Source organism: Chenopodium album, chromosome 4 (assembly GCF_948465745.1).
Source record: "Chenopodium album chromosome 4, dcCheAlbu1.1, whole genome shotgun sequence".
Classification (NCBI taxonomy): Eukaryota; Viridiplantae; Streptophyta; class Magnoliopsida; order Caryophyllales; family Amaranthaceae; genus Chenopodium; species Chenopodium album.
Genome location: NC_137837.1, coordinates 10296907 through 10347405, shown reverse-complemented (window position 1 = coordinate 10347405; position 50499 = coordinate 10296907). Strand labels below are relative to the sequence as shown.

Genomic DNA, 50499 nt, shown 5'->3' with positions numbered 1-50499 from the left:
TTGGTTGAATATTAATGCACAAATAAACTATTATTGGCGATCACTTGAATTATAATCACAATTAACCTAACAAGATTATTAATTATCTTATTAAGCGTGGTTACAAGTACCAATTCCCTTTAAACATGCAATAAAAGGTGTGATCAAGCAATAAATATAAAATAATATGCATATCAAGCAACATAATAAATAATCAATATCATTAATAATAATATTATTAATCATAAATAAAATAATAATCATAATAACAATAATAACATTTATAATCATGTTAAAGCATAATAAAAATAGCAAGATCCTAGGCATGATACTAACAAGATTAATAACAAACCCTAGCATGTCACTAAGCAATAAAAATCAAATCTTTAACCCTAACATGATACTAACATGAATAAATATTAGGAAGAGAATAAAAGACATCATAGCAATCATATTTAATATTAAAGTTACCCTAGACATGATACTAGGAATATCATAACAACAATGTAAACATGATTTCTACATCATAAATCAGTAAATCAATAAAGTACTTACTTGGATGTCTCGTACCTCTTTCTAATAACAAAATACACACGTTAGTAACTTCAAGGAAAATAATAATCAAAGCAATTAAATTAAATAATTGAAAGAGAGATTTGGGACCAAACCCTTAGAAATTAAAACCTTTCACGTCTAGGGCGAAGGCAACTTCGAATATGGCTAAGTGTTTCTAGACCTAATGAATGCGGAATTTTGTATCAAAAAGCAAGAAAGAATATTTATTCTAAAGAATGACTGTTAATGAAAATTGATGAATGAGATGAATGAATTGAATTGATGAATGAAGAAGAGAATTGATGATTCTTGGTGAATGAAAACGGAGTTTTAGATACGATATTTATAGAGAAAATCATCCAAAAAAGATAATTTAACAAAACAAAGTCTGAAGATCGCAAAAACACCTTGGCGCCAGCCCTGGCTAATTGGCGCCAGGACCAGTGGCTAGCGCCTGGCGCCAATCCTGGTTCCAGGCGCCAAGGCCTGGGGTTGGACGCCAAACTGACTTTTAACGCGTTTTCGAAAATCTGATAAATTTCCCGTACTGGAAGATAAAATAATATAATTTCAATCGAAAATGCTATTTGATCTTGATTAAAACTCTGAAGAGTCCTAATTGAATTAGGAATGATAAGACCTTCTAGAATGTTCTAGAAGACTAAAACCATTCCTAATGTATATTAGGCCCTCCCCTGGATCATTAGGCCGTACTTAAAGCTCAAACCGAGCCCAGTTTAGTAAATTGGCCATAATTTCCTCAATATTCATCGGAATTGGGCTTATAACATATCGTTGGAAAGGTCTTTGCAAGCCCCATCCAACTACACCACTATTGGACCCATATCATGGACAAACCAAACTGGATTGACTGTTTTCTTAAAATAAAGTTTTCAAAAACAGGAAGAAGAGAAAAGAAATAAAACTTTCCGCAACACTAGACCTTTCCACACTTTCGTTTCATTCGATTATGATTCGACGTGAAAGGCACTCATCACTGGGTTTGGTTTTGGGGAGACACAAATGGGTGTCTACAAAAACACACAACACAATCAGTTATCTCTCTTCTCTCAAATTATCTAAACACGAGTTTCTTCTGTTCTGTTTTCTGGGCAAGTATTCTGAGTTCCAGTCGGGTTTGTGAGTGCACATAAACTCCGGCGCCGTGCTTATCCAGGATGGCGACCGCTTCTAGTCTACTGCACCGGGAGGTAGCGCGGAATCGTCTTTTAGGTCAGTGGTTCTCCACGACGCGGCTATTGTCACTTTGGTTCACGCATCAAGAGATAAGTAATTTCTGTTTTATTGCTTAGTAGTATAACAATCTAAAAGACGATTATGGCTTCCAAGTTTCTGATTCCTGATATGTCTAAGTTAGAACCTCTTGATGGAAAGAATTATAAACGTTGGGCTGTTAGGATGCGTTTTTATTTGGAGCAAATTGATGTTGCATATATTCTTTATGATATTGTTGAACCTGGTGATAAGGATAATTTGTCTGAAACTGATGTTAAGTTTTCTAAGGATGATAGAACCTATAAGGGCATGTTGTTGCATTATATGTCAAATAGTCTGTTGGATATTTATATGGGTTTTTATCATGCTAAGGATATTTGGGATGCTTTAGAGAAAAAATATGGGACTAATGATGCTGGTACTAAACGTTATTGTGTTAGTAAGTGGTTAAGTTTTCAAGTTGTTGATGATAAGCCTATTATTGATCAGATTCATGCTTATGAGAGTGTTTGTATTAATATGGCTGCTGAAGGTTTGTCTATTTGTGATACTACCCTTGCTATTGTTCTGATTGAGAAACTCCCTCCCTCTTGGAAGGATTTTCGTAACCAACTCATGCACAAAAAGAAAGACCTAACCTTAGAGGAGCTTGCTGCTCACCTCAAAATTGAGGAGGAAAACCGTATCAAAGACAAAACCCCTTTTGTTTTTCCTTCCTCTTCCTCAGCCAAAGCCAATCTTGTTGAACCCAAACACAGCAACCAGTCCAAAGCCAATAACAGTTCTCTTAAGCCTAAAGGGAAGGTTCAGGAGTACAAGTTTAAGGGTACTTGTTTTGAGTGTGGTTTGACTGGTCACAAGGCTAAGGATTGCAGGGTCAAGAAGAAGAACAATGGGCAAAGTCAAGCAAATCTTATTGAGGATTCTGACGTTATTGTTGATGTTGTTTTAGAAGCTAACTTTACAGGTAATGCTGCTGAGTGGATTGTTGACACTGGAGCTACCAGACACATCTACGCCAACAAGGACATGTTCACTACCTATGACAAGGTTGAAGGTGAAAATGTTTTCATGGGCAACTCAGCTTCTGCTTCTATCCAAGGCAAAGGGAAGATCGTTCTCACTCTCACTTCTAGAAAATTGCTTACTCTGACTAATGTTTTGCATGTTCCAGAAATGCGCAGGAATTTAATTTCTGGCAGTTTACTCATGAAAGCTGGACTGAAGCTCTCTTTTGATTCTGATAGATTAGTTCTTACTCGTAATGGGGAATTTGTGGGAAAGGGCTTTTGTAATGGGGGGCTTTTTACTCTTGATGTTAAAATTGACACTATGAATAAGAATGCTAGTACTTCTTCTGCTTATATTGCTGAGTCTATTGATTTATGGCATGCTAGATTAGGTCACGTTAATATTGGTTATATTAAAAGGCTTAAAAACTTAAATTTGATTCCAAGTTTTTCCAACACTGATTTTTCGAAATGTCAAATTTGTGTTGAAGCCAAATTTACAAAGAAGTCATTTAAATCAGTAAATAGACAGACTGAAGTACTAGAGGTTGTTCATAGTGACTTGGGTGATTTTAACAATCACGAAAGTAGAGGGGGTAAAAAGTATTACATTACTTATGTTGATGATTGCTCACGTTTTTGTATGGTTTATCTTCTCAGGTCTAAGGACGAAGCTGAGGAGTTCCTCAAATATAAAGCTGAGGTAGAAAACCAATTGGACAAAAAGATTAAGAGGGTTAGGAGTGACAGGGGTGGTGAGTAAAGCCCTGACACTCATAAGGCATTTTGTGAGCAACTTGACATTGTTCATGAGACAACAGCTCCCTATTCACCCGAACAAAACGGTATAGCTGAAAGGAAAAATAGAACTTTAAAGAATATGATGAATTCTATGCTTATTAGTTATGGGCTTCCTAATAACATGTTGGGGGAGGCTATTCTTTCTACTTGTCATGTTTTGAACAGGGTTCCTCACAAGAAGCTTGACAAGATTCCATACGAAATATGGAAGGATCGAGCGCCAAATCTGAAATACTTGAAAGTGTGAGGGTGCCTAGCAAAAGTAGGCATACCTAGTTTCAAGAGGGATAAAATTGGTCCCAAAACTGTTGATGCTATGTTTATTGGCTATGCTTATCAAAGTGCAGCTTATCGTTTCTTTGTTAAAGGTGCTAACGACTCTTATGCAGGTGGCCATATTGAAAGTGCAGCTGGTACTCAAGAAGGGGGGGGGGGTTGAATTGAGTACAGGGCAGTGTTAGGAATTATTGGATTTTCTTCTATTTATGTAGGGGGACCAGGTGATGAACTGGTCCTGCAGCGAAAACAGAAAATACAATAAATAATCAACACAAAGATTTAACGAGGTTCAGCTCAACTCTGAGCCTACGTCCTCCACTACCCTAATTACTTTTATTAATCAACTCTGAAAAACAAAAGCAATTACAAATGATCACACTCGTGATCCCCACACCTAACTCTAGGTGTCACTTCGCACTTGAACTCACAAGCACTTGCACTCACACTCGTAAATGCTACCCAATCACTAACCTCTTAGTGATTCAATACAAACCCTTTGTTTCCCTCTAAATGCTTCCACTCAAAGCTTACAAGAGATAATTACAAAACAATTCTTACTGTGTGCATAAATAGTTTGTAAGAGATGAACTAACTATTTCCCTTAGAGTGTATTTCGAGCTTTCAAAGATAGAGAATTTTTTTTCAGAAAAGCTCACTCGAAATTCTGATCGAGTTTATGCTTTTATAAGGTTGGGAGATGAAATCTTTCGTGATCTTTTCAGATCATAACTTAGGTAAATAGAATATCTTTTATTTTGTAAATAAGAGATATTCTAAGATATTATTCTACTTTCCATAAATGGGTAGAATAATATATTCTAAGTTATATGCGAAATAATTCATCTCTAACTTTGCATAAACTGAATCAATTAGTTTAGTAAATATTCTCTAAGGATAGGAAATATATATTCCAGAAAATATTTACTGAACTAATGTCCAGGTTCATGAAACAAGCTACGAAGCAGCTGTTTCCTGACCTGTTAATGTCCTAGGGATCAGGTCAACTTTTCCTGATCTCTACAACACTAAATACTCTAAGTAAGGGATACAAATAGCTCACGTACAAACATCCATGCACACTTAACATTATAAAGACTACAAAGATCAACTATCCTAATCTAAGAGACTTCATAATCTTCAAGTCTTGACGGCCTTCCTTGATAGAACATTCTGATACAGATTTCTTGAATGCTTTGATTCAAAAGGACTTCATATTGCCTCAAGTACTTGGGATAGCTGTTCCTGTTCAAAATGTCAGTTGATATAATATAAAACCAACAAGAACCAGCTAGTCAGCTGTTTGTCATCACTCAAAACCTTAAGTGACTCAACAAATTCCCCCTTTTTGATGATGACAAACACTTTGAAGTTTCCTGCACCTGTACGTTAGTGAGAAACAGCAAAGTAAAGAAAGTTCTAATCTACACTTAAGAAGACAAGACTTTCTACTAGACTTTCTACACAAGGGATATCTTGTGTAAAAGACTTATGACACTGATGACTGACCAGGATAGCCATATTTATTTAAAAGAAACAACTTGTTTTTGGATTTTTGTAAAAAGACACTGAAACAGTTAGTTAATCTAACTGTTCCCTCTATTTTAACTTGTTTTTGTGATTATCTGACTCAAGGAAATAAAAGACTCAATCTAATTGTCTAACAAGGCCTTTTCAGAAACTTCAACCTGCTTTTCCCCCTTTTGGCATCATTAAAAAGCATTCAAAAAATAGAATTGCACACCAAAATATCGCAAGTAAGCCAAAAATCAGTAGTTTCAACCACTGATCAATCTCAATGCTGCAGGTTAGCACAAACAGGTTATTCAATCACATAAAACTGAAAAAACTTAAAACTGTTCAGGATTACACACCAGAAGGTTAGAAACATAATAGAAACCACACTGCATTAAAAACAGTCTAGCAGTGTGGGGGAACAGCAATTATTATGGCAGTTAATGGAAGGGGAGGGGGAGACTGAAGTGATCATTCATCATCATCTTCATCCTCTTCTTCACCCTCTGGGTTGATCTCCTCCTCGAAGTCAGACCCTTCCTCAGCTGTCTTTTCTTCTTCCTTCTTCTCCTTTTCTTCTGTTTCCTCTTTCTCTTCTTCTTCTTCCTCATCAGATTCATTTTCTTCTTCCTCAGAGCCTTCTCCTTCTTCAGAATCAGGACCCTTCTCACTGGAGGATTCCTCATCATCCGTCTCAATGATCCTATAGTGTGCAGAGTCAAACTTCATCCCAGACTCTGGGGGCAACAGGTGATCAATCACCCTGCAAATAGTGAGGAATTTCCTGTTTTTCATGAGCTTATCAAGCTTCCTTTCTTCTTCAGCCTGCACTAGACTGGCAGCCAACTTTGTTATCCTCTCATCCTGCCTTTCCAACTTGGCAAGAAGCATTGCCACATCCTCAGGAGTGATTTCCTCCTGGTTCCCTTCATCCCTTGGGCTACTTTCTTGACCTACAAAAGTCAGCCTCTTTCCAGAGTAGTCAATCTTCTTCTGAGTGAGTATTTTCTTGGAGAACAACTGAAGACTCACCACCTCACCAGAAAAAGAAAACTTGGGATTCTGCTCCTTGATGATTTTGCAGATAAAGGAACCGTAGGGCAGGGAGTTGTGGGATGAAGCATGGCAGTACAGCATGTGCTCCATCATTAGAGCTGGCAGATTAACCTTAATCTTAACCTTTTTCATGATCAGATAGATCAGGACCATGTCCATGATCCTAACAGTACCTCTGCCTTGACCCTTGGGCAAAAAGACCTTCAAACACATGGAGTGCAGAACCAACATAATTGCCTCCCTAAAGTCACTAGGGGAACCAGCTTCTTCCTTCTTTCCAAACAAAAACTGAGTAACCACCTCAGGTGTTACTCCTCCCATTAGGGGCCACCCATCACTGCTATATCTACCAAAACCATCTCTAGGACTCTAGGTATACCCAGCAACTCAGATAAAACAGACTCAGAAACATGTACAACACTACCAGAAACAGTTGATACCACAGACATATCAATGTTTTGCTTCAGATTAACAAAGAACTTACGAACAGGACCAACAAAAGCATCATTTAAATCATTAAACAGAGACATCCATCCTTGGAACTCAAGAAGTTCCTTAACTTGACTCAAAGCAGGAATATCAAAATATTCATTCTCAACACCACAACCAGATAACACAGTCCTAGAACTTAAAGAAGTTGCACCAGTACTGGGGTTAACAGGTTGTTTACCTTTAGCAGCCTTGGAGATACGGGAAACAGATGATGTTGCTTTCCTTTTCTCTCCTCTCTTAGGCTCAGATGTTGTAGTCTCCTTCTCTTCTGAGCCCTTAATGACCTTTGAAGCAGCCCTAGTCTGCCTTTTCCTTACAGAACCAGTAGTGGTACCAGCAACCACCTTGGTCACCACTACATCTAGATCCTCCTCCATCTTCTTGTCCTCCTTCTCCTCATCCAATCCTTCATCAGCCACTTCCTCTAACTATTTTTCAAGTTTCTTGGCTATCTTTTTAACAGGTTCCCCCTCAGATGGTGATTTGGGGTTTGAAGAAACGGTTTCAGTTATTTGAGTGAGGGTTTCGATGGATTTTTCTTTTGGGGCCTTTTTGGATTTGGATTTTTGTGGAGATGGGGTTAAAGTTTTAGTCTTTGATGGTGAAACAGGTTTTTCCTTCAAGACATTCTCTTTTGAAGGAGTTTGTCTCAAGGGAACGGCCTTGATGGGTTCAGTTTCAGAGGGGTTGATTTCTGGTGTTGCTTGTGAAGGAGTCTGCTCAGAGACGTTCATAAGAACATCCTTGATTGTTTCTTGAGATTTTGAAGAGGGGGAACTAGCCAAACTTCCTTTGGAACCTCCTTTCCTTCCTCCTTTCCTTCCAGTTCCAGCCTTTCTCACCATTGTTGCTAGTCTAAGCTTCGAAGAATTGATCTTGTGTAGAGAGAGAAGTTGAGAATTTTTTATGAATGATGAATAATCACGGAGCAAGGAAAGGGAAGCAAATATATAGCAAGAGAAATTATAGAGACAATCAGAAATAAAATCAGAGGATCAGAAGATATTTGGAAGTTATTTTAATTTGGAAATAACTTCCATAAATGAACAACTGCCCATAATTGCAACTGTCAGATCAAATTGCCGTCAGAGGAAAATAACTGCCATATTTGAAAGATTTTAAAATCAAATAAGAATATAAAAAATATTTTCTCACGGTTTAATTTGAAATTAATTTCAAAATTAATCCGTTCGTATTTGCTGCTGTTTCCTCTACTGGTAGGGTTACTGAAACAGTTGCTTATCTGTTCAATATGACCTTCAATCCTGAAAGTGATTAGCTACAATATTGCTCACATAGAGATAAGCAATTAACATTGAGATAATAGAAAGATTGCAAAGGTATGATGCACGCACACATTTAAAGAATACTTAATTAGCCAATCATTGGGGAAAACAGCTGAGAGAGGTCTCTTAGTTTGACCTAGTCAGACCTAACATGACTCTAAACTTGCAGAAAGACTCTTTACCCAATGGCTTAGTGAAGATATCTGCAATTTGTTCTTCACTGTTGCAAAAACTCAGCTCTACAAGACCTTTCTCAACATTATCTCTTAGGAAATGATGTCTTATCTCAATATGCTTTGTCCTGGAATGCTGCACAGGATTCTTAGAAATGTTAATAGCACTTGTATTATCACATAAAATAGGTACATTTTCATAGAAAATACCAAAATCTTTCAACTGGTTCCTTATCCACAACAGCTGGGAGCAGCAAGCTGCAGCAGCTATGTATTCAGATTCTGCTGTGGATAAAGCAACAGAATTTTGTTTCTTTGATCCCCATGAAATCAAGCAGGGACCTAAGAAATGTGCCATACCAGATGTGCTCTTTCTGTCTACTAGGAATCCAGCATAATCTGCATCTGTGTATCCTAATAGTTCAATTGAACCACCTTTGGGGTACCACAAGTACAGATCATTTGTTCCTACTAAGTATCTAAGTATTCTCTTGACAGCCTTTAGGTGAGATTCTTTGGGATTGCTTTGAAAACGTGCACACAATCCCACAGAAAACACTATATCTGGCCTACTAGCTGTCAAGTAGAGAAGAGAACCAATCATACCTCTAAACAGTGTAGCTTCCACACTCTCTCCTTTATCATCACTGTCTAGCTTTGCATTTGTAGGTATTGGAGTTGCATATGATTTACTGTCTTGCAATCCATACTTCTTGATTAGTTCCTTTAGATACTTCTGTTGATGTATCATGATCCCATCAACTGTTTGCTTGATCTGCAATCCTAGGAAGAATCCTAGTTCTCCCATCATGCTCATCTCAAATTCACTTTGCATCAGATCTGCAAACTCACTACACAAAATTTGATTAGTAGCACCAAATATTATATCATCTACATATATCTGTACTACAATCAAATCAAAATTCCTGGTTTTGATAAAGAGGGTCTTATCAACCGTTCCCCTTCTATAGTCATGTTCCATCAGAAAGTTGGACAGCCTTTCATACCAAGCTCTAGGAGCTTGTTTAAGACCATAGAGTGCCTTGTCCAGCTTATATACATGATTTGGGAATTGACTATCAGCAAAGCCAGGGGGCTGCTCAACATATACTTCTTCTTTCAAATAACCATTAAGAAATGCTGTCTTAACATCCATTTGAAAGAGCTTAATGTTCTTATGAGCAGCAAAGGCAATCAAGATCCTTATTGCCTCAAGTCTAGCTACTGGGGCAAAGGTTTCATCATAATCAATGCCTTCTTGCTGATTATAACCTTGCACAACCAGTCTAGCTTTGTTTCTGACTATAGTACCCAGATCATCCAATTTGTTTCTGAAGACCCACCTGGTACCTATGACTGACCTGTTCTCAGGTCTTGGCTCAAGATGCCACACTTTATTTCTTTCAAATTGATTTAATTAATCTTGCATAGCCAAAACCCAATCAGGATCTTTTAAAGCCATCTTGTAGTAAGTTGGTTCTATATTAGATAAAAATGAGAAAAATGCACAAAAGTTTTCATAAACAGCTCTCCTAGTCTGAATGCCTCTACTGATATCACTCAGAATTTGTTCAGTAGGATGAGAAGATTTATATTTAAAAATGCTAGATCTAGGTGCATTCTCATTTAATCCATCAGAACCATCATGCATCCCTGGTTTATTTGTGCCATCGAATTGGTTTTGCACAGATGGACCAGTATGCTGAGATGTTCCCCCTACCTCCCTTACCTGGGTGGAAAACTTGTCCTGAAAGTTTTCTGTTCCCCCTGAGGTGTTGCTTTCTCCATTTACTTGGGGGCCTTCATCTCCATCCTCATGAGTATCTACTTGTTGAGGATCTCCTTCATTGTGACCAAGTCCTTCACCAGCAGCATCTGGTGAACCAGTAGGTGAACCTGGTTCTTCTAAGGAAACAGCAGTTGATTCTCCTGTAAAATACAAAAGTCCTATCTCATCTAAGTCATCAACCTGCACATTCTCACAACACATGTTAAATTCATCAAAGACTACATGAACACTTTCTTCAGCACACAAAGTTTTCTTATTGAATACTTTATATGCCTTACTGTGAGAAGAATAACCAAGGAAAACAGCTTCATCACTTCTTGGATCAAATTTATCCAAGCTGTTCTTACCATTATTATGCACATAACACTTACAACCAAAGGTTCTGAAGTATGCTATGTTTGGTTTCCTTCCTCTAAGTAGTTCATATGGAGTCTTCTTCATTTGAGGCCTTAACATCAACCTATTTAACATGTGACAAGCTGTATTTACAGCTTCTGCCCAAAAAGACTTGGGGAGACAACTCTCAATGAGCATTGTTCTTGCCATTTCTTCCAAAGTCCTGTTCTTCCTCTCAACTACCCCATTTTGTTGAGGAGTTCTTGGGGCAGAGAAATTGTGAGAAACTCCATGTTCCCTGCAGAACTCTATGAAGCTAGAGTTATCAAACTCTGATCCATGATCAGATCTTATGGCAGCCAGTTGATGATTGATCTTGTTCTGAACCTGCTTTACTAACACAATAAACTCATCAAAAGTTTCATCTTTAGAAGACAGAAATAGAGTCCATGTGTATCTGGAATAATCATCAACAATGACACACACATATCTAGAACCATTTCTACTTTGGACTCTCATGGGTCCACATAAATCAATATGAATAAGTTCTAGAGGTCTGCTGGTACTGATAGTTTTCTTTGGCTTAAAAAAGGATTTTACCTGTTTCCCTTTAGCACATTCTTCACAAACTCTATCTGCTTCAAACTTGATGTTAGGCAGTCCTATCACCAATTCTTGAGACCTGAGTTTGTTAAGAAGTCTAAAGCTGACATGCCCCATCCTTTTATGCCAAAGCCACTGGTCCCTATCAGAAACAGCACTCAAACAGATGGACTTGTTCTCAGGGATTTGGTTTAAATAAGTAATGTAAACGTTTTCATGTCTGAATCCCTGGCAGACAAGTTCATTTGTTTGCAAATTCACTATGTGACAAAGGTTGTCTTTGAACTCAACTTTATTACCTTTATCACATAATTGTGAAATACTCAAGAGATTATGTTGTAAACCATCAACATAATATACATCACTAATAGCATGGGAAAGTGACTTACCAACCTTACCAATTCCAAGAATGGTACCTTTGCTGTTATCACCAAAAGTCACCTTTCCCCCTTCATGAGCTGTAAGTGAGAGAAACTGTTTCCTATCCCCTGACATGTGTCTTGAGCAGCCACTGTCCAAATACCAGTAGGTATTGTCTCTCACTTCAGCCTGCACAGGAAATTCAAACATTAGCTTTAGGAACCCAAATCTTTTTGGGTCCCTTTCCAACAACAGATTCAAGCAAGTCTTTTCTAACCCAAATCTGCTTAACATTTTTCTTATTTTTATCCAATCTACTTTTCCTGTCTTTACACTCATATTTCTTATGGCCATTCTTGCCACAATGATAGCATACATGCATGTCTTTTGCTAAGACATACTTACCTTTCTTATATTCCTGTAACCATGTAGTATCTCTGGGAGACCAGTTCCTCCTGTTCCCCTTCCCGGTATAACCAAGTCCCCTTCTACCACTGTTTCTAGCAGTTAAAGTTAACTGGTTCAATGAGTTCTGGGATTGGAGGACTTTATCCATTCTCTTCTTAAATTCTATGAACTCTCTGTCCTTTAAGTTCATTTTCTCATGCAGGGATAAATTCTGGTCAACAACTATCTCAAAGTCAAGCTTAGCTCTTTCAAGCTCAGCTTGCAATTTTGAAATATTTGAATCATGCAAAACTACAGAATCACATGAATTAGTCTTTCTAAGCTGGGCTAACTCAACCTGCAAGCTACAAATTTTAGCTTCACATTCATCATGCATATTACTAGAAACAGTTTCAGAACCAGTACTTTTGCTGTTCTTAACTAGGACATATGCTTTATATAGTTCCTCTACATCATCAACTAACAAGTTGAATCCTTCTAACAGTTTAGACCTATTTAGAGCACTTGCCCTAGATTTTATACTATCAAAGTCATACAAGTCATCACCACTATAATCAAGCACATTAATGACACAACTTGTAAACTGTTTCTCACATTCATCATCACTGTCATCACACAAACCCATATCAGATTTTATTCTCTGAATTTCAAGTTTGCTTTGATCTAAAGCAATCTCTAGTTCAGCTACTTCCTGCTTCAAGTTAGCACAGACACTTTCCAACAGATCACAACTTGAATTAGCAATATCATATTCTTTAGACTTTTCTTTAAACTTTCTCTTAAAATCATGATAAGCAATTCCAAGTTCTAAACATTGATCTAAAGCACTACTAGCACATTCCATCAAGTTTTCTCTATCATAAAAGAGCATATCCTTTTTGATCTGATCAATGTTTACCTGATGTTGATCCAAGGGGTGCTTCTTTGCCATGAGGCAGTGGACATCTGAGCTGGTTCCTCTGCTGTTCCTGGTACCTTCTTCTGAACTTTGATTCAGTATTGCTGTCATACATACATCTGACTGACTTGAATCATCTCCCTCTTCATCACTGTCTGTATCTCCCCAGACAGCAGCAACCATGGCCTTTTTGTAGGCCATCTTGTCTGCTTCCTTGGACTGGTTGTCCTTCCATTGAGGACAATTATTCACAAGGTGTCCCTTCTCACCACACTTAAAGCATCCTGTTGCAGAGAAGTTGTTAGATTTTTTATTTGATGCATTATTAAACTTACCCTTGATGAATTTTCCCTTCTGGTTTCTGAAACTTCTTTCAAACCTTCTAGCCATCATTCCTATCTCATCATCCTCATCTTCGACTGTTCCCTTTAGTGCAATTCCTTTTGCTGGTACCTTCTCTGACTTAGATCCAACCAGCATTTCATGGGTCATGAGGGAACCTATCAGCTGTTCAACTGATAGAATTGAAAGATCCTTTGCTTCATAAATGGCTGTAACCTTGGGAGTCCATTCACCTGTCAAACTTCTCAAAATCTTTCTAACAAGATCTTCATCAGTAAAGCTTTTACCAAGAGATTTTAAATCATTTACAATAGTCATGAATCTACCAAAACAAGTATTAATATCTTCATCCTTAAACATATTAAAAGATTCATATTTTGACATAAGTAAATCAATTTTAGACCTCTTTACCTCACTGGTACCCTCAAAGGCAAGTTCAAGGGTATCCCAGATCTCCTTGGCAGTGGTGCATGCTGAGATCTTGTTTGTCTCATTCTCAGCAATGGCCTGTTGCAGTATTGACATAGCCTTAGCATTTTTCTCCAGCTTTTTGTAATCAGTGGAGATGTATTCATCTTCAGTCTTTGGGACTAGTTTCCCTTCTGGATCAGACTTCTCAATGGTCAAGGGACCATTCTTAACAACCAACCAGCATTCATAATCAATGCCAATGATGATGTTCTTGATTCTGTTCTTCCACCATGCATAGTTCTTCCCATTGAACTTCGGTGTCTTGTTGTCATATCCCATAGCATTCATTTCCTGAGTACTCATGATCTACTTCTCTAGGTGTTACCCTTACAAGAAGCCGAGGCTCTGATACCAATTGAAAGTGCAGCTGGTACTCAAGAAGGGGGGGGTTGAATTGAGTACAGGGCAGTGTTAGGAATTATTGGATTTTCTTCTATTTATGTAGGGGGACCAGGTGATGAACTGGTCCTGCAGCGAAAACAGAAAATACAATAAATAATCAACACAAAGATTTAACGAGGTTCAGCTCAACTCTGAGCCTACGTCCTCCACTACCCTAATTACTTTTATTAATCAACTCTGAAAAACAAAAGCAATTACAAATGATCACACTCGTGATCCCCACACCTAACTCTAGGTGTCACTTCGCACTTGAACTCACAAGCACTTGCACTCACACTCGTAAATGCTACCCAATCACTAACCTCTTAGTGATTCAATACAAACCCTTTGTTTCCCTCTAAATGCTTCCACTCAAAGCTTACAAGAGATAATTACAAAACAATTCTTACTGTGTGCATAAATAGTTTGTAAGAGATGAACTAACTATTTCCCTTAGAGTGTATTTCGAGCTTTCAAAGATAGATAATTTTTTTTCAGAAAAGCTCACTCGAAATTCTGATCGAGTTTATGCTTTTATAAGGTTGGGAGATGAAATCTTTCGTGATCTTTTCAGATCATAACTTAGGTAAATAGAATATCTTTTATTTTGTAAATAAGAGATATTCTAAGATATTATTCTACTTTCCATAAATGGGTAGAATAATATATTCTAAGTTATATGCGAAATAATTCATCTCCAACTTTGCATAAACTGAATCAATTAGTTTAGTAAATATTCTCTAAGGATAGGAAATATATATTCCAGAAAATATTTACTGAACTAATGTCCAGGTTCATGAAACAAGCTACGAAGCAGCTGTTTCCTGACCTGTTAATGTCCTAGGGATCAGGTCAACTTTTCCTGATCTCTACAACACTAAATACTCTAAGTAAGGGATACAAATAGCTCACGTACAAACATCCATGCACACTTAACATTATAAAGACTACAAAGATCAACTATCCTAATCTAAGAGACTTCATAATCTTCAAGTCTTGACGGCCTTCCTTGATAGAACATTCTGATACAGATTTCTTGAATGCTTTGATTCAAAAGGACTTCATATTGCCTCAAGTACTTGGGATAGCTGTTCCTGTTCAAAATGTCAGTTGATATAATATAAAACCAACAAGAACCAGCTAGTCAGCTGTTTGTCATCACTCAAAACCTTAAGTGACTCAACACATATCATTGAAGCGAGAGATGCTGAGTTCTTTGAGAACATTTTTCCTTTGAAAATGACTCCTTCTAATGATAGTGGATTACATGCTAGTAGTTTTGTTAGTTTACCTATTGCTAATGCTCCTATTACTAACGATGATTCTGTTTTGGAGCCAAGGAGAAGCAAAAGGGCAAGAAAGGAAAACAGTTTTGGTCCTAATTTTATTACTTCCTATTTATCTGAATCTTCCTTAATTGATGATGATTTTGTGCATATATTTGTTTTGGAAGATGATCCAAGAACCTATGATGAGGCAATGAGGTCAGTTGATACTGTTTTTTGGAAAGAAGCAATTGATAGTGAATTACAATCAATTCTCAATAATAACATTTGGGAATTGGTTGAACTTCCTAGAGGTTGTAAGCCCATTACTTGTAAATGGATCTTTCGGAAAAAATTAAAGGCCGATGGATCCATAGACAAGTATAAGGCAAGGATAGTAGTGAGGGGTTTTACTCAAAAGTTTGGCATTGAATATTTTGATACTTACTCCCCTGTTACTAAAATTGCAACCATTAGGACTTTAATTGCTCTTGCTTGCATTTTTTATCTTGTTGTTCATCAAATGGATGTCAAAACTGCGTTTTTGAATGGTGACTTGGATGAGGAGATTTATATGGTCCAACCTGAAGGGTTTGTTGTTCCAGGCCAAGAGAACAAGGTTTGTAAGTTAGTCAAGTCATTGTATGGGCTCAAGCAAGCTCCAAAGCAATGGCATGACAAATTTGATAAGACTATGACTGGTAATGGTTTTCATGTTAATGAAGGTGACTCTTGTGTTTATTTTAAGCATGATAGTCATAGTCGTGTAATTATTTGTCTTTATGTGGATGATATGTTGATTTTTGGGACTGACTTGGATCGAGTAAATGAGACAAAACAGTTTTTGAGTTTGAATTTTGAAATGAAAGACATGGGTGAGGCAGATGTGATTTTGGGAGTAAAAATCAAAAGGACTCCAAAAGGCATCTGTTTTAATCAGTCACACTATGTTGAAAAGCTTCTTAAAAAGTTTGACTCATTTAATGTCGATCCAGTTAAGACTCCATATGACCCAAGTTTCCACCTAAAGAAAAATAATGGTGATCCAGTTAATCAGTCTGAGTATGCTCGAATTATTGGTAGTGTTATGTTTCTAATGAACTACACTAGAACTGACATTGCTCATTCTGTTAGTGGGTTGAGCAGGTACACTCATAACCCAAGCAATGATCATTGGATTGCTCTTAGGAGGTTGCTTAGGTACCTTAAGGGTACTGCGGATTGGGGTTTGCACTACTCCAAATTTCCTGGAGTTTTGGAAGGTTTTTGTGATGCCAACAGGGTATCCGATAATGATGAAGTTAACTCCACTAGTGGCTATGTCTTCACCCTTGGTGGTGGAGCTGTATCCTGGAAATCTTGTAAGCAATCTTGTACTGCTATGTCTACTATGGAATCTGAGTTTATTTCTCTTGAATTGGCAGGTCATGAGGCAGAATGGTTGAGGAACATGCTTGCAGATATTTCGCTCTGGGGGAAGCCAGCTCCTTCAGTTGCACTTCATTGTGATTCGCAAGCTGCTATTGTTGTTGCTCACAACCATGTCTGTAATGGGAAGAAGAGACACATCCGTCTGAGGCATAAAGCCGTCAGAAAATCTGTTGTCTGAAGGGGTGATATCACTGGACTATGTTAAGTCCAAAAAGAACATTGCGGATCCGTTAACTAAAGGCCTATGTAAAAAAACTAGTTTTGGAAACATCGGAAAAGATGGGGCTAAATTCGTTGTATGAATTGTGAAATAGTGAACTCCTACTCACCATGAGTTCAAAGGGGAACATTATATAATAATTCGGAAGCACATTTTATTTTTATTGGACCATCTCTAGATGTTTGTTGTGCTTAGCTACAAATGAGAAGGAGGTTGAGCATATGGCTCTTAATGAACCCATATCCATATTTTTGGAGGTGTGTTGTAGCTCACACTTGATGGAGTTCACCTACTTAGGTGTGGAAGTGTGGCCGCTTCCTATGAGTATTTCGTGGGCTTATACTCTAGAGCACTTATGAGCATCCAGGCTGGACGTATGGCCAGTATAATGAGTCATCTTTATTCGCGGAATTTCAGAATATTATACATGTTCAATTGTGTATGTGGCTCAAAGTGACGGGTCCCTAACTCCCTATTGAGTTCAAGACGAAAGTCACTTGGTAGGTGAGGGATCATAGTTTGATGTCCACTATGTGTTAATTCAAGTCGCGAGACATTGACACTTATGCAATTGTTTTGTTTTGCCCAGAATTCATCTTTTCCTTCCTTTCTTTTTCATATCTTCGAACCTGTGGGGGATTGTTGGAAGTTCTTGATATAAAATAAGAGAGTTGGGGAAAAACAAGAGAGAGAGAAAAACAAATGAAACTTGGCAAAAACTAATCTATCACGTATAGATGAAACTTATCCAAACAAACTGTAAAAGTCTATTGTAAAAGTGTAAAACTTCATCATGTCCAATCCTTCCCCTTTCTTTATCCAAACAAACTGTAAAAGTCTAGATGAAACTTGGCAAAAACTAATCTATCACGTATAGCTTTCATAATTAAGATTTACGATAGTGAGGGTACTTGGGGGTGGGGATTCCCTTACTAAGTGGCTGGCTTGTAAATGCTGAACAAGAAAAACCGTGTGCATGTTATAAGATGGCAAAATATCAATAAGTATCTTACATATGAATAATCAAACAAAACTGGAAATTTAAGTCATCAAGAATAAGTAATTAGCATTGGTTTTGTCAAAATATTCTAAAGATACACCAAAAAGTGTCAATAAGCAAACCAAACTATATTATTTTTATATATCAGTCAAAATTTTACAAGTTTATGTCTATTTTAGTTACACTCTTCAAAAACCAGTAAAACAAAATTCCAACATACAGATTTATACCCTTTTTCCTCCCTATGTCATACATCAAACTTTGGGCTACACATAAAAAAGATAGCCTTTCAGTCTAAAAGAGTTATCCACCCAACACACAATGTAACTCATAGTGGATACCTAATAAGCTGTTAATCACAGCTAACAAACTTGAAAAAAAGCTAACAAATCAACCAACAAGTCCTGTAACATCACCCAGAAAAGCATGACTTGCAGTCCGAAAAAGAAAAAGTCCTAGGAAGGATCTGAGAATGATCACACTCATAATCGGATTATGTAAAGTAAGCAAACAAGATTTTCTGATCAGATAAGATTTGACATCCTTCTCCTATGACGAATATATGTAGGCTTGCTGTTCACAAGTGATGGTGTCACTGGTTTATTACGCGCTGAGGAGGCAGGTTTAGGTTCTACATTACTGCAGTTTTGAGTCTCAGTGGGAACATTCTTCGCTGCTTTATCAGGATGATGTCTACTTGCACTTCGTAGAACTGCTTTAAGACGAGGCTCAAGAAAACTAAGGGACTGTGAAGCTGAAAGTTGCATGGAGCTTCTAGTCCCAGACCTTAAAACTCTTGCTGCATAGTGATTTTGTCTTTCTGAAGCACTGTGCCTCAGGCGACTGATAGCAGTGGGGGTCATATAATGTGGCAATGATTTTCTTTTGGTTGGTTTTTCAGAGTCACAAGGGGTGTCTACAATTTCCTTGGAATCAATTTTGGTGTTGTCTGTGATGTTTTCTTCATCTTCTGTGCTGTCGCAGGTAACTGCATTAAGCCGTTTTTTCTCACCAAGAAGTGATTCAACCTTCTGCAATTGATCCCTGACTTTTTGGTACTCTTCTTCAGCTTCTCTCATTTCATCAGAAAGCTCAGCTATTTTCTTTTGCTTTAGTTGCTTTATTTCCTAAAGCAGGAGATACCCAAAACATCAGTATGTATAATGAAAGCTTAAACCCAAGTATGCTGAGTAATTAATGGACAAGATAACAAGTATGGACTACCTGAGGCAACTCTTGGTTTGATTCTATGCCTCTTGCTCTTTTGGCGAAACTCATTGAGCAAATGGTCTCCCCTAGATCTTCTTCAACGGGACTTATATGCACGATCATCAATACCTTTGATTCATTTCCTGAACCAAACATGTAAACATAAAACACAAGATGAGTTTCAAAAAGAGTTCTTCAAAAACCAAATCAGAATATATGCAGAAAGTAGGAGTCACATGCATAGTAAACAATAATAAGTCTTGAAACTTTGAAAGTTGATCTTTGAGCATGTACAAAAGAAATGCAAAACTTACCAAGCGAATCTCTCAATATTTGGGTGAGTTTGCTATTTCTGCAGATATAGATGGCTTCAATTAGACTATGTATGATTAAAACAATTGAAAAAAAACCACTCCCTTAAACTTGGATTGAGTCTGTATTTCAACAAACCTGTAGGGAACATGAGTTCTTTTTCGTCTGAGTGAAGCAATAACGTCACCCAGAGCAGAAAGTGAGAGATTAATGGCACGCCCTTCATCTAATGTTAGACCAGTAGCTCCAGTTTTCAGCAACCGTTCACTCCCTCCAAGATCAACCATCCACAACTTGCTAGTTCTTGTTTGACCTTCCGGTGCATCTCCATGATGAGAAATGGTGATCCTCATTAAGCTAGATATATATAAAACTAAAACAGATAACGTAAACGCCTCACCAAAGTAATCCAATGAAATGCACAAGAGGGCTTAAATGAATAAATAGGTAAAAACAAGGCACGCACAGAGACCACAGTATTTAAAGGGATAGGAAGCAGAACCCACCAATGCGATCTGCTGGACACATCATTGACATTAGTGGATGAAGTTGCACGAGCTCGTCTTCCCTTAGTATACCACCAGTTAGCCTTTGAGAAATCAGAGATGGGCACTTCTGTAAGGCCTTCAATTTCAACAACTCCTTTTGCATCAACTTGAACATTCAGCTGGTTGCTGTAATTCATCCAACATAGATAAGTGACAGATAATAAGGAATGACAAGAATTAACTATGTCAACAGATAATATGGAATGGAGCCAATTAGTAATATGTAAATACCATCGTGATACAGGTTCATATGCTCTACGAGTTGGTTTCGGAGCCAACAAGTCCTTCAAGTTGCCCATGTAAACTTCCAACATGCTCATAGAGAAAGTAACAGAAGCAGTAGAATGTAAAGAGGCATAGTGAAAGAGCTCTCTAAGAGCTCGAGGAACAATGCCAGGCTGATCATTCATCCCATCCTATAAAATCGAAAACACGACTCATGCATGAGATTCATGTCAAAAATGAGAAACAGATCTTTCCTTCTACCATTACAAAACTATCACAAAATCCGACTCAGATGTTTTGAAATCTCACCATTGTAAAGGTCTTTCCAGTACCAGTTTGACCATAAGCAAAAATACACACATTGTGCCCATCAAGTGCAGATCTGAGAATTGGTTCAACCTCAACAAATACATCTTCTACAGAATAATAAGCAATATAAAATCTTACTAAAACTGATCAACCAAAACAACAGAAAAATTTAACATTGAAAGCCAAAACATACAACTAAATTCTAATTTATATTGCATTATTTTGCACTAAGAAATCATTAAAATGCTAACCTTGAGTTGATTTTTGACAAAACACCTTATCAAAGTCAAATCCCTTCTTGCTTCCAGCTGATTTAACAACAACTTTATCCAAATCAACTACAACAGGATCATCATTTTTGCTGATATTGCTCCATAACAATGGTCGAATTCGACAAAATACTCGAATGCTTCCTAATATGATCATTAATATGAAATATCAGCATCAAACTAACTCAAATAAAATGTACATTACTCCACTGTAAAATAATCAAATTCATAATACTAATAATACCTTTAATGTCCAATATCTTATTTAACAACCCTCTTCTCTTTTCATCCAAATCCTTTTGCTTAGACTTTAATCCCATAATCTCTTCTGCATAATCATATAATTTCAACAGATTACTTAAAAAATTAAAAGGGTAATAACATTTTTATAAAATTATACAATAATAGTTAAAAAAAGTTCAGGAACATTTACCTTCTAAATTTGATATTAATTCACTGAGATCACTCTGAGTGTTCTCAGGGACCACATTATTTGTAATTATAGGAATTTCCTGAATTGTTGAAATCCCATTTATACCATCTGAAAATTTCAGAACCTCATTTCCATTTTCAAATGGGATTGAGATCTCTTCTTCAACACTAGTGATTAACATTTTCGAACCCGGAATCAATATTAGTATCCCGTCTTGCTACAAGATGAGTTACCGTATTACCCGCCCTCTTTCTTCGGAGTAAAACATAAGCAAAATCTATACTACACTGAATACTGTTATACTTCTGTTCAACAGAAGAAAACAGAACAGGAATTTCAGAGAATAGAGAGCCTGTAAAAGTGAATGCAGAGAGAGTACAGTACAGGGTACAGGGTGTAGAATCAATGCCCAAAGAACACTCATTCCCAGAATAAATTCAAAAGTAGAAAGTGAATTTTAATTAGATGAAGTGAAAGTGAAGCAACTCTAGCATTTTATGTAATTTTTTTTTGAAACCCCAGAAAAAATTAACAAGATTAGAAGAAACCCAGAAATTAATTTGGGAAAATCAAGAAGATATAGAATGAAAAATTAATCAAAATGTTAATCTGGGAATCAGTGATATATCTTTTTTGTTCAATGATTTGATCATCACAGAAAACTGTAATTTATGAGGGTAAAGTTGTGTACTTTTGGTACAGTTTATGGGTAACCAATCACTAAGCACTGACATAGATGAAATGTTTAAAAAATAAAATAAAAAATACCCAAAACAAAAAATTAAAAATTAAAGAAATTGGATGAGATTAGATCCAGAAGATTAATTTTTTTTTTTTGTTTTTTAAGTTGTAAAGCAGATATTCAGACAGGAGCGTGGTGGGTCTGAAATGAACAGAAGAGAAAATGGTAAAAGTGGAATTAAGGTAGGGAGAAAGTTGAGCCATCTTTTTCTTTACACTAATCCATAACTAATCTTGTTGCTTTATTAACTAACCTAAATTTGTGCTCCAAAAAAAAAAAAAAAAAAAAAAAAAAAAGACCATAATAGAGTAACCCGTATAACACTATAAACCGAGTAACCTATAGCCAGCCACTTTCTCCGACACTCCGTATAAAAGTTAATGTTTCTGAAAAGTTGTAATAATTTGACTTTTGCATTATTCTAAAGAATTTTAACCATATTTTCCGAATAACATATAAAAATCAAATGATATCGTATTACTATGTTGGATTAGTCTCGGTATATGTTTTCATATATAGACTTTTTCAATCGTACATATATTTATGATCAAACTTATGTACCAATAAATATGTCAATGCAAATATCCTGAAACGAATGAGGTAATATCATTTAGGCCCTGTTCTCATCAGATTATTTTCAATTCAACTTTAATAAGTTCAGTTTAGTTCAATTCGGCTCCTAATTTCCCTCTCTCATAAAATATTCAGTTCAGCTCTAATAAGTTTAATTCAGTTCGGTTCAGTTTACGAGAACAGACCCTTATTACTCGATCATTCTGGCTATAATCTCGAATAGTGAGACAAATAGTGTAAGTAACTTCGGATACCAAATTCTATCATTACTTTGGATACCATACCTGGTGAGGTACCAAGAAATAGTGAAGATTAAATTAGTGAAAGTTCTGTAGCAAGTTGAATAGTATAATTGTTAGAGTGGCAGTAATTGGGAATGAGTATTTGTAATCACATGCAGCAGCTGAAAGTGAAGACTTTGTTTCTTAGTTGGGCTTTTCAAGTATTTCTTACTTCTTACACCATTTTTCCAGTGTTTGACTTTTCTTTGCATTATTGTGTGAATCACTTGGTATGGGCTATCCACCCAAGACTTGTAACCATGATTGATGGTCTTAACCCAACTCATCAAATATTATCTCTTAAAAATTCAAAACAAAAAAAAAAAAAAAAAAAAAAAAAAAAAAAAAAAAAAAACCTAGACAGATATAACTAAAATTATTGTGTTTGAACTTCAAGAAAACCATCATGTCTTACATGATTCAAAACAATAATTATAAGCAATGGTACATACACCCTTTGTTTTTTATATCAAAGTCGTAGATTGGTGAGTAGTGGTGTATATATCTTTTCATTATATAATTATTAATATTTGTTGAGTAAAAGAGTATCATATTAATATTTGTTGGATTTAAGGATGTCAATGAAACGGGTTTTGTAGAAACTTATCTAGTATCTACTCTATTTATAGAGAATTGGATGAAGTTTGGTGGGTAACGGGGCGGCATTCTCCGAAATCTACAAACCAATTTTATCTCCGTAACTTTTTGTCCCTCGATAGTCGATATTGACTTGCAATCAACTTGTTCCTTCTTCAAAACCGACATATGAAGGGGACAGACCAGCAATCGAATACTTGAAATAGAGAATGGATAAAGATTTGTCTGGGTGAAGAATTTCTTTCCCAATAAATTTATAATGATAAAATATTCACTACTCCGTATTAATTTATCAGACACATTAAATGTCAAGTCAATTTGATTAATGTTAAATGCCTTCAAATAGAGTTCATGCTTCAAATTTAGTACTTTGTAATTAAAAATAAGTTTCACCAAAATAAAAATTCAAAAATAAATAAATTATCATGTCTTAATATTTCGACTACTCCTTGAGTAATTGGATTTGGTGCATGACATTAAGAATTTTAGAAACTGACCACCCAAAGGTCATACCAAAGTTTTTTTTATTTTTTTTATCACTTATACAAAAGCTAACTTTGAGTTGGTTGGATGTACCTTGCACTCATTTGTATATAGACCTGGCAATATAAAGCCAGATCTGATGATTCGAAATCCGTAATCTACTTGACCCGAAAATAAAGTTGACCCAATCATGACCCGACACCCAAACTCAATCGACCCGAAGTTGATACAATACTCGAAATAACCCGACTCAAAGTGTTTGACCCAAACAGACCCGGTGACCTATAATGTCCTGAACTAAAATTACCTTATAGCTAAACTAATAATATTTAGTGCCAACTTTGACTTAAATTGTTCATCTCAATCGTAGCCTATCTCATAAACCAACTTGATAGTTCTTATTATGATAATCACAAAATATAAATTTATCGATTGAGCTTGATCCACAAATGGAACAATCCGAACATCACCTGACTCGAATATGACCTGATCATACTCGATCCAAAAATGGTTTAACCCGAACATACTCGACCCAAAGTTGACTCGACTCGTTACTTGTCCCAAGTCATACCCGAAATCCAAAATTACCCGACCCGACCCACACCCTACCCAAATGTTAACCGACTCATATCCAACCCAAATGACCCATTTTCCAGGTCTAACTGTATATCCCTACCTTATAAAAAGTTTGAGATGAGTCTTATGAATAGTGTGATGCCACTTATACCCTTGAAAATGTGTATATACACACCCTCATTAATGTGTAAAAGTCTTTTAAATAAATAATGCTTGGACAATTATACCCTCTAAAATATTAATATCACTTATTTGCTCTCATTAATCTTAGTTGTCTTGGACATTTATAACCCTAAACATAGTTATTTACATATTTTTCTCTCATTAATTTTGCCAAAAACTAAATTTTGTGATTTAAAAGTCAAAACCGAAAGAGCTTTCAGATATGACTAGCTATTGATACATGCGTTAGCTTGCCCAATATGAGTAAAATTTCAATACAAGTGGACTGAAAACTAAAACAAAATGTGACCAAATTGGTCCAATCCAAAAAAACCCAAAACAAAAAATGACAAACCCATTAAATTGATCTGGAAATTAAAACAAAATCAAAGGGTCAAAATCGGAATCAACAAAATTTAAAACTAGAGTTTTTCATTTCCCAGTCATAAACCGGGGTACTGGGAAACTGGGAATTTACGAGCTGAGCAAAAATGGTACAATTTCTCGTAATTTTGTTTTCTCTTCTTACATTGCAATGATGATGAATTGGGTTTTTTTTTATCAAAATTTACTTGATTGTTAATAGCATTTTGATTGATTTTGGGGGTTTATCATAAGCAAAATCTGGGCATTTATATGTTTAATTCATTCATATTTGAAATGATACATTGCAAATTTAAAGATTGTTAGTGTTATCGATGCTGAAATTCACATGATTTAGCTTGTTTCTGTTGCATTCAAATTTAAATTATATTTCGCTTAGAATTTGTGAATAATTTGGGGAAAATTGTTCTGGGGTTTTTGAGTATTCAGTCTAAATTATGAAATTTAGCGTAATTTAAACGATTAATGTTGATTACTTGAGCTTTCATAGTGTTGAATCTTTTTGTGGAAGAGGGTAGTTAGCTTATACAATGGGGTTTTCAAATGGATGTATGATTAGAAGTGTGATTTTTTTTTCATATAAATTGATTAAAATCTGTCTATTTTTGATGTATTACTTGAGTTTGATGTATTGTAATGCGTCGAAATACTGATTACTAGTGTTTAACCTTATAATTGGGCGTTATGAATGAGCCGATGTGAAATTGAATTTCATGTTTGAAGCTGTTAAGGAAGAGGTTGTTTTCTATTTCTTTTTGTTACTCTTTCATGAATACATTAATCAATAATATTCTTTGTTCATCTGTTTGAAAGTAGTGAGTAGTGATTTTAAACATTTAATACTCATCGAGTACTTATTACTTTAGAGCATTAGTTTAGAGGGTTTGTGTTTGATTTTATTGTTGATTAGAATTTGGGTGCAGTTGATTTGATACCTGAGTTTGATGTAAACTTGTAATGCAATTATCATATGTCTAGCACCATCAAGGCTTCGTTGTAGAAGTTTTTGGATCCCTGAAATCATCTCATCTTTGAAATTCAGTTCAAGTAGCGCTTACCTCATTGGCTTGCAAATGGACATGGAATGATTGAAGTTACAAAACATAGCTTATCCCAAACTTCTACAATGAAGCCTTGATGATGCTAATATGAGTTTTAATGCACTTAATTACATTCTTTTTCCCAAAATCAAAGTTTTGTTATCTGATTTTGGTTCCCTTCATTTTAGGAAATGAAATTTATCATGCTGCCTTTTTTGTTTCATTCTACCCGTTAAGCTTTTGACCAGTGCTCTTTCTTGGCATTTGTTTTACAGGACAATCAAAGCAATCTGGAAGCACAAATAGATGCATTATTGAATGCTGAAAAGCAATCGAGACTTGCTGGAGATGTTGCTGGAACTAGAAAAGCTGCATGTGACATTCTCCAGTTATGCTTTGAAGCTAAAGCCTGGAAAACCTTGAATGATCAGATTGTTGTTCTGTCAAAGCGCCGAGGTCAACTCAAACAGGTTGTTAGCTTTATACTTCAGTAAAATTTATCATGATTGAAGCGGCTGTGGTTACGTAATTTATTATAATATCTGTGCTTTAAATATGCAATGCAGTGAGTCAGACGGACTTATCCTTAATCCGAAAATTTCAGGGTTAAGTGATCAAGTATGGCTAATACCATCCATCCTTGATCCTTCTATAAGGATAGCATTTCCTTACCCCACTGGCGCTGGTGAATGGAAGCCTAGAATGTTTCTTTCTTCTGCTGTTTTTGTTGCTCATTTTGTATATGCCTTGAGTTGCAGCTGAGAATTTATTTATTTTTGACACCACAACATCATTGAATTCAGTAGTAGCATATCCCTTATTACACTTTCTGGACCATTCTATGACATCATTGAATTCAGTAGTAGCATATCCCTTATTACACTTTCTGGACCATTCTATGTTTGCATATTGAACCTTACTTGTTTCTATTGTGTTATGTTGATATTCTTGGAATTTTTAAGGAAATTGAGTAATTTATTTGGATTAATTATCCATAATTATATGGTTCAAGGTTCACCAGACAGAATTCAAACAACATAATTGTTTATTGTAATTTTCTTTTTAGTTACCTACCTTGTAATCTTGGAGTCATCATTCCTTCATGAAGCATTTAACCAGGAGGTTCCTTTATTTACAGGCTGTGACAGCGATGGTGCAGCAAGCCATGGGTTACATTGATCAAACACCTGATCTTGATACTCGTATAGAGCTCATTAAAACATTGAATAGTGTATCTGCTGGCAAGGTAACCAGATATTATTGTGTTGAGCTTGTCTTTTGTTAGATTCTGCTCTTTCATATGTTTCATGTCGTATTCTGTTTGTTACAGATATATGTTGAAATAGAAAGGGCACGGTTGATCAAGACCCTTGCTAAGATTAAGGAAGAACAAGGGCTTATCGACGAGGCTGCTGAATTGATGCAAGAGATAGCGGTAAGTGTGGTTGCTTACATATATGATTCCATTATCTGTGATACTCTGTTTTTCAGGTAAAAGTTGCGTAATTGATCATCATTACACATACTTGTGATACTGCAGGTTGAAACCTTTGGTGCAATGGCAAAAACTGAAAAGATTGCTTTTATTCTTGAGCAAGTATGTCCCATTTCTCAAGATTTGTTGGTTCCATTTTCTGTTCTCCTGGCAGTAATTGTTTACTGTTGGAGTTAAAACTGAAAATTTTCTGCTTATCAGGTTCGCCTTTGCTTAGACCGTAAAGACTATGTTCGGGCTCAAATCCTTTCCAGAAGAATTAGTCCCAGAGTTTTCGATATTGATCCTTCAAAAGAAAAGAAGAAACCTAAGGAAGGTGATGCCATTGTAGAAGAGGCCCCTGCTAATATTCCTTCGTTGCCAGAATTGAAGCGTATTTATTACGAATTGATGATTCGGTGAGTTCAAAAATCAAAATTGTTATCAACGGAGTGCTTAGTCTGTTCTTGCTAGGATATCTTTGCAGTTAGATTTTTTTTCTTTTCACAGTAATTTTTTTCCTTGGGATTTAAATTATAAATTAGTTTCATTTCTAAATAAGTGGATTATGCCAGGTACCATGACTTTTTGGTTTTTTTTTATTATTTTATTTATTTATTTATTGCTAGTAGTCAATATAATGTAGTTTTTTCTTCAAATCTTTAGCTTGGAAAATTTCTGCGTGTGCCCTTTTAGGCTTTTATTTCCTTTGTTGATATTTGGAGATTCTGTTACCTCTTAGGGAGATTAAAGAGGTAGAGAAAATAGACTAATGGCATAATTGGAGGCAAAGTATAACTTAAAGGGGTAAAATTTATGAGGGGACTTTCTAGGCTAATAATCCAGGGGAAATTCTCTTTTTCTGTAAGCTTGGTGGACAGCCATAGATTACTTTTACCCCCTCTGCTCTCATTCTATCTCTGCTCACTACATTAGCATTATAACTTTACCTGATTCCATGTCCAGTTGCTTCTTTTTGCTCTCTCTACTGTCAATCTTCCTCTACATCTTAACCATCATCCTTGCTGAAATCCAAGTTCATTTGCACCATCTCCAACTTTCTTACACCCTTAGACATCTTAAAGAAATAAAAGCTTAGATCACAAATGTGAGAGAGCTTGCATCCTTTGGAGATTGTTCTAGAATCTTGTTGTTGGTGACAGCACTTTTGGTGTCAAAAGTGTTGAAAATTATTGATATTGCTTTGAAAGATTGCTACTAGTGGAAGGGAGATGTTGGATTGAGACTTGAGAGGAAGCAGTAATGTTGGAATCTTGGGAAGGTTGGAGATTGACGTGTAAGTAGGATGGAGGGAGTGGAAAGGAGAACAATTTCTCTGTGGGAGGTAGTAAAAAAAAATTTCCTTCCATATAAGTGAATTGAATACAATCCTTGACTTTATTTCTCTGCATCCGAAATCACCCAAAATATTACTCCTATGCCCTTTTAAGGAAAGCTGACTAGGGAGGAAGAAGAATTATATCAATCCATCATACTCAACTATCACCTTTACTCTTCATAGGAGGAGAACCCCTTATTTAAAATCCAGCTTAGATGAATATCCTACATTGTAATGGGTTGTGGGATATACTGAAATATCCTTAAAATAGATTGAATTGTTATGCTAAAATTTAAAATGTTGCCATACTCTACTAGTACAACTTTTTTTGGATTGCTTTTGTGGATTTTGAAATCTCCCTCTTGCCTATACTACTGAGGTCTGAGGAGTGAGGACACAAATGATTGTGTTTGGTCACTGTAGAAAATGCTATCCATGCTATTGAAATGGATTTGTTATTCTTATTGTTGATTTGACATATTTAATCTGAAGTTGATATTCTGGGGACTCAATGAGTTTCTTCTGTTCAGATACTACAAGCACCACAATGACTACCTTGAAATATGTCGATGCTACAAGGCTATCTATGAGATCCCATCTGTCAAGGAAGACCCTGAGCAGTGGACACCGGTGAACAATACTTCACTATTATCATGTTGCACTTTCTTGCGGATCTTTACAGTATATTAATTTGGTATTTTTTCAGATTTTGAGGAAAATATGCTGGTATTTGGCTCTTGCCCCACATGATCCAATGCAGTCAAGCCTTCTAAACTCTACTCTGGAGGATAAGAACCTTTTTGAAATCCCTAAGTTCAAGTATGTCATTTACTGCCTTAATGGTTTTCATCTTATTTCACTTATACTTCTAATATGTATTTTACATTGTGTTATGGGTTCTTTTGATGTACTGCTGCAGGTCACTGTTGAAACAGCTGGTGACAATGGAGGTTGTCCTTTGGACCAGTCTTTGGAATGAATTTGAGGGCGAATTTGAGAATGAGAAGAGTTTGCTTGGAGGCTCTTTAGGCGACAAAGCTGCTGAAGATCTAAAACAAAGGGTCATTGAACATGTAAGCTTTTCTACCATTGATCTATATTATCTACAATCCTCAGACAATAATGTTAATAATCATATTTTGATTATTTGCTCTCATTGCAGAACATACTTGTTATTTCAAAATACTATTCGAGGATCACCTTGAAGAGACTGGCAGACTTATTGTGCCTTAGTATTAAGGTTTGCTGCCTTTATGAGCTCGAACACTTGCACATTTCCTATAATTTCTATCTTTAATTCTATCTATCTAGATACATTAGATAGCTTTTTGGATGTTTCTTCTAAAAATCCTTGTTTAATTTGATGTTTCAATTAGCAAGTCTTATGTCAGTTATATTTAATATGTTTGGTATGCATGTTGCATGCATTCTTTAAATAATACAGGATATATATACATATTCTCTAGACCTAAGTTGAAATTTAAGTTTCGCTCTGACAGTGGAAATTTCATTTTACGTTGGTTATGCAATTGATCTCATTGTGCCTGATGTGGAGTCACTTAGATTAGTCGAGCTAGCAGATTACTTAATCCACTCAATGTGGTCAATCTAGCCCCTTCAAAAGAATGACATCAACTTTATTTGATAGATTCAAGTTATGTCTTAGTACTTTGACTTGATTTTATATATCTCATCTTTTCTTACTCTGATATGACTTATACTTGTGGTCTCAGGAAACAGAGAAGCATCTATCTGATATGGTTGTCTCTAAGGCTTTGGTGGCAAAGGTAGACAGGCCAATGGGGGTCGTATGTTTTCAGGTAGTGAAGGATAGCAATGACGTCCTCAATTCATGGTCAATGAACTTGGAGAAGCTACTTGACCTTGTTGAGAAGAGTTGCCATCAAATACACAAGGAGACGATGGTTCACAAAGCTGCTCTTAAAACTTGAATGAGAGAATGACCTTTAAGTTCATTCCAGGTTTAATCACTAATTCACTAGGCTTCTGAAGAAATAGCCATTTCTTCGAAATACTTTTGATCCTTCTTTGCTCTCTTAGTGCTATAGCTTATTCTGTATACTTTAAAGGGTACATGCTTAACCGGCTATTAGCTCTGGGATTCATGCTGCTAGGTCAAGTAGCATGTATTCTGTTTTTGTTTAGAGCATATAACTTCAGTGAGGAAGTAGCATCCCTTTGTTGCTTCTGTTTTGCCGTGCTATAACTAAAAAGTCGAAAAAAAATTGTCAATGGGCACCACTTGAACAGAAATTTGGACGGAATCTGTACTCCGGTGGTAGACAAGAAACTTGTGGAAGGTAAAAGACTGAAAGGTGGTAAAAACTATTGCGTAGTAAATTTTATTTTTTTTTATTTTAAAAAAAGGTGTTAAGTAGTGTCAATTGTTTTTTGATTTGTAACCCTAAAGGAAGGTACTACATCTCTGCCTCTCCGGAGTATCAATAAAAGTACCATCTTTGGGTTTTTTTTTTTTTTTTAAAAAAAAATAAAAAAAAATTTGTAATTAGATATCTAATTAATAAAATAAAATGTGGATTTGTTTTAACAAATAAAAACACTTCCATCCTAATTACAAAACAATTATAATTAGTTAAATTCCTTGCCTTGAGTTTCTACTCGGAATAATATTGTAAGAGCAATCACATTAGTGAGCATTTTTTTGCCCATGAGCAAAATTATGAGCAAAATTGGTAGAAATGTTATTACATCAATGAGCAAAATAAAATATGCTCATGAACAAGTTAGAATTTGCTCATAGGATGAGCAAAATTGAAGATGAATACTAAATACGTGGGCCCTGCATTCATCCAAAATTGATGAGCAAAAATGGTAGAATTTTTTTTTTTATTTTTTTATTTTTTACAAACATCAAGCATAGCACTTTATTAATTCAATAAGTTTTCAAGGTCATTACAAATCGCCCCATGTAATTCCGGGGGATACTCTTCAAGCCAAAAATGGTAGAATTGTTACTACATCAATAAGCAAAATAAAATATGTTCATGGGCAATTCAATTATTTTTTTATCACTAGTGGGATAAAATTTCCTCACCAACAATGCTCATGAGCAAATTTGATTATGGCTAGAGAGAGAATGAGTAAATCTTTTTTTGTTCACTGATGTGAGTGCTCTATAATAGACAAAAGTGTATTTGTGCTAATTTACTACTTGTACAATCTAAATAATACGGAGTATGGAATGATGAATATGGAGTATACATTGCTAATTTTCTACAGTATTGTTTTTGTTATATCTTTTTGACTTTTACAATAAGTTTTTATCAATATACTACCTCCGGTTCAATTTAGTTGCAATAATTTCAATTTTGGGGTGGTTCAAATTACTTGCAACAATTTTTTTTTCCTTATTTGGTAACTTTTGGCCTGTAAAATGACATATATGTCCTTACTTTTTTTCTTAAACACCCTTATTAAATTACAAATCTGATTTTATTAGATTAAACCCCAATCTTAATTAATTTAACTCTTATCCCATTTAACATTCTCTCTCCTCCTCCAACCCTATTTTCATGGTAGCTTCATGGTGTTACGAGCGGCGGGGGTTGCAGATCGGCGTCGTAGGTTTGGTTTCGTGGGTTGCAAATCGGCAGATTTAGTTTTTGGTTTCAGATCGGTGGGTTGTTCGTGGTTTCAGATCGTGGGTATGGTTTCAAATCGACAAGTTTGGTTCGTGGTTTCAGATCGGCGGGTTTGATTCGTGGGTATGGTTTCGTGGGTAGATTTCGTTGGTTTGGTGGGTTGGTTTCGTTGGTTTGTGGGTGCTGGGTTCGTGGTGGTGGTGGTGGTGGGCAGCGGGTTGCTGGGTTCATTCGTGGGGTTGCTGTGTTCGGTGGGTGTTGGGTTCGTGGGTTGCTGGGTGCGTGGGGTGGTGGCTGTGGTGGTGCATCGACGGTGTTGGGTTCGGTCTAGGTGGTGGTGGATGGTTTCAGTTATGCTGGGTGGTGGTGGGTGGGTGGTTTGGGTGATGCTTGGTGGTGTCAGTAGTGGTGGTGGGTTACTGTTTAAATTTAATGAAAGGTTTTTTTTTTTTTTTTTGGGTTGGATTAATAGTTAAGCATATACCCTTATTTTTCCATAATCATGCTTTCAATCTTTTGCCTTGGTTTACGTAAAGTTGTCCTTTGTTGCAACTAAAATGAACCGGATGTAGTATAAAATTTATAATAAAATGTAGTAGTATAAGACAGTAATATAGGGGTATATCGTTACAAAAAAATATAAGAGTAAAATCATTGCATTTTCCTATTGGTTTATTTATAGATAAACATAAGTAGCGTAACATGCTAACATCCATTCATTTACCACTTGAACGATTTCTTAATGGAGAAAATGCATACAAGAATCTTCCTTTCCTAATCATGAAAAACTGATATGGACTTTTCACCAAGAATAACGAAATTTCAAAAAAGAAGATTAAAGGGGCTTTTAAAAAGCACCAACACTAGCCAACGATTGGTTGCATAATATAGAGAATAGATAGTCTTAAATTTTTTATGGTACCTCTGTTAATTATTATCCTTAACTTTGGTATATTTTATATCTCATAAATAATATTCTAAAATTGGAGATAACCATTAATAGAGGTAGTATTTTTTTTTTTTTCTTATTACTAAGTGGAAAGAGGAGACTAGCTCCTAACAACTCGAGATTACAAGCAAAACAAGGAGAGAGTTTAAGATATTCTTAAATATTATATACTACATACAGTTTGGCGTTACATTTACACTGTTACAAATCAATCTTAGAATTACTTTTCTCTTTTAATTCTAAAGAAAAGCCAACAAATACGTAGTATATACATGTACACTTCTTGAGTCTTCGCAATAGAATGGTAAGTTGATCATTGCTCCGTAATATAACTGAAATTGTTCATTCCTAATGTAACATGTGATATCATCAAACCACCAATTGGACCCATTGTGCAATGCTTGGTACACCTTGATTCACCGCAAACATCATATAATAACTTGGTGGAGCCACCGTTGCACTAGGTGGAGCCACACAACTAACTATATAACACCCATTATTGCTAGGAGTTGCGGGCTTTGCGTTCAACTTCACTAGCCTTTGTCCTTGAGAGAAAGAATGTGTAGCAAATGGTGCACTTCCCAAATTAATCTCAATGGGTGCCACTAGAGGGAGGGTAGTTGTTATTTCTACCTCGAATTCTTCACCGTATTTTAAGCTTTTAGGCCACGTCTTTATTTCAGGCCGAAGATTAGCTCGATCTGGACTCAAGTACTCAGGTGAGAACGCCTCAAGACGGAGTTCAGTAGGGAACTCCGCCTTGAAATTGTAGAAATAATGCGGGTTACTACCCGCTAGTAAAACCCGCCCATCCGGTAACAAATTAGCAGTCGAATGGTACATCCGAGGAACCGTACCTGGGTTTAGCACCATAAATCTTAACCCAATCGGTTGATCAGGCCGATAAAGGACCGGGTTCAAACACGGGTTAGACGCCAAATCGAACCCTTGGGTCCCACTTTGGGCACCATTTATGATCAACACTTCACCCGTTGGTAACATGACCATGTCACCCATGATCCTAGCAAAAGGCATGACCTCCATCTCCCAAACCGGGTCATCTGAAGTGGCTACAATCCGACCACAACTACCATTAGCCGGTATCGAGTCATCCATTGTAATAAATGCCCCAAATTGGGCCCCACCACAAACCAAAATCACAGCCGTTGAATGATCACCATCTAATGCAAGCATAACCGACGATCCAGCAGCTGGGTAGTTCCTAGGCCCACCATCCAACGGTGGATATTTTTTCAAGATTAAATTATTATCATAATCATATAAAACAGATTTAGTATTAGCAAAAATAAATAATTTCCCATTTGGTAGAAGATGAACATATGGGTACAAGTTATCTCCTTGCCTATCTGCCACGTCAGCAAGAAAAGGAAACAAAACGGCACCGTTTTTCCTAGGAGGGTAAAACTCGACTGAGAAGGCAACTCTACCCCCAACAATAATAACATCACCATTAGGTAAAATTTGATTAGTAGAGTACCATCTTCCTTGGGACAAAACGACGTCGTTTAGCTCCTCCCAGTCGCAAAACTCCGTCGTTTCACACGGCGTAAACTTACGAATCTTCTTCCGCCCGTCCATGTCACCACCCGTTTGGAGGAGAGTTCCGTCAGAGAGGAACTGCCCGGATGAGCACCACGTGTCAGTTTGAATGTTTAACGGTCTGATTTGATTGGTTGTAGGGTGAAAGAGAGCAGAATGAGCGTAACAATCATGCTTCAAAACGACGTCGTTAGAGTCATTACGACAATGGTGTTTAGGTAGAAGAAGCTTAGTGGGGCCGATGTTGGTTCGGTCTAGGAGAACCACCGTGCCAAAGTGTGTGACGGCGGTGTGCATGGAAGCAATGCCAACGTTGTGTACTAGAAGTTCCCACGTGCCAGGAAGGTCACTAGCACGTGAGAGGACCGCGAAAATGAAGAGAAGAATATAGGTAATAAAAGTGATCATAGTGGAATGAAGGAATAATGATAATAATGTAGGAGTAGAATAAAGGATGGATTTTAATGGAGAATAATGGTGGAATGAATAGGAATAAGAAGATGAATAAGAATTATGGACATGACATGATGTGAGATTGTGGGAGACTTTAATGCATAATGTATATATAATGAGGTAGTATAACTGTATAAAGTACACGTAGTATGTAGTAGAATAGTATATAGTGAACTATAAAGTTTAAGCACTTTTTGGTTCTTTAATTTGGGAATATTTTTTGAAGTAAAAAAGTTTAAAGAATAATGTATAAATTATGTCTAATTATTTAAAAAATTACTTCCTCTATCTCTATTTGTTTGTCTCATTAATTGATACGGAGTAATATTTAGGTTAGACTTTGATAACTTTGATCATTAATTCTCATTAATTTATAAGAGATTATACAGTCAATTGAGGTCTTGTTGTATATTTTATTGATATCAGTTTTTATAGTTTTTTTACGCTTATAAGTATAAAGATATATTCGTTTAAAGACGTTATTTTGAGAATGTGATAAGTCAAATAGGGCAAAAAATAAGGGACGGAGGGAGTAGTAAGAATGATTATTACTCTTATCAAATTTTTTAGTTTTTGATCACAGAGCATTGGTAAAGATAGTGTACTTCCTCTATCTATAAATTTATTTATTTATTTTTTATTTAAACGGTGAAAGTTAAATGTAAAAGTTAATTGACTTAAAAACAGTTTTTATTCTGATGATTTAAGATAAAAACAAAGCTATCAAATTGGATAAACTGGTCGAAAGTTCGTGTACAATTCATGGTAATTAATTATTAAATGATTCAAATTTATCTTAAAAAAACTATGTAAGTAGTTGCCTATAATATCACAAATTTGTCTATTTGGATTGAGTTTGAATTACTTCATTTTTGTTCATGCCGTCGTGTAGAGCGTAAGTTTCTCTCAATAACTTTGAGTTGGATTGTTGTCATACATGTGAAATTACCACCTCTATATTCTTCGTACAAGTTTTAACATTTATTTACACAATTAAGTTTACTTTAAATATATGTCACATTGGCACATGAAAAATACGCCAAGTTTTAGTAGGTTCACATTTATATTAACTTGTCTTTGCTAATAAAAGATGAAAAGAAAGACAAACCTACTTGAATTGATTGAATTGGATGATCCATAGAAAATTAAAGACTATAAATTATACATTTTATTAAAATTAACATAAGTACAATGAACCAAAGATAAAAGGACAGGTGGATGAATTTGTTTGGTGACTTAGTCTAATAGGATAATAATGCAACAAAACCTAGCATGCAAATTGCATCACTCTTTTGGCCAAGTCAATTTCAATCGATTTCATGGGATGCAAGGTATGGTCCTTTATTTGCTTGCTCATGAAAACGATTGTTCTTACGTAATTTAGCAATGAGTATGCTACTAGTTTTACTAAGCTTAATGATTATAGACTAGTTAATTAACGTTTATATATGTGGTGATTATCGATGGTAATGTTTTTTTGTTTATTATCTTTGAATGTAATAATATAAGAATTATTAAGGATGACTAAAAATTGTAATGGTTATATAAGTGGTGACTATTGATGGTAATGTTTTGTTGTTTAGCTTCGAATATACAAAATATAAGGTGTATGAATGACTACTAAAAATGATCTAAGGTATAAGTGATTATTAGATTGCGGATAAACTGGAATAAAATCAAATTGAGATCTAATACATAGTACTTAAAGCCCAATCAAATTATTATTGATTAAGATTGATATCGCAATCACAACTTAACTCTTCTTATTTGAAATTTTTTCTATGGAGGCGGATGCAGATGCTCCGTGCATCCATTTTCTCTTAAAAAAGGCGGAATGAACATTCCGTTACTCAGTAAAGAACATACATGTGTTTTGTAAAGAACATATAGTTATTTCATAAAAAACAAACCAAATAGTTGTATTGTAATGAACTTATAGTTGTTTTATAAAAAACATATAACTATTTTGTAAAATAAAAACATCCAACTTCATCTTCTTTATATATATCTAAAGAACGTTCGTAGAGGTGATCAAGTTCGACCCGGCCCAAAAATAAGGGTGGGTTTAGACAAGCCTAAAAATGCTTTTTAAGTTAAAAATCCAAACTCGGCCCGAAAAAAACCCGAAAAGCCCTCTACCTTTTCCGGGTTTTTTGGACACGATATATTATGTTAAGGCCCAGCCCGACCCGAATTTTTTATCAACTCTAATGATAATATAATGTAATGAACATTATTTTCATTCAACCACCATAATCTAAACACAAAATTCAAAGAATATTTCAAAATAAACAATTAACATATGTCACAAATAAAAGTACATTATTCTGACAATCAAAGAACATGAAGATAAAGAACATTATTTAACTGCACGTTATGTTCTTTACAATTTTATAACATGTTCTTTGCACTTTAACTAAATGTTCTTTACATTTCTATACAATGTTCTGTTCTCTTCACTTAAACTAAATGTTCTTTTCACTTAAATTAAATGTTCTTTTCACTTAAATTAAATGTTCTTTATGTTTCTATGCAATGTTCTTTCCGTTTTTTTTTTTTGAAGAGATGCACCATGTGGATCGTGCATCCGCCTGCACGAACCACACATTGCTTCTTATTCTCAAGTTTTATTTATTTGAGAAGCATTTAGAAAAATTTGTCATGATCACTCCCATTGTATGCTTGGCCTTAGGCGTTAGGCCCAAGCAATGATCGATATAAGGGGTGGGGAGGAGGTCACAAGTTACTTACAAATCTTTGGGAATTGGGATTGAGTATTGGTCGTGTATGTCATACCTCAACACAGTCAACAGAGTGTATTTCATAACGATGGCCAAAAAATAAATTCAATAGTTTTTTTTCTCTTTTTTTTTTTTTTTTTTTTTTTTTTTTTTTTTTTTTTTTTTTTTTTTTTTTTCTTCTGTGTGTGTGGGGGGTGGGGGGGTTGTTGTTGTTGTTCCAAAAAAAAATAAAAAAAAAATTAAGGTTTGAATGTCATCAAATTCTTATGAAGACTCACTAAGACTTGCCCAAATTTACGGAGTATCACTTTAGCCCTAAGACTCAAATATATGACATATTATATGTAGAAAAGCGTTAAAAAAATAAAAATAAAATTGAGGTGGGTCCCAACCTCAAGTTTTAAGTTGAGCTTGGAATTTCGAAGACTCAACTTGAGACTTGCTTGAAATTTGAAGAAAAATGAGAAAAGTCTTAAACATAAGTCTTAAGACACAAGATGATGATGCCACCGTTTGTGGGTATTGCCACCAAACTTTTTATGTTTTTTTATAATTTCCAATATTGTGTATTTTATATGTAGTTTTCGACCAACAAATGTTTTCAAATTTCAAAAATCTTCACATTACTTCTTATGCTTTTTTTTTTTTTTAACCAATTTCTTATGTTTAATTAACCACTCTTTCATCCATCAAGTTATAAAATTGGTGTTTCACTTTTTACATGAGTAAGTGATCATAAAGACTCGCATACAACTCGATCCAAGTATGGGTGGACTAGCATGTCATGAAAAAGTTTATATACCCAAATAAGGTAATATTGCATTTGTATTTCAAAACTTTTCCGTTTCTAGTTCAACATCTTTATGAGTTATGACACTTCTTTTAAAAGCACACATCAATTCAAGATCAAAATGATGTTTGGTACAATGCCCTTAATTCACTGTTAAATTACACATCCTATCTTTGGCCTTCTTTGCCTGTTGAAGCAAAGAATAACAATCATTAGAGACAAATTAAACTTAGGGCCTGTTCCGATTGACTGAACTCAGTTGAACTGAACTGAACTGAACTGAGCTGAACTGAACTGAACTGAACTTATTAATTAGTGATTTTTAACTACGGATTAGTGATCTTTGATTATTTATTGATTATTTATTACTATACATATGTGTATATACAAATGTACATATTAAAATATTTACGAAAAATATACTATATAATTAGTTTGGTGGACAAGAAGAAGACGAAGAACTAACTGGCTATGAAAATTAGTTTAAGTTGTGTAGTACTCTAATTTTCTCAATGAGATTAACATTAGAAATATGTATCAAAAAAATAGGTACATTTGAACAATGAATTGTATCAATATTATTATTGTTATTATTAATTATTGATGATTATTATTATTATTTATTGATTATTATTATTATTATTATTATTGTTACTATTATTATTATTATTATTATTATTATTATTATTATTATTTATTGATGATTATTATTATTTATTGATGATTATTATTATTTATTGATGATTATTATTAGTATTATTATTTCAATTATTATTGTTATTATTATTATTATTGTTATTGTTATTGTTATTATTATTATTGTTGTTGTTATTATTATTATTATTATTATTATTATTATTATTATTATTATTATTATTATTATTATTATTATTATTATTATTATTATTATTATTATTATTATTATTATTATTATTATTATTATTATTATTATTATTATTATTATTATTGTTGTTGTTGTTGTTGTTGTTGTCGTTGTAATAAGAGTTTAAAGAATGAAATTTGGCTTTATATCATTAGCAATATCATTAGACATAAATTAAGAGCCGAGTTGAACTGAACTGAACTGAACTGAACTGAACTGAACTGAGCTGAGCTGAACTGAACTGAACTGAATTTCAACGGAACAGAACAGACCCTTAGTTAACCCAAAAAGATTATAACAAAATAATAACTAGCATTTGAAAATGGATAACACTAACCTCTTTGTCCCAATTGGTACGTAATGTTATGAATAGGAGAAAAAACGATTGGACGACTAAGGCCAATATAATTCCTGTCCATAGTCCCTGCATAAGATCACCAAAACTCAATTAAATGGAGATCTAAATTCTTCTTACCGTATATACTACGTAAATCGAATAAACTATCCATATATTATGGAGTCGGAGCTAATAAGGTCTAAGAGGCCCAAATTAATTATTCCGCCCCATGCCTAGTAAGGTTAAAATATTTTCAATATAATCTTCTAATCACGCATAATATATGTGTGAGCTGAAAAACAAATATATTAGAGGCGTGAATATATCATACGAAGTGTGTATATATGATACAAAGTTACAACAAGCCTAATAACCATCACACTTACCTTGCCTCCAAAGTGATACACAAATGCTAGCAACAAGGCACAAGGAATGCCTAGTAGGTAATAAGCTCCCAAATTAATATAAGCTCCAATTTTTTGCCAACCACATCCTCTAGCCGTGCCTAAAATCATTATCACCAAAATAACATTTAGGCAACTTTTCAACGTTCGTGAGTCCTTACATGATCTATATACTACCTTCGTTACATATTATTTGCAACGATTTGACGTAAAGTAAAGAGGAAAAATGTCTAATCGTTGCAAATAATATGTAACGGAGGTAGTATTTTTTTTCCATGTTTGAAAAACTCACATAATACAATCTAATTGGTTGACATTATTTTTGGTTTTCAGTTTCCTGTTTTTTTGAAATCTAAAAACCAAAAATAGAAGACTAAAAAGGTGTTTCCACTTTTCTGTAGTCAGTTTTCAAAATAATCATGATTTTAATAAGTCTAAATAATTTTTAATTCATTATGTGACATATATAATATATTTTTTAAAAAAACAAAAACCAAAAAACAGAAAATCAAAGTAATGTCAAACGAACTCTAAGTTAGTATCTTAATAGTCTCTAATTCGAGGACATAATAACATATTTCATTTTAAGATTGTCCGTTGCTAGACATAATCCCATACTCTCTCTGTTACTCAACTTTTTAATTAGTTAGAACATGTATGGGTTTTAAGCATATCACATACAGAAAAAGCAGTACGATGTAATTTTTTTTTTTTTTTTTTTTAATTCTAAAATGGACATAGTAAATTATTTTTATTTTTATTTTTTTTATCAATGTAACATTTACTTTATCGAATAAAGTTGTAATGTACAGTCAAACTCTTACCTGAAAGCACAGATTGAACGCCATCAAAAAAATGTGAAACAGAAAGAAGAAGCATCATTTGTCCAACATATTTCACTACCTCTTCTTCTGTGCTATAACAATATCCCCACAAATTGTGCCCCAATATCAACAAACATGCTGCTGAAATCCCTTCTACTCCCACCATCAATGTCGAAACACATACCGCCAATCGAGCTAAGTGTGGTCGTCCAGCCCCTAGTTCATTGGAAACCCTTGTGCTATTAAGAGCACAAGCACAACATGATCAAGGTCGGAAACAATGTGACAATTATTTTCAGATGGAGTAGTCTAATTTAATTAATTGTTATACCTTATTGCTCCACTTAATCCTAGTGGTAACATGTATATTGATGTACACGTGTTGAGACTGTAAATTAAATTAAACTCGTTAATTAATATTGTAATATTGATAATTTAGGAAATTCGCGGTAAATAAGAACACCCTTTACGTATGGTACGTGCAAGGTTTATGATGAATTAGTGGACTAGTAAAGAAATGTTACCTGATTGAGAGAACAGATGTTTCAAGCTTTGGGTTCGGAAGAAAACCGGCTAGTAGAACCATCATCTCAAACGTCCATACTTCCAAGCTATAATATCAAAATTTAAAACACACATCGCATGCATATATAAATCATTAAAGCGACCAAATTAAAATTATATTATGTTCTCATTTTTTTAGATTTAATACAAGTGAACTCATATAATTCACAATTTGCTAAAATGAAATAAAATAAACACTTACCATGACATAACAGCAGAAGGAATAGCAAGTCTAAGAAACTCAGGAATGCCATGAAAAGCCTCCATTGAGAAACCAGTCCATGTCTCTTTACAAGCAGGAGACACCCTCACATAAACAGCCAACAACACCACATTAATCCAATACGATATGGCGTTCGACAAAGCCGCCCCTCGGTTGCCTAGTCCAGACTTGAACACCATAAACCAACAGATAAAAACATGCAACAGAGTTGTAAACCCTGTAGTAAGCATCATAGGAACAACAATGTTTTGAGCTTGTAGAAATCCAATGTGACATTGAAGAAGACCATATGCAAATATGCTAGGAATCATGTAATGTGCATAAATTCCTGCTTCAGTTGAGATTTCTTGATCTTGGCCTATAAATGCAAGAATTTGTCCTGTATTTTCCCAGATAATTGCAAGAGGAATGCTGATGCAGAGGATTACTACCATTGCTCTTTGCTTGTGTATTCCTAGCATTTTGTATTGCTTTGCTCCATATGATTGACCACAAAATGTGTCCAGGGCGTATGTCATTCCTCTCTATCAATCAATATAGCAAGCATCAGTCGTAAGAGTTGTGACTGATGCACGAAAGATTAAAGAAATCAACAAACAAGAACATAAACTTTACGTGGTTCACCAACAATGAGTTAGCTATAGGCGAGAGGAGAGTAAAATCTTTGCACATGGTCTTCTTTAATGTCACACATGAAATTAGTCTTCACATTCACAATTTCAAAACCAGTATAATTATTTTTAATGCAACTTCACCAATTTTTCACTTCCAATTCTTTACTCATTCCAAGTGGAAATAATAAAATTATTTTTACTAAAACAAAATTATATTTGCTGAACTTAAATTACTACGTATTTTTACTGAAGTGAAATTAATTTTATTGAATTGAAATTATTTTTGCTGAACTAAAATTATTTTTACTAATTATAAATCTTCTTTAAGAAAATTGAATTTTAATGAACTGAACTTATTTTTACTGAACTGAAATTATTTTTACTGAAATGAAATTAATTTTATTTTTAAGGTGAAGTGAACAGGGTCTTACTCATCACAAATCAACTTAACAGAACCTCTACCACCATTGGTAGGAATATAATAGAACTTGTAACCTTAAAGTCACAACTCGCGATATACCAAAGCAAGCTTAATATACAAAACGCGATTAATTAGTAAAAACATACTCGTATGAAGTATATGTAAACATACCAGCAAGCTGAAACCAGTGACAGAGGCGAAAGAGGTGGCAACAGAAGCACCAGAAAGAGGGAGCTCACCAAGATGACCAACAAACATAACAGATACAACTTGCAAAGAAAACAGCAAGAAATTCACAGCCATTAAAGGCCCTGCTAACACTAATTGCTTCTTCACTTCACTCAATATCTCATTTTTGCTTAATAATAAACTTTCACTATTACTATTTATATTTGGACCGTCAAAAATAACATTATTCGCACTATTGTTTTCTTGAACTTCATTTGATATTAATGGAGTTTCAAGATCTTGACTCATTTTGTGGGGTGCTATTGGACTATTGCTAATTCTTTCTTAGCTCCAATTAATTAAGAGTTGAATAGTACATTAATAAAAAGCAGAGATTGGATATTGGAGTTATATTTTATTTTTTGGACGTGCGTGTTTTGGAATCATTTAAGTAGATATTAGCAATATTTTTTTTTGATATTTTGCCATTTTTTGTTGTGTTGTTGACTTTTTTAAATACTTTATTTATTTATTTATTTTTACAGGAAGAAAAAGATTTCATTAGTTTTTTTTAGAGAGAGAGTGTTCCCTCTATAGTTTATCTCTTGGGAGGGTTTCTTCTTCTCTTGTGAAGACTTTGCCCTTAGATCGGGCCTCTTTCTCTCATCTCGAATACTTTATTTGATACTCCGTATAAAAAACTCTTACATTTTTCATACTCTCTTTCATACTAGCAATAATTTTTTGAATACTTTATTTGATACTATGTATAAAAAACTCTTACAAAATACTCTTTCATTTCTAAATAACTGACATGTTTGACTTTTTTTCACTATATACTAATTTTGACTCTCGTGTTTTAGTAACGTAAAAAAATTCATAAAATATATTGTTACATATAGATATTAATACGAAGTTTAATAATATCAACTTTTATATCTTTTATTACTCCCTTCGTTGCTTACTTGCTTAATTACGTGCCTGTTTTCCTTTTAGGGAGCCCAAAATTTTCTGCCTAATTAAGAGTCTTTTTATTTGAAGATTGTACTTTTTGACAATTTTACCCTCATAAACTTATTTAATTCCTCCTACCCTCCTTATTTTATGCTGAGTTGGCGTTCTTTCTGTATTATTGATGCCTTTTGGCATTAATTCCCAAACACACCTTTTTTTTTCTCTCTTTTTTTCATTAAGTTCTGGCCACTTGTTCATTTTCATTTTTACTCTCTCTTCAACCCCACATGCACAATGTACTTCCAATCATAGGATTTAAGGAATCCCCAATTTCCTGGTTCCTCTGAAAAAACCTACGGGCATGTAATTAAGGGACGAATGGAGTAAAATTAATCATATATATCTAAAGTCAAACTTATAAATTGGCATGTGTGCCAAATTTGACTGTGTTAATTATTCAGAAACATAAAGAATAGTCAAATTAAGCAGATGACTCTTCAAAAAAAAAAAAAAAAGCAGATGAGGTGAAAAGTTCCTCAGATGACACATTTTAGCTTTTGATACTGATAAAAACTTGATCTACTTTTGACTGATTTGTGATTATATAGTTAAGATAAAATATACTATAGTCATGTGGAATTTGTTTGAACTGTCCCAATGCATATTTTCCTTATATTAAATCTTACTACCTACGTTTTTATTTAGTTGACACGTTTTGACTTTAGCACTATTCACACACCTCCCTTTGACCGTGTTTTGTGCTTTATACATAATGAAAAATATAGTCACGTACTCACGTTAGATCTTGTTAGATTCGTCACGTTATATACTTTCAAAATATCAACTTTTCATAATTTTTGTTTATCGATAATTAAAGATATTAATGATTTTATAAGTGCATTGGCAAACGTGACTAAAGAAACGTGTCAACTAAAAAGAAACGGAGGAAGTATAATTTATTGAGAATTAGAGTTTTATTAATCGTTGACACACGTGGTAAAAGAAATGTGTCAACTAAAAAAACGGAGTAAATATAAATTTACTTCTCAACTAACCATTGTATATGTTTAGCCCATACGGCTTCTTATATTGGTGTTGTTATGAAATATATAGCGAATTAACATAATTGATCAGAACGTATAAAGCATAGAGATCAAACTTAATCAAAGTTGTAAAATTAGACTATAAGATTTTTAAAGAAAAAAAAAACAAGGCCAATTTTATTATTATGTTTCCAATTGAAATGAGTATTAGCATACAAAACAATAAAGGAAGGCCATTCTCAAACCTTTTTTTTTTTTTTTTTCTCCGCTTAAATTTGGCTTGGATTTTCCTTTTTTTTTTTTTCTTATCATCTAAGGCATGAACATTAAACATCTCTTTCTAGAAATATCCTTGAATTTCTTTCTCCCTTGCATAAATGAAATGCACCGAACACTCATTTTCTTCCAAAGACTTCTTTTTTGAAGCTTCTTAAGCTTCTTTTTCATCAATTCAGCTTCCGCCAATCTATAAATTTTCTTAATTTTCTCCATTTTCTCTATGTCATTTTCTGTATCAAAGAAAACCATTAAAAAATGTAACCCATAGAGAGTAGATAGTATATCTATTTCTTTGAGACATCACCAATAACTTTCTTGATGGATTTTGTAGTCATTGCCTTTGACATGGTTGGATTCAATTCTTTTTTATTAGGAGATTGGAAATTAAATTAGAGACCATATTGAAAAAATGAAGGTCATGTATTTATAGACTTGGGATTAAAGCTAAAATTTAATGTTTTAAATTGACTTTTTTTTACAGTCAACAATGTTAGTGTGAAAGTAGAAAACAATAAATGAGAAAATATGAATTTTTTATTTATTTTGTTTGATATTCTATATATCTTTCCTAAATTGTTCACTATAATATCTAAAATGATCGTTTTTTCACGACAATCTGATAATGTGGATATCTTTCCTAAGTATTTATGAAGTGTATTTTCACTTGTTTTAATAACAAGAATAATACTAGCCAGGCCAGCAAAGACCGACGTGTAGATTTAGGGCCTGTTCTCTTCAGCTTATTTTCAGTGCAGTTCAATTCAGTTCCTAATTTCCTTCTCTCATAAATTATTCAGCTAAGTCCAGTTCAGTTCAGCTCAGCTCAGCTCAATTCAGGCCCTTAATCTATATATCATCTTTTAATCTTTACAAATTCAGCATGCAATTGTTTATGAAAATAAGGGTTTTTTCTAATTGGTAGCAATATACTTTTGCACATTCTTATTGATAACAAAAAATTTCTAAAAATTTCCAATTAGAATTAGTTTTATAATTGTTTTTCTTAATGGTTATAATTATTTTCTAGTCTAGCTTTATTCGACTAATTTTGACTTGATATAATTAATCCTACTTTCCATTATAATTCTCATTACTTTAAAAAGTGTATGAAAACGGAAACTTAGGAAAACGTAGGAAGTAGAATATTAAAAATACAAAACTTGCTTATACATAAATATAATTTTATTAAACTATATAACTTTAAGTTGCAACACCTCCCAAATAAACCGCTAGGCATCTCCTCTCTATTTTTTCTCTCTAGGGTTTCTCTTCGAAAGTGTTCCATAGGCCATAAATAGCCAAATTTGTGTCAGAATTTGGCTATTTCCAACCCTTTTCCTTTATTTCCTTAATGTTTTTGTTATTAAATTCAATAAAACTACATTCTTTGAAGGTTCTAAGTACCTCTATAGTGGGTTTGAGTGTAGTAAGTGTCCCTGTGGTAGACTTTGTTTCAATGATTTTGTTTTTGTTTTTTAAGTTTAGTATGGTACAAGTTGTTTCATGGATATAGATTTGTGCGGGATCAAAAAAGAAGTTAACCCCTCAATTACCATCCGATGAATCAGATGGAAATTTTCCTCACGACTAAAACAAATTGATAGACGACCCCCTTGTTGAAGAAGGTTGTAAATCGCAACGATATGAAAGAGGGTATGAAGATTGTACAATTTGCAACATCGATCATAGCTCTGTTTAAAGGATTTTTTAATTGATTCAATTGTCATGTATTTATTAGATTTAATAAATCTTATTGTACTTAAATGTCGTATGAGGTATGAATTTTAATATATGAATCAAATTATTCAAAAAAAAAAAAAAAAGGTTACAACACATCCCAAATTTATTTTTCTATTTCATATTAAAAAGATAGAGAAACAAAATCTTCTATAAGATCAAATGTTAAGCTTATTAAAAAAAGATAGAGAAACAAAATCTTTTATAACATAAGATAGAATTGGAAATCATGTTGAATTATTTTTAATGCGTACGTACTATTTTTTTAAGTGTAATGTTATATGTAGGCATGTAGTCGGTAGCCCGTTGGGTTAAAAATAAACATTTTTTATCTTTTTTGTTGGTATTAATCAATCAATCAATCAATAACATAATACTAAAATAGACACCGGAAATGACACGTGTCATATTCTGGTGCTGTTATTTTCCCTCCAAAACCATCCTATCTCTTCTCTTTCAAAAAACGTTTTAAAAAATATTATATACTAAATTAACCCCGTGCGATGCAAGAGTTTAAAATAAGAATTGAATTATAGACTTTTAACACGTATTGAAAGAAAATAACTTCCTCATTTTTCCTAACTAATTTCTAATAAAATATGAATATGCAATTCCCAAAAGTGCATAATTTTCATTTTTAATTAAGAAATTTCAATTAAATTATATTATTAACTATTGTTAACAACTCGTAAATAACTAAATCTATTAACTATTACTAAAACAGAAGTTGTTGACATCACCATTGCCTACGTAGCTTTCTCAATAAAAAATTTCCCGCCTAAATCTTTCAAAAAAAAAAATCCCGCCTAAATACAATGATAATGTCATCTTTTTTTTTATTTTTATTTTTTTTAAGCTATTATATTTAATATTTTTGAAATTTAAATATTGGAAGCTTCTACATTACAACTAAAATCTATCAATTTATCGTAGGAAATTGAAACAATTTTAAATAACACACTAATAAATGACCTTCTACATTGAGCTATGAATTAGACAACATTGAGCATATACTATATTATAATTTTGATTAAAATAAAAACTTTTAAAAACAAAATATATGTAATTCTTTTTTTTTTTTTTTGAACGGACGTAATTCTTATTTATATTCATGTATAATAGCGATTTATTTTTAAAATGTACAAATTATAAATAGGTTTTATATAAACCGTGCATCGCACTAATTCTAACCTAGTAGCATAATATGTCATGTGTAGAAAATCCAAAATTTAAAAATTCAAATGGAATATATTTTCAAAGTATGTTAAATATTATAGCTTAAAAAGGAAAAAAAAATGACATCATCCTTGCATTTTGGAGGAAAAAATTTAAGACAAAGTTTTATATGTAGCTAGTCACACCGTGCGGCCAACCACAATTTTTTTTTTCTCTCTCCTCTCCTCTGAGAAACAATTAAAAAAATCTGCAACCATTTCTCTCTCCTCTCCTCTAATTTTCTCCAAGAAACAATAAAAAATTTTTGCAACCATCATTTGTCAGCGATAATCAGAGCTTTACCATTTTCAATTGAAGATGGAATTGCAGAATTTAGGGTTACGGTTTCCGATTTTAATCGCCGATAGTCGTGGGTGGTTTGTTCGTCGGTGGTGTTGGTTAGAGGTTACTAGGGGTTACTTACTTGGTTAGTGGTTACTAGATGGGTTATTTACATGGGGTTACTTACTTGGTTAGTGGTTACTAGATGGGTTATTTACATGGGGTTATTTGAGGGGTTACTTAAGTGGAGTTACTTGAGGGGTTACTTGAGTGGAGTTACTTAAGGGGTTACTTAAGTGGGGTTACTAAAGAGGTTATTTGTGTCTGCTGAAAAATTAAATAAAAAAGTGACACGTAGACAATGATGATATTAGCGGTGTATATATATAAAATAAACTGATGTAATTATTTTTTTTTCCCTCAAAAATTACAAGATTGCTCTGACTATCAACTAAACTCCCTTTCCTCTATTTAGATCCTGTTTGGCAAAAGTAGCGGTAGCGGGTAGCTTTAGCGGTCGAATATTGGGTACTTGTTAAGGTAGCGAGTAGCTGTCAACTAGTAGTGGGTAGAGGTTAGCTTTCAAGGTTACGATTAATAGTATGAGTGTTTGACAAAAGTAGCAGTTGCAATACTAAAATATATCAAAATTCATATAAATATTAATTAAAAAGTAATAGAATTTGGTCAAACGCTACCCGCTACTTCTAAACGCTACTATTTTCAACGTTTGAGAAAAGCTAGCTATAAACGCTACCTCTATCGTTAACCGCTACTAGAACCGCTTGTTACCTTGCCAAACACTCTCAAATTTTTTCTAGAAGTGTTTTGACTAGCCAAAATGCTAATCGCTACCTCAAACGCTACTACCAAATAGGACCTTAATCTCATCTTATCATATTACATCCTATTTTAATTTGTTTGTTTTTCTTTTCCACTTCCTACAAACATTATTATTATTTTTGTACGTATTGATTTTTAAAACTATTTTAATACTACATAGCTTTAATTTACGCAAAATTAATTTTTTTGGTCAAATACGGGTTAAATACGTGCATTGCATGGGCACTAACCTAGTTTAGAAATATATGAAAACATTACGTGCAAAGCACTATATAATTATTTATTTTTTGATTTTTTTTTTTTTTTTCACTTTTAGCTCCTTACATGTAGCTTACATTACTATGTATAACATTTTCCTTTTTTAATTGAAAAATGGTGCCTTGTATTTTTTCTAGCCTACTTGAGATTCATTAGTATTTTTTTTTTAACACATATTCATTAGTAATTTAACATTTTCATATATAATGTTTTAAGAATTCCAAGGCTTTAGTATATGAAATAAAATGCATATATGATATTCAAAAATCAGGTAGTCAATATTTTATTTCAACTTCATAAACATAAAATCACATAAGGATAAAAACTATTATTAAAATTTAGGTAAAAATAAAAATTTGTATTACGAGTATGTGATTATGTGTAATAAGAATAACAAATATTTACATTTTTTTTGTTGTAATTTTTTTTTTGAAGAAAAACATGAAATTGATTGAGGTACATATGAAAAATCAGATTAAAAGATAATACTTTAAC

The 50499-nt window shown here is 34.1% G+C and overlaps 3 protein-coding genes and 1 pseudogene across 5 annotated transcripts; 1 reads left to right on the top strand and 3 right to left on the bottom strand.

The window, feature by feature from the left end:
- Positions 1-17994: 17994 nt before the first annotated feature.
- Positions 17995-22423, bottom strand: LOC145626649 (kinesin-like protein KIN-14U). The gene is made up of 10 exons (XM_081679117.1): positions 21189-22423; positions 21000-21083; positions 20738-20899; positions 20487-20593; positions 20184-20368; positions 19911-20078; positions 19543-19761; positions 19407-19444; positions 19108-19235; positions 17995-19010 (listed from the first exon to the last, which is right to left on the bottom strand). Exons 1-10 carry the CDS (start codon positions 21367-21369, stop codon positions 18408-18410), a joined length of 1875 nt encoding a protein of 624 aa, XP_081535243.1. The 5' UTR covers positions 21370-22423; the 3' UTR covers positions 17995-18407.
- Positions 22424-24979: 2556 nt separating this feature from the next.
- Positions 24980-31092, top strand: LOC145628879 (26S proteasome non-ATPase regulatory subunit 12 homolog A-like). Its single transcript, XM_081681309.1, has 11 exons — positions 24980-25096; positions 26302-26496; positions 27165-27272; positions 27357-27461; positions 27567-27623; positions 27723-27919; positions 29370-29469; positions 29546-29658; positions 29759-29912; positions 30002-30079; positions 30573-31092. The coding sequence occupies exons 1-11, from the start codon at positions 25094-25096 to the stop codon at positions 30789-30791; spliced, it is 1329 nt and encodes a 442-aa protein (XP_081537435.1). The 5' UTR covers positions 24980-25093; the 3' UTR covers positions 30792-31092.
- Positions 31093-33552: 2460 nt separating this feature from the next.
- LOC145628877 (aldehyde oxidase GLOX pseudogene) lies at positions 33553-35476 on the bottom strand (annotated as a pseudogene).
- Positions 35477-38368: 2892 nt separating this feature from the next.
- Positions 38369-43936, bottom strand: LOC145628878 (protein DETOXIFICATION 16-like). Of its 3 annotated transcripts, XM_081681307.1 has the most exons (8): positions 43397-43931; positions 42170-42714; positions 41928-42014; positions 41735-41791; positions 41404-41642; positions 40562-40680; positions 40176-40262; positions 38369-39142 (listed from the first exon to the last, which is right to left on the bottom strand). In XM_081681307.1, exons 1-8 carry the CDS (start codon positions 43700-43702, stop codon positions 39098-39100), a joined length of 1485 nt encoding a protein of 494 aa, XP_081537433.1. In that variant the 5' UTR covers positions 43703-43931; the 3' UTR covers positions 38369-39097. The 3 variants fall into 3 exon arrangements, 2 of the variants coding, with proteins under 2 accessions (XP_081537433.1, XP_081537434.1); XM_081681308.1 differs by lacking the exon at positions 41735-41791 and having other exon boundaries at positions 43397-43932; XR_014111500.1 differs by lacking the exon at positions 38369-39142 and having other exon boundaries at positions 40175-40262; positions 41483-41642; positions 43397-43936.
- Positions 43937-50499: the final 6563 nt, after the last annotated feature.

What these genes read in the sequence shown, in the direction of transcription:
- LOC145628879 (XM_081681309.1), top strand. An exon ending in ATAGTGTATCTGCTGGCAAG is followed by an intron (nt 27,273 to 27,356) that starts GTAACCAGATAT and finishes TGTTTGTTACAG; the next exon opens with ATATATGTTGAAATAGAAAG. An exon ending in TATTACGAATTGATGATTCG is followed by an intron (nt 27,920 to 29,369) that starts GTGAGTTCAAAA and finishes TCTTCTGTTCAG; the next exon opens with ATACTACAAGCACCACAATG.
- LOC145626649 (XM_081679117.1), bottom strand. Translation starts at nt 21,369, where the DNA reads ATGTTAATCACTAGTGTTGAAGAAGAGATCTCAATCCCATTTGAAAAT. An exon ending in TTGTCAAAAATCAACTCAAG is followed by an intron (nt 20,594 to 20,737) that starts GTTAGCATTTTA and finishes ATTATTCTGTAG; the next exon opens with AAGATGTATTTGTTGAGGTT. An exon ending in AATATTGAGAGATTCGCTTG is followed by an intron (nt 19,236 to 19,406) that starts GTAAGTTTTGCA and finishes TGTTTGGTTCAG; the next exon opens with GAAATGAATCAAAGGTATTG.
- LOC145628878 (XM_081681307.1), bottom strand. Translation starts at nt 43,702, where the DNA reads ATGAGTCAAGATCTTGAAACTCCATTAATATCAAATGAAGTTCAAGAA. An exon ending in ACATCTGTTCTCTCAATCAG is followed by an intron (nt 41,792 to 41,927) that starts GTAACATTTCTT and finishes TTTAATTTACAG; the next exon opens with TCTCAACACGTGTACATCAA. An exon ending in GTACCAATTGGGACAAAGAG is followed by an intron (nt 39,143 to 40,175) that starts GTTAGTGTTATC and finishes TTGCTTCAACAG; the next exon opens with GCAAAGAAGGCCAAAGATAG.